Source organism: Capricornis sumatraensis, chromosome 6 (genome assembly GCF_032405125.1).
Source record: "Capricornis sumatraensis isolate serow.1 chromosome 6, serow.2, whole genome shotgun sequence".
NCBI lineage: Eukaryota > Metazoa > Chordata > Mammalia > Artiodactyla > Bovidae > Capricornis > Capricornis sumatraensis.
Window position 1 is genome coordinate 73,494,791 of NC_091074.1, and position 72,089 is coordinate 73,566,879.

At 38.9% G+C, this 72,089-nt stretch overlaps 1 protein-coding gene and 1 pseudogene across 2 annotated transcripts; both read right to left on the reverse strand.

Annotated features, from left to right (window-relative positions):
- Positions 1–17,674: 17,674 nt before the first annotated feature.
- LOC138080952 (testis-expressed protein 10-like) lies at positions 17,675–47,293 on the reverse strand. Of its 2 annotated transcripts, none has more exons than XM_068973864.1 (9): positions 47,173–47,293; positions 43,402–43,590; positions 41,065–41,777; positions 40,443–40,686; positions 36,164–36,276; positions 27,392–27,630; positions 26,547–26,682; positions 24,992–25,167; positions 17,675–19,574 (listed from the first exon to the last, which is right to left on the reverse strand). In XM_068973864.1, exons 2-9 carry the CDS (start codon positions 43,579–43,581, stop codon positions 19,555–19,557), a joined length of 1,821 nt encoding a protein of 606 aa, XP_068829965.1. In that variant the 5' UTR covers positions 43,582–43,590; positions 47,173–47,293; the 3' UTR covers positions 17,675–19,554. The 2 variants fall into 2 exon arrangements, with proteins under 2 accessions (XP_068829965.1, XP_068829964.1); XM_068973863.1 differs by lacking the exon at positions 17,675–19,574 and adding an exon at positions 19,815–21,768.
- On the reverse strand, positions 19,819–21,225 carry LOC138081210 (nicotinamide/nicotinic acid mononucleotide adenylyltransferase 1 pseudogene; annotated as a pseudogene).
- Positions 47,294–72,089: the final 24,796 nt, after the last annotated feature.

Below are 72,089 nucleotides of genomic sequence, written 5' to 3' on the forward strand. Positions count from 1 at the left end.
AAAAGCCACCCTTGTCAGGGAACCTCCTCAGAAGTCTGCAGAAGACATGAAGAACAAGCTGTAGCCAGGAGCCCCGGGGACAGGCAGGCTGGGCAGGCCAGGCAGTGGTTGGCACCTGCAGCCCATGGCCCTGCACGGTCCCCCTACTGACTTCACAATGCTCCTGCTGTCCCTCCCTCCAAGGCTTTAGCCATACTCTGCCCCAGTGCTCCCCTCTCCTAGCTCAGCCCCAAGGTGCTTGCAGTCCCGTGGTCATACTATAGGCTCTAGGAGGAAGAACCACCTAGGAGAGAAGGGGAAGATTCTTTACCTTTGCAGAAGTGAAGTCAGGTCCCAGACCTTTTCCAGTGCTTCCAGGCAATCTCTGCAAGCTGGAAGTCAGCAGACTACATCATGAGGATGAAGGCAGGAGCCTAGGGGACTTATGGGAGGTTGAGTGTAGGTCCCTTGAAGGGGTTGCAACTGGGAGATTGGAGCCCATGTACCAGCATCCAAGGCCACATGATCCCTGAAAGTGATGTTGAAGTGAAGTTCATGAAAGGGTTTATCTTTTACAAAGTGTTTCCATATTCTTTGCTCCCTGCTACTCTCATAATCCCCTGTTGGGGAGAATGGGCATGGGTCACCTTGCAGTGACATCTGAGCAAAGTTAAACAAGGTGTCCATAGTCGGACCCAGAGGTCCTACCTCCCAATCCAGGCACCATTGGTCCAGTGAAGCCCACACATGTCTGCTGGGCAACACCCATTTCCAGACCCCTTATGGCTTCATTCTACACACAGAATCTAGGAAATATCTGCGTTCTGCTCTCCTTCCCAGAGCTTCCCTGGGTGTTCTGTTTACTGTGGGATGGCCCCGCCACTGGTCTCCTTGAAATTTGTGGAACTGGGCCATCATGGCTGAAGAAGTGAGGGCTAACACCTGGGGCACACAGGACTGAATGTCAGAGCTTACCTTTCAAAGCTCCATTTCTATACTGCTCCTGCTTCTTCCCCTTCACTCCACTTGATGCTGAGAGATAGAAAAAACAAGGACCCAGGAACCAGGACCCAAGACCCAATTCTCTCTCCTCTCTAGACAAGCATCAAACAGTGTCCATATATAATATGACGTTCTATGCGTCACTAACAGAGCTCTGTGATCTTTCATTCTTTAAATTCATATTTAAAGTGTATAAAAATATTTTCTATTTCCCTTTTTTGAAGACTATAAGGATTTTCATGGATTCCCTGATAGCTCACTTGGTAAAGAATCTGCCTGCAATGTGGGAGACCCCTTTTTGATTCCTGGATTGGGAAGATCTGCTGGAGAAGGGATAGGCTACCCCCTCCAGTATTCTTGGGCTTCCCTTGTGGCTCAGCTGGTAAAAAATCTGCCTGCAGTGTGGGAGATCTGGGTTTGATTTCTGGGTTGGGAAGATGCCCTAGAGAAGGGAAAGGCTACCCAATCCAGTATTTTGGCCTGGAGAATTCCATGGACTGTATAGTCCATGGGATCTCGAAGAGTCAGACACGACTGAGCTACTTTGACTCACTCACTCACAAGGCTTTTCAAGTGAGATTCACCCTGGATCTTTCATCACTGTTGCTCTGCTCAAAAAACACATGCACTCACAGACCTATGGGTGAATCTGAGGTCCATCAGGTAACTCTCTGCTTCTTCAAGCCAGAACTCCACTCCAGCCCCTGCTCTGAGGCTCTTAGGATTTGACATTTGTTCATGACTGGTTTGCTAAACAATTGTTAAACAATTGTTTAACAATTGTCTGGTGAACTGGTGCTCAGCCTCGAGTGCCCTAGAGCCTGTGGTTTTGGCTAACATAAGTATCCAATCCTCAGCCCCTGGTCACTTTGTTTGGGGCATGCTATGGAGTCCCTATCACACCAGGACAATTGGTCTGAGATCTTTGGGTAGAAATCCTAGTGTTCACTCTCTCCCCTGCCCAGCCTGGTTTGTCCCTAGAGGCATGATGTTCTACTCTTCCTTGAGAATAGATGCCCTGTTCTTTCTCATTTCAAAAGCCTCTAGTTGATTTAGAAAAGTGGAAATAATAATAGAAAAGAAGAAAGAATCATGTGCTTGTGGGTCTGGGCCAAGTTTCCTTACTTTTCTGATGTTTCCATGTTTCCTAGGGGGAGCAAAGGATGGGTTACTCTCAAGATAGGGAAGGATCAGGAAAAAGAGCCCCAGTCCACACAGAAAGGCGAGGATGGTATCGATCACCCAGGAAGTGGAACTGGAGTTCAGCCAAATATCAGAAGTGTTTTTCAGAAAAAAGAGAGGATTCTCCTTCATCTGAATCACACAACTACCCTCAGGAAACTGAGCCAGGGTGTGCACCTGGGGACTAAAGTACTAGGCTCACATCATAGAGCTGTGGTCTGGTCACAAAGGGCCCTTGGGAGTAAGAGGGAGTAGCAGAGGAGGAGGCTGGACTATAGCCCGTCCCTAACCGTCCAGCCCCGCAGCCTCATGCATCTCCCTTCTCTGAGCCTTCCCATCCTACCTTCTCATCCTGTTAGACAGAAATATTAGTTAAGTTTCAATGCATTGCATCTGGAACTCAGAAAATACTGGATTTCCCCCCACCCCCATCAAATCTCTACTTGAGCCACATAAATGGCTTTTAAAAATCTGGAGTTGTCCCTATAGTTTTGGTTGATTCCAGGAATTCTCACTCTCTGGATTCCCTTACATAGTATATTTTTGCCTTGCACCAACGTGGGCACTGAACTAAAATTTCTTTCATATTTCTTTAGCCATGTGAAATTTGAAAATATTAAGAAAATTGTAAAATTTCATTTAATTTTCGCTAGATACAGATACAAGGTCTTGGAATTAAATCAATAACCATATGAAATTTACAAAGTTATGAAGTATAAAACAAATTCTAATAGTTAAAGCTTCAAAGTAGATTTTTCATAAGTTTCTAGCATCTTTGTTTCTGAAATCAATAAACTCAACAAAAACTTTTGGAACATTTTGTACAGATACATACTCATCTTTAATGAATCAGTCCAGTATTTTCAAATCTAAGAGAATCAAGCTTTTTTATTTTTCCTATGCAAATGTCTTCCATCAGTAATTATTATAAGTTGGAATGTTAGCAGAAAATTCTCCTGGCCTTTGTTTATCTGAGAATATTTTTATTTTGCTGCCTTTTAATGTTTTCCATTAGACTTGATGTTTCCAGCCATTATGTCTACAAGTATTTTTTTCTTCCTCCCCTTTCTCTTCCTGCTTTCTGATACTCTCTCCACATATGCCAGTGTGCTTAATGGGTCCCCTTGCTCATTTTTTCTCAAAATCTTTTCATTTTTTACATTGATTTCTATTAATCCATCTTCAAGTTTACAGTCTTTCATCTACCATCTTACACATGCTGTCGAACTTCTCTAATCATTTTTTCATTTAAATTATCATAGTTTTCAATTCCAGAATTTATATTTGCTTCATTTTTAATTAATTTGTAGCTGTTTGAGTTTCTCTATTTGTTGCCTTATTATCATATTTTCATCTAATTCTTTAAATATGGTTCCTTTAGTTTTTTATAGTTATACTTATTTTTAATACTTTAATCTTTTTCTTCATATTGGAATTATAACTAGTATACTTACATGACTTATAATGATATGTTATATAAATGCTTTACTCACCACCCTTACAATGTTGGACTTTTCTGAATCTAACTGTTTACTTATCTGTTCCAGGGAGTTTTACACTTTGTTATATTTTTCTTTTACTAATTAACATCTTTTTATTTCAGCTTGTAGAACTTCCTTTAACATTTCTTGTAAGATTGATCCATTGGTGATGAAGTCCTTCACTTTTCGTTTATCTGGAAAGTTCTGTCTCTCCTTCATTTCTGAAAGACAATGTAGTTGTGTCATCTGGGAATTTTTAGTTGTGACATGTGAGATCTTGTTCCCTGACCAGGGATTGAACCCAGGCACCTTGCATTGGGAGCACAAAGTCTTAGTCGTTGGACCACCAGGGAAGTCCCCCATAGTTTTTTATTTGTTAAGGAAAAAGAATTCTCTTTGAAAGCTCATGTATCTAGTCCACACAGAAGTGGCCAGCAGTTAGTCTTGTCATGAAGATTTAGACATGAATCTGGCTATCAGAAGCCAGCCCAGGACAAGGACAATAAGCTATAAAGAGATAGAAAGCCAAGGATTATGGGATTTTCCTCTTTCAGGATGTAGGTTCCTGTAGTGTTTTATTTTTAATGGGAGTAAACATAGTAAGTTTTTTTTACAGATTCACCCTGGTTGAGAAAAGGGATTTTGTACTTGTTATACAGAACTAATTAGAATGTGACAAAAGGCTGAAAAGGTTGGATGATATTCAAATACCACTTTGAGTTTGGACTAAATGTTAACTACTTACTCCCTTTAACTTAAATATTGGCATAAAAACTTAAATTCACATATGCTTGAAGATCCTTCCCCAAGTCATTAACCAGAAACGTATGCTGGTTTCACTTTAAAATCCTGTAATCCATCGCTCTCATGCCAGTGATTTCAGTTAACACTTATGGGCTGAGCAATCATACAGCCTCAGCCTCAACTTGAAAGTATTGATCACTTGTCAGCCATGTTAGGGATCATCAAATACACATCCACTCTGCCATATTTGAAATTGAATGCATGATCGCACAACTGGCAATATTATCTAATAGGTTAGGCTAAATAAAACCCCAGCAGTCATGTCTGACATCTTTGTCTCTTAATATGCAGTAATCCTGGTCTTTTCGTAATTATATTTCAAATTTGGCTACATAAATTCTTCTTCCTTCAGTTCAGTCAGTTCAGTCGCTCAGTCGTGTCCTACTCTTTGTGACCCCATGAATCGCAGCACGCCAGGCATCCCTGTCCATCACCAACTCCCGGAGTTCACTCAAACTCACGTCCATCAAGTCGGTGATGCCATCCAGCCATCTCATCCTCTGTCGTCCCCTTCTCTCCCAGCATCAGAGTCTTTTCCAATGAGTCAACTCTTCGCATGAGGTGGCCAAAGTACTGAAGTTTCAGCTTTAGCATCATTCCTTCCAAAGAAATCCCAGGGCTGATCTCCTTCAGAATGGACTGGTTGGATCTTCTTCCTTAATGTCAATCAAATCCAAGTTACCTCTTTTCTTTGACTTCTGCAGGAGACTCATAACTGTTACACCTGCAACCACATTTGACTCCTGTCATCTCTTTTCCAATCACAGCTGGAGTAGTCTTTTCAAAATGTTTATCAAATTGGTCAACCCCCTTCATAATACATTTAATGGCTTTCCATTGTTTATGGGCTAAAAAGAAGAAAGACCCTTAACAAAACCTGCACGAGTCTTCAGGATAAGGTGTCAAACTCCACTTCCAATGTCACACTCCCCCACTGTATAGAAGTGTGGCTATATATACATACACATATCATAAAGTACTAGAGTAGGAAATAGCAACCCACTCCTGTATTCTTGCCTGGAAAATCCCTTGGACAGAGGAGCTTAGGTGGGCTGCTGAGATATCCAAGGGTCAATTGTATAGGTATAGTGTTCATTATAATGATAAAATTGTATTTAATGTGTGTAATAATTATATAATTCATAAACATACTTATATATTATGGATAATAGGGTTTCCCAGGTGGCAATAGTGGTAAAGAACCCACCTGCCAATGCAGGAGACATAAGAGATGCAGGTTTGATTCTTGGGTTGTGACGATCCCCTGGAGGGAGGCACAGTAACCCACTCCAGTATTTTCACCTGGAGAATCCCATGAACAAAGGAGCCTGGAAGGCTACAGTCCATAGTGTCCCAAAGAGTTGGACAGGACTGAAGCAACCTTGGATGCACATTATGGATAATATCCACATATATATACAACCACTGAAAGAACTAGTTGGTGTTGTTATTCAGTCACTAAGTGGTGTCTGACTCTTTGCAACCCCATGAACTTCAGCACACCAGGCTCCCCTATCCTTCACTGTCTCCCAGAGTTTCCTCAAACTCATGTCCATTGAGTCAGTGATGCCATCCAACCATTTCATCCTCTGTTGCCCCCTTCTCCTCCTGTCTTTAACCTTTCCCAGCATTGGAGTCGTTTCCAGTGAGCCAGCTCTTTGTATCAGGGGGCCAAAGCATCAATTCTTTGGTGCTCAGCCTTCCTTATGGTCCAACTCTCACATCAATACATGACTACTGGAAAAACCATAGCTTTGACTATGCAAACCTTTGTTGGTAAAGTGAGATAAATATCATTAATGAAAACATAATAAAACAGTCAAAACATTATTGAAATTGATTATATGCATCCTGGTCCAAAAACACATTACGGAGACATGAAATGTATTCTGCTTCTCCTTTAAATGATCCAGTCTGGGTGATGGGCTTCCTCCTGTTTTGAAGACTGAGACTAATTTAGTTTATAATAGGCTACATTTCTTCAGAGAGAAGTTATCTACCCTTTTCCCTGATATCTGTGAAGATTATGTTTTTTTATTGAGGTAAAGTTCACATGACATGTAGTTTACCATTTTAAAGTACACAATTCATTGGAATTTAGTTCATTCATGATTTTTTGCAACCATTACCCCTATGTGCTTAGTCATTCAGTCATGTCGGACTCTTTGCAACCCCATGGACTGTAGCCCACCAGGCTTCTCTGTCCATGGGGATTCTCCAGCCTAGAATACTGGAGTGGGTTGACATGCCCTTCTCCAGGGGAACTTCCTGACCTAAGAATTGAACCAGGCCTGCATTGCAGGCAGATTTATTGCCCCCAAAGGAGATCCCATACCTTTAAACAGTCACTTCCTATCCCCTCTCTCTCAGCCACTAATCTGCTTTCTGTATCTATCAGTTTAGTTCAGTTCAGTTGCTCAGTCGTGTCCGACTCTTTGCGACCCCATGAACTGCAGCATGCCAGGCCTCCCCATCCATCACCATCTCCCGGAGTTCATTCAAACTCACATCCATCGAGTCGGTGAGGCCATCCAGCCATCTCATCCTCTGTCATCCCCTTCTCCTCCTTCCCCCAATCCCTCCCAACATCAGAGTCTTTTCCAATGAGTCAACTCTTCACATGAGGTGGCCAAAGTACTGGAGTTTCAGCTTTAGCATCATTCCTTCCAAAGAACACCCAGGAATGATCTCCTTTAGAATGGACTGGTTGGATCTCCTTGAGTCCATGGTACTCTCAAGAGTCTTCTCCAACACCACAGTTGAAAAGCATCAATTCTTCAGTGCTCAGCTTTCTTGACAGTAGAGCTTTCACACCCATACATGACCACTGGAAAAACCATAATCTTGACTAGATGGACCCTTGTTGGCAAAGTAATGTCTCTGCTTTTTAATATGCTATCTAGGTTGGTCATAACTTTCCTTCCAAGGAGTAAGTGTCTTTTAATTTCATGGCTGCAATCACCATCTGCAGTGATTTTGGAGCCCAGAAAAATAAAGTCTGCCACTGTTTCCACTGTTTCCCCATCTATTTCCCATGAAGTGATGGGACCAGATGCTATGATCTTCGTTTTCTGAATGTTAAGCTTTAAGCCAACTTTTTCACTCTTCTCTTTTACTTTCATCAAGAGGCTTTTTAGTTCCTCTTCACTTTCAGCCCTAAGGGTGGTATAACCTGCATATCTGAGGTTATTGATATTTCTCCCGGCAATCTTGGTTCCAGCTTGTGCTTCTTCCAGCCCAGCATTTCTCATGATATACTCTTAGATGTGCCTATTTTTGACATTTCATGTAAATGGAATTTTAAATATGTGATCTTTAGCATCAGCCTTCTTTTACTTACCTTTTCTTTTTTTTGAGGTCATCCATGTTGCAACTTGCTGGAGCTTGTCTCAGAATTTTATTACATATTGTAATTGAATAATATTTCATTATATGGCTAGACCACATTTTATTTATCTATATCGTGAATATACTCTCTGTGGGATTTTCCGTCTTCACCCAGTTCTCCTTAGGTACTGGTTTCTCCTGTGCCCTAAGGCATTTGTATAATAAAGCTTCCTAATTAAAGAAAATTTCATTCAGTTACTTAAAATCAAGCTAATCAAATTCTTTAGTACAGAGTAAACAGTGGAAACAGTGTCAAACTTTACTTTTTTGGGCTCCAAAGTCACTGCAGATGGTGACTGCAGCCATGAAATTAAAAGACGCTTACTCCTTGGAAGAAAAGTTATGACCAACCTAGATAGCATATTCAAAAGCAGAGACATTACTTTGCCGACTAAGGTCCATCTAGTCCAGGCTATGGTTTTTCCAGTGGTCATGTATGGATGTGAGAGTTGGACTGTGAAGAAGGCTGAGTGCCGAAGAATTGATGCTTTTGAACTGTGGTGTTGGAGAAGACTCTTGAGAGTCCCTTGGACTGCAAGGAGATCCAACCAGTCCATTCTGAAGGAGATCAGCCCTGGGATTTCTTTGGAAGGAATGATGCTAAAGCTGAAACTCCAGTACTTTGGCCACCTCATGTGAAGAGTTGACTCATTGGAAAAGACTCTGATGCTGGGCGGGATTGGGGGCAGGAGGAAAAGGGGACGACAGAGGATGAGATGGCTGGATGGCATCACTGACTTGATGGACGTGAATCTGAGTGAACTCTGGGAGTTGGTGATGGACAGGGAGGCCTGGTGTGCTGCTGTTCATGGGGTCGCAAAGAGTCGGACACGACTGAGTGACTGAACTGAACTGAATATAATCTTGTGTATGCAAAAGACCAGTGGTTTCTTATGTTACTTTTCTATCTTCATCCTCATACTATTTCTATTCCTTTCTCCACAAAAACTCTCATTTTAATGTTTGGTATGTGGTGGCAGCATTGTGAAATATGTGATTGTTTTGAGCATGTGGTTTTAATCTATGTTAATAATTTTCCATTAGTATAACCCTTAGTATTGGACATGGAACAATGGGCTGGTTCAAAATTAGGTAAAGAGTACCTCAAGGCTGTATATTGTCAGCCTGTTCATTTAATTTATATGCAGCATACATCATGTGAAATGCCAGACTGAATGAAACACAAGCTGGAATCCTGATTGCTGGGAGAAATATCAATGACCTCAGATATAAGACAATACCTTTACGGCAGAAAGCAAAGAGGAACTAAAGAGCCTCTTGATGAAGGTGAAAGACAACAGTGAAAAACTTGGCTTAAAATTCAGCATTCAAAACTAAGGTCATGGTATCCAGTCTCATCACTTCATGGCAAATAGATGAGGAAAAAATGGAAACAGTGACAAACTTTATTTTCTTGGACTCTAAAATCACTGCAGATCGTGACTGCAGCCATGAAATTAAGAGACCTGCTCCTTGGAAGAAGTGCTGTGACAAACCTAGACAGCATATTAAAAGCAGACACATTACTTTGTCAACAAAGGTTCATATAGTCAAAGCTATGTTTTTTTTGGTAGTCATGTATGGATGTGAGAGTTGGACCATAACAATTGATGCTTTTGAACTGTGATGTTGAAGAAGACTCTTGAGAGTCCCTTGGGCTGCAAGGAGATTAAATCAGTCAATCCTAAAGGAAATCAACCCTGAACCGATGTTGAAGCTGAAGCTCCAGTATTTTGGCCACATGACGTGGAGAGGTGACTCATTAGAAAAGACCATGATGCTGGGAAAGACTGAGGGCAGGAGGTGAAGGGGCTGACAGAGGATGAGATGGTTGGTTGGCATCACCAACTCAATGCAAGTGAGTTTGAGCAAGCTCTGGGACATGGTGATAGACAGGGAAGCCTAGTATGCTGCAGTCCATGGGGTCTCAAAGAGTTGGATGTGACTGAGTGACTGAACAACAATAGCAACAACAACCCTTTTTCTGTATCTTACCCTTTCCCTTCAGCATTATAGATCTGCCTATGTTGCCATATGTACTTCTACTTTAGTGCTCTTTGCTCCAGAGTATTCAATAGCTTGCACCACTCACAGATTTCCCCCATCCATTCACCTAATATTAAAGATCACATTATTTCAAATTCTCTGTCACAACAAACCAAGCCCTTGTGTATGTTTCCTTACGGACCTGTATAAAAATATCTCTGGCATACATACCGAGAAGTGGGATCACTGGTCATAGGATACATACTTTATTTCATTGAATATTTCCCAGATTCCTTTCCAGAAGGCTCTGTAATTTACACTCACATAGAAGGGCTTGAAAAATTCTGCTTCTTCACATTTTGGGCCAACACATATTATCATTATCCATCTTCTTTGTCATTTTTTAAATGTCATTAATTTTATTTTATTTTTATTTTTTAATCAAAGGATAATTGCTTTACAGAATTTTGTGGTTTTCTGTCAAACCTCAACATGAATCAGCCATAAGTATACATATATCCCCTCCCTTTTAAACTTCCCTCCAATCCCTCTTCATCCCACCCCTCTAGATTGATACAGAGCCCCTGTTTGAGTTTCCTGAGCCATACAGCAAATTCCTGTTGGCTATCTATTTTACATATCGTAATGTAAGTTTCCATGCTACTCTTTCCATACATCTCACCCTCTCCTCTCCTCTCTGCATATCCATAAGTCTATTCTCTATGTCTATTTCTTCATTGCTTCCCTGTAAATAAATTCTTCAGTACCATTTTTCTAGATTCCATATGTATGTGTTAGACACGATATTTATCTTTCTGTTTCTGACTTACTTCTGTATAATAGGCTCTGTATAAAGGCTCTAGGTTCATCCACTTCATTAGAACTGACTCAAATGTGTTCCTTTTTATGGTTGAGTAATATTCCATGTGTATATATAACACAACTTCTTTATCCATTCATCTGTCAATGGACATCTAGGTTGCTTCCATGTTCTAGATATTGTAAATAGTGTTGCAGTGAACAATGGGATACATGTGTCTTTTTCAATTTTGATTTCCTTAGGGTATATGCCTAGTAGTGGGATTGCTGGGTCATATGGTGATTTTATTCCTAATTTTTTAAGGAATCCCCATACCATCTTCCATAGTGGCTGTATCAATTTACATTACCACCGTCAGTGCAAGAGCATTCCCTTTTCTCCACACCCTCTCCAGCATTTATTGTTTGTAGACTTTTTGTTGATGGCCATTTTGAAGGGTGTTATGTGATATCTCATGGTAGTTTTGATTTGCATTTCTCTAATAATGAATGATGTTGAGCATCTTTTCATGTGTTTTTTTTAGCTATCTGTATGACTTCTTTGAAGAAATGTCTGTTTAGATCTTTTTCCCATTTTTTGATTGGGTTGTTTGTTTTTCTAGTATTGAGTTGTATGAGCTGCTTGTATATTTTGGAAATTAATCTTTTGTCAGTTGTTTCATTTGCTATTATTTTCTCCCATTCTGAGGGTTGTCTTTTCACCTTGCTTATAATTTCCTTTGCTGTGAAAAAACTTTTAGATTTAATCAGGTCTCACTTGTTTACTTTTGTTTTTATTTCCGTTACTCTAGGAGGTGGGCCATAGAGGATCTTGCTTTGATTTATGTCATTGAGTGTTCTGCCTATGTTTTCCTCTAAGAGTTTTATAGTTTCTGGCCTTTCATTCAGCCCTTTAATCCATTTTGAGTTTATCTTTGTGTATGGTGTTAGGAAGTGTTCTAATTTCATTCTTTCACATGTAGCTGTCCAGTTTCCCCAGCACCATGAATTGAAGAGGCTGTCTTTGCCCCATTATATATTCTTGACTCCTCTGTCAAAAATATGGTACCCTTAGGCACATTTTTTTTTTCTGGGCTTTCTATCTTGTTCTATATTTCTGTTTTTGTGCCAGTACCATACCGTCTTGATGACTGTAGCTTTGTACTATAATCTGAAGTCAGGAAGGTTGATTCTTCAGCTCTGTTCTTCTTTCTCAAGACTGCTTTGGCTATTTGTGGTCTTTTGTGTTTCCATACGAATTGCAAAATTTTTTGTTCTAGTTCTGTGAAAAATGCCATTGGTAATTTGATAGGTATCTCATTAAATCTGTAGATTGCATTTGGTAGTATAGTCATTTTCACAATATTGATTCTTCCTACCCAGGAAAAAGGAATATCTCACCATCTGTTTATGCTGTCTTTGATTCCTTCCATCAGTGTCTTATAATTTTCTGTGTATATTTATAATTTTCTGTATAGTTCATCTCCTTAGGTAAGTTTATTCCTAGATATTTTATTCTTTTTTTTTGCAATGGTGAATGGGATTGATTCCTTTATTTCTCTTTCTGATTCATCATTATTATTATATAGAAATGCAAGTGATTTCTGTGTATGGATTTTGTATCCTGTAACTTTGCTAAATTCATTGATTAGCTCTAGTAATTTTCTGATACTATCTTTAGGGTTTTCTATGTACAGTATCATGTCATCTGCAGACAGTGAGAGCTTTACTTCTTCTTTTTGTATCTGGATTCCTTTTATTTCTTTTTCTTCTCTGACTGCTGTAGCTAAGACTTCCAGAACTGTGTTGAATAATAGTGGGGAAAGTGGGCACCCTTGTCTAGTTTCTGATCTTAGGGGGAATGTTTTCAGTTTTTCACCATTGAGAATAATGTTTGCTGTAGGCTTATCATTTATGGACTTTGCTATGTTGAGGTAGGTTTCTTCTATGCCCATTTTTTGAAAAGTTTTAATCATAAATGGGTACTGAATTTTGTCAAAGGTTTTTTTTTCTGCATCTATTGAGATGATCATATGGTTTTTATCTTTCAGTTTGTTAATATGGTGTATCACATTGATTGATTTGCCTATGTTAAAAGAATCCTTCCATCCCTGGAATAAACCCAACTTGATCATGGTGTATGAGCCTTTTGATGTGTTGCTGAATTCTGTTTGCTAAAATTTTGTTGAGGACTTTTGCATCTATGTTCATCAGTGATATTGGCCTGTAGTTTTCTTTTTTGTGTGTTGTTTTTGTCTGATTTTGGTATTAGGGTGATGGTGGCCTCATAGAATGGGTTTGAAAGTGTTCCTTCCTCTGCAATTTTTTGAAAGTGTTTTAGAAGGATAGGCATTAGCTCTTCTCCAAATGTTTGATAGAATTCTCCTGTGAAGCCATCTGGTCCTGGGCTTTAGTTTTTGGGGAGATTTTTGATCACAACTTCTGTTTCAGTGCTTGTAATTGGATTGTTCATAATTTTTGTTCAGTCTTGGAAGACTGAACTTTTCTAAGCATCTGTCCATTTCTTCCAGGTTATCCATTTTATTGCCATATATTGTTCATAATAGCCTCTTCTAGTCCTCTGTATTTCTGCATTATCTGTTGTAACTGCTCTTTTTTCATTTCTAATTTTGTTGATTTGATTCTTCTCTCTTTTTTTCTTGATGAGTCTGGCCAAAGTTTTTTCAGTTTTGTTTATCTTCTCAAAGAACCAGCTTTTAGTTTTATTAATCTTTACTAATGTTTCTTCTATTTCTTTTTTTTAATTTTTGCTCAGATCTTTATGATTTATTTCCTTCTACTAATTTTTTTTTGTTCATCTTTTCCCAGCTGTTTTAGCTGTAAAGGTAGGTTGTCTATTCAATGGTTTTCTTGTTTCTTGAGGTACAATTGTATTGCTAAAAACTTCCCTCTTAGAACTGCTTTTGCTGCATCCCATAGGTTTTGAGTTGTCATGTTTTCATCATAATTTGTTTGTAGACTCTTTTTTTAATTTCCATTTTGATTTCTTCAGTAACCTGTTGATTATTTGGAAATGTATTGTTTAATCTCCATGTGCTTGTGTTTTTTTTTTTTTACAGTTCTTTTTCTTGTACTTGAGATCTAGTCTCATAGTGTTGTGGTCAGGAAAGATGCTTAATAGGATTTCAATTTTATTAAATTTACTGGGGTTTGATTTGTGACCCAAGATGTGGTCTATCCTGGAGAATGTTCCATGTGCATTTGAAAAGGTGCATTCTTCTGCATTTGGATGGAATGTCCTGAAGATATCAATGAGATCCATCTCATCTAACGTATCATTTAAGACTTGTGTTTCCTTAGTAATATTCTGTTTTGATGATCTGTCCATTGGTGTGACTGGGTGTTAAAGTCTCCTGATATTATTGTGTTACTGTTAGTTTCTCCTTTTATGTCCGTTATTTTTTGTCTTATGTATTGAGGTGCTTCTATGTGGGTGCACAGATATTTACAATTGTTATGTTTTCCTCTTGGACAGATCCCTTGATCATTATGTACTGTCCTTCTTTATCTCTTATAATCTTCTTTATTTTAAGCTCTATTTTGTTTGATATGAAGATTGCTACTCCAGCTTTCTTTTGCTTCCCATTTGAATGAAATATATTTTTCCATCCTCTCACTTTCAATCTATATGTGTCTTGAGGTCTGAAGTGGGTCTCTTGTAGATAGCATATATATGGGTCTTGTTTTTGTATTTATTCAGCCAGTCTGTGTCTTTTGGTCAGAGCATTTAATTCATTTACATTTAAAGTAATTATTGATATATATGTTCCTATTGCCATTTTCTTAATTGTTTGGGGTTGATTTTGTAGAGTTTTTTCTTCTCTTGTATTTCTTTACTCTGTGAGTCCCTTTAAAATTTGTTGTAAAGCTGGTTTGGTGGTACTGAATTCTCTTACCTTTTGCTTGTCTGAAAAGCTTTTTATTTCTCCATCAATTTTGAGTGAGATCCTTGCTGGGTACAGAAATCTCGGTTGTAGATTTTTCCCTTTCAGACTCTAAATATATCCTGCCATTCTCTTCTGGTCTGCAGTTTCTGCTGAAAGATCAACTGTTAAACGTATGGGGTTTCCCTTGAATGTTACTTGTTGCTTTTCTCTTGCTGCTTTTAATATTTTTTCTATGTGTTTAGTCTTTGTTAGTATGTGTCTTGGTGTGTTTCTCCTTGGGCTTATCCTGTATGGGACTCTGCACCTCTTGGACTTGATTGACTATTTACTTCTTCATGTTGGGGAAATTTTCACCTATAATCACTTCAAAATTTTTCTCATACCTTTTTTTCTCTTCTTCTTGTACTCCTGTAATTCAAATGTTGCTGTGTTTGATATTTTCCCAGAGGTCTCTGGGACTATCCTCAGTTCTTTTCATTTTTTTTGCTTTATCTGCTCTTCAGAAGTTATTTCCACCATTTTATCTTTTAGTTCACTGATTTGTTCTTCTGTTTCAGATATTCTTCTGAATACTCCCTCTAGAGTATTTTTAATTTCAGTAATTGTGTTGTTTGTCTCTGTATGTTTATTCTTTAATTCTTCTAGGTCTTTGTTAATTGATTCTTGCATTTTCTCCATTCTGTTTTCAAGGTTTTTCTTTTTTAAATCATCTTTACGTCATTATTCTGAAAATTTTTTCAGGTAATTTGCCTATTTCCTCTTCATTTATTTGGACTTCTGTGTTTCTAGTTTGTTCCTTCATTTGTGTAGTATTTCTCTGCGTTTTCATTATTTTTTTAAAACTTACTTTGTCTGAGATCTCCTTTTCCCAGACTTCAAGGTTGAATTCTTTCTTCCCTTTGATTTCTGCCCTCCTAAGATTGGTCCAATGGTTTGTGTAAGCTTCGTATAGGGTGAGATTTGTGCTGAGTTGTTGTTGTTTTCCTTTTTTCCCCGCTGATCAGCAAGGCTGAGTGAGGTGGTAATCCTGTCTTCTGATGACTTTTTTATATTTTTGTTTTGTTTGTTGTTTAGATGAGGTGCCCTGCACAGGGTGCTACTGGTGGTTGCGTGATGCTGGGTCTTGTATTCGAGTGGCTTTTTTGTGTGTGAGTTCTCACTATTTGATACTCTCTAGGTTTGTGAGAGTTGGACTGTGAAGAAGGCTGAGTGCCAAAGAATTGATGCTTTTGAACTGTGGTGTTGGAAAAGACTCTTGAGAGTCCCTTGGACTGCAAGGAGATCCAACCAGTCCATTCTGAAGGAGATCAGCCCTGGGATTTCTTTGGAAGGAATGATGCTGAGGCTGAAACTCCAGTACTTTGGCCACCTCATGCGCAGAGTTGACTCATTGGAAAGGACTTTGATGCTGGGAGGGGTTGGGGGCAGGAGGAGAAGGGGACGACAGAGGATGAGATGGCTGGATGGCATCACTGACTCGATGGACGTGAATATGAGTGAACTCCAGGAGTTGGTGATGGATAGGGAGGACTGGCATGCTGCGATTCATGGGGTCTCAAAGAGTCAGACACAACTGAGCGACTGAACTGAACTGAACTGAACTGAGGGTTAGTTCTCTGGTAGTCTAAGGTCTTGGAGTATGTTCCCAATCCAAAAGCTTATGGCTTGACCTCTTCATCTAGGACTGATGAGATAAAAACAATCTGTTTTTCAGACCTCCTGTTGTAGTTATTTCCAAAATCTGGTCAACTACATCTTCAGTTTCTCTGCATCCAGCGTCCCTCAGGAACCACAGTTCCTCTTTATTGGCCTTATTTGTCATTTTGATGGATGTGAAGTGTAGCTCATTGTTGTTGCTAGTTTTGCATTTGCTTTATTTAACATTTTCTCTTTTTAAACTATAGATTCAGATCTGACTATATGATTGCCCAATTTTAAGTATTTTTTTCTCTGCAGAATTATAAACCCTTCATCAGGTGTAGGTATGAAATATAAATTGCAAAAAAGTAAATTATTCCATTTTCATTGCAAATTTAACTTTAGTCCTGTTTCTATCACAGAATGACTTTCATGAACATAAACTAGTATATAAAAAGCTAACTTGGTCCTCTTGCTTTATAAGTTGGTGAACACTCCACAAAATTTTAGTCAATAGAAAATTATATAACAAGCTTATGTTTTTAGTATAAAGCTAAACTGGGGCTTCCCTGATGACTCGGTGGTGAAGAATCTGCCTGCCAATGTAGGAGACCAGATTTGATCCCTGAGTTGGGAAGATCCCCTGGAGAAGGGAATGGCTACCTATTTCAGTATTCTTGCCTGGAGAATTGCATGGAGAGAGGAGCCTGGAGTGCCACAGTCCATGGGGTCATGAGTCGGACATGACCTAGCAACTAAACAACAACAATGACTTTAATCATTATTTGGGAATTCTACTTTGATTAGAGTCTATATAAAAGGACAAGAAGTAAAAAAGCATAAGAAAAGAGACCCTTTTTCTGTGTAAATTAACAAATGGCAGATTCAGAGTGAGCTGGAATAGAAATAGTAGTGCTCTTCAGAAACTCCAGAGTTTTGGATTGAGATCACTGGTTGTTCTTCTACAAGTCATTCATCAGTGCCCCAAATCCTGAGCTGAAGAATCTTCCAGGGTGAGCCAGTGTGGCATTTCTCACATCCATTCATCTTTTTGATGATTAAGCTCTCAGTAAAGGCAAGGAGATCCAACCAGTCCATTCCAAAGGAGATCAGTCCTGGGTATTCTTTGGAAGGAATGATGCTAAAGCTGAAACTCCAGTACTTTGGCCACCTCATGCGAAGAGTTGACACATTGGAAAAGACTCTCGTGCTGGGAGGGATTGGGGGCAGGAGGAAAAGGGGACGACAGAGGATGAGATGGCTGGATGGCATCACCGACTCGATGGACCTGAGTTTGAGTGAACTCCGGGAGTTGGTGATGGACAGGGAGGCCTGGAGTGCTGCGATTCATGGGGTCGCAAAGAGTCGGGCACGACTGGGCGACTGAATTGAACTGAACTGAAAGGCTAAAAGCATTCATATTTCATAAAATCCTTGAGTGAGATCTGTCATTCTCTGTGGTTCCTTCTGTTCTAGGAAGGATGATGTCATCCTAAAGACCAATGGTGGATGACCAGTACTAGAACATGAGCCACAACAGATTAGTGTGAAGAGAATGTACATAAGACATGTAAGGGAGAGGCTTTCTACCTCTGGGGTGGTGCAGGCAGAGGGGGACAAAAACCCCTGTGCAGCTTTCTAAAGGACTTAGACCCCTCTCCCTTCCTCCAAAGGTGGTGCTGCTGGCAAGTGTGTCTTGGCAAAGTTTCACTGGATTTCAGACGTGTGCTGGAGAACAAATTATAGGTATAAAGTTTTTGCCAGAAGCACTTACAGCCTGTATTTTGCAGAGCTGGAGATGACTGATCAGTGGTGCATTTTACAAGATTGCTCTTTTAAGAATTACTTCTTTGGTCATCCTGGGGGAAGACTGCATAGAAAAATGTATGCATAAAATGTTAGTTCTCTTCATCACTGAAGTAAGGATCTTAAATGTACCCGTGCTTGTCACTCTGCTTCTCTTATGTGGTAAAGCCAGGATGTTCATTTTGAATTCTTTTTGTAGTTTGATTAAATGTTCTTCTGGTTGTAGTGCTGCTGATCCCTTGTTTTAAAGCTAAAGCAATGGTAATCACTTTGTAATGTATAAAAGGACTGAATCACTGTATTGCGTACAGTGTTGTGGGTCAATTACACTTCAAAAACCAGACAGAAAAACTCCTAAAAAAAGAGATCAGATTTGAGGTTACCAGAGATGGGGGAACTGGATGAAGAGAATCAAAGGGTAAAAACTTCCAGGTATAAGATAAAAAGTACAAGGGTTGTAATGTACAACAGGATCAATATAATTAACACTGCTATGTATTATATATGACAATTATTAAGAGAGTAATTCCTAGAGTTCACATCACAAGGAAACTTATTTTTTTTCTTTTTACTTTGTATCTATATGAGAAAATGATGCTTACTAAACTTACTGCAGTTATCATTTCATGATATATTTAAATTAAATAATTATACTGTAGGCTTCAGTCAGTCAGTCAGTTCAGTTGCTCAGTCATGTCTGACTCTTTGCGACCCCATGAATTGCAGCATGCCAGGCCTCCCTGTCCATCACCAACTCCTGGAGTTTACCCAAACTCATGTCCATCGAGTTGGTGATGCCATCCAGCCATCTCATTCTCTGTCGTCCCCTTCTCCTCCTGCCCCCAATCCCTCCCAGCATCAGTCTTTTCCAATGAGTCAACTCTTCACATGAGGTGGCCAAAGTATCGGAGTTTCAGCTTTAGCATCAGTCCTTACAAAGAACAACCAGGACTGATATCCTTTAGGATGGACTGGTTGGATTTCCTTGCAGTCCAAGGGACTCGCAAGAGTCTTCTCCAACACCAGAGTTCAAAAGCATCAATTCTTTGGTGCTCAGCTTTCTTGACAGTACAGCTTTCACACCCATACATGACCACTGGAAAAAACATAGCCTTTAAACAGACCTTTGTTGACAAAGTAATGTCTCTGCTTTTGAATATGCTATCTAGGTTGGTCATAACTTTCCTTCCAAGGAGTAAGCTCTTTTAATTTCATGGCTGCAGTCACCATCTGCAGTGATTTTGGAGCCCCCCAAAATAAAGTCTGACACTGTTTTGACTGTTTCCCCATCTATTTCCCACGAAGTGATGGGACCAGATGCCATGATCTTCGTTTTCTGAATGTTGAGCTTTAAGCCAACTTTTTTCACTCTCCTGTTTCACTTTCCTCAAGAGGCTTTTTAGTTCCTCTTCACTTTCTGCCATAAGGGTGGTGTCATCTGCATATCTGAGGTTATTGATATTTCTCCCGGCAATCTTGATTCCAGCCTGTGCTTCTTCCAGTCCAGTGTTTCTCATGATGTACTCTGCATATAAGTTAAGTAAGCAGGGTGACAATATACAGAGCTTAGGCAGTGCTGTATGTCAATTATACCCCAACACAGCTGGAAAGACAAAAATAGAGATAAAAGGATTTGTACATCCTGAAAAAGAGAGACCATATTGAAAACATTCACCTTAGCAACTTCTGATAGACAGACAAAACTGATTTTGACTTACTACTGATTTTTATCAAACTTTTAATATTTAGTTTAAGTGACAGGATCACAATTCTTTCCCCCAGTTACTAACACTTTGATTGTCTCAAATTCCCCAAAGGAAATCCAAAATATCATGCTGTAGAATTTTTTATGACTTAGAATCTGCACTATTTTTCTGTGAAGGAGCCAGTATCATCCCAAAATGCCTCTCTTCACTCTTGGAGTCATAAAAATTATGCTTTTCAGTATACTCTTGGACAAGATCTAGTACCAAACAGTGAATGCTCTAACTCCTTCTGAGGGCTTGCTGGGTCTTTGTGAATAAGATGTCATTGGTGATCCATTCATTCACCAGAAGAATGTTGTTCTGATGTTTTCACAGAACATCTGGTTCACAGATGAATTTCTGAACAACAGTTCCAGCCTGAGTAATACCTATGAGCTCATACTTTCTTACAATTTGAGTGAAATCCTCATTCTTCCACAGGTTGGGATCACCAAAGGACCCCAATAAATCTGCCCCACACAGCAAGATTACCTTTGGCACACCTTTTGCTTCTGACCCGACGGATTTCTTTTGACTAAAATTTTGACTTTGTTCAGCCAACTTCCTCCTACATTCCGATCTTTCTGGCATAGGTGAGTCCTTCTGGTGATCACAGCTCCTAGCCTCCAATTTCTCTCGATGGTGTCTGAGCACCTTAGCAGTCTCTAGCCACTCCTTCTGAAGGTTTTCCCATGCACCCACTTCCACCTACTTTGAATTCTTGGTGGCAAGATATGCAATGATAACTCGGCAATGGGCAAAGAAGAGTTTGATGCTTCTTATATACCTTGCTGACAGGATAAATTGTGCCTTGTCTAACTGTATATTTTCCTATTGTGTTCATGTAGTTCTTGACCAGTTCAAACAACCTGAGGTGCATGTTGATGACTGAAATTAAAAAACCGCAAGCAAGAACCATAGTTGTCTTCTCAGAATTTTCTAGGCTAACAATCTTAAGTTGTTGGTCTAAGTGCAAAACCCTGATACGTCCTTTGTCATTCCTACAAAGGAAATTCTGTCATTCTGAAGCGTTTTTCAAGGCTGGGTGTCAGAGTCATTCCAACTTGTGTGTCAACAGTCTTCTTCAAGCTGAGCTAGAACAGAGGATCCGCATGCATATTGTGACTCACGTCCTCAAGGTTGACTGACAAGAATCCTTGTATCTCATTGCTTTAATTTACATATCTTAGTTTATCAAGTGGAATTTTAAAGTAGTTTTCTTGTTATTGCCCATTCATATCCTTTGTTGCTTTTTTAAAATAGGAACTCCTTAACTTTGTTGCTTTTGTGTTGTTATTTGTTGTCATCTTGTTGTTGTCATCATCTTGGTAGTTCATTTGTAAGAATTTTTGGGTATTTTCAGTTCAGTTCAGTTCAGCTGCTCAGTCGTGTCCGACTCTTTGTGACCTCATGAATCGCAGCACGCCAGGCCTCCCTGTCCATCACCATCTCCCAGAGTTCACTCAGACTTACATCCATCGAGTCAGTGATGACATCCAGCCATCTCATCCTCGGTTGTCCCCTTCTTCTCCTGCCTATTTTAGACTTTGATTTATTGTCTTTTACATATGTCTCAAAAACTTACAGTATGCTTCATATATGTTGTTCCCTGTCTGTTAAAGTGTTTTAAAACACTCTATGGGTATCAACTGTTGATTGAAAATGTTGATTGTCTTTAATGTTTTTGGTGTATTTATATGGTTTTCCCTATCCTTAGGTTAGCTTTTTTTTTTTCTTCTTACTTTTGCTCTTTAATCTATTTAGAGTTCAATTATGTCTCCAATAACTAGGTAAATAAAGAGAGGGAAAGGGAAAAAGCTTCCTTACAGAAGAATTCCAATTAATAAATGTGGGCAGAATGAGGAAAACCGGAAATTACCACTAGAACATCACAGTTACATTGTTGGAGGCAATATCCATGGATGAATGCCAAATATTTATTAATTACTATGGTGATTGTGACATATGTCTGCAAGTTCTTTGTTATTTCTCTCTCCAGGAGGTGAAGGTAAATTCCCCTCTGTTAAGTGTGGGCTGGACCGTGTCTGTCTTCTAATAAATAGAGAACAGAAAGGAAAAAATAATAACTTCAGAGCAGAAAATATGGGCAGACACCAATTAACCTAGTGACCAAATTAAGGTTGCCAGTAACAAATCATTTTGACATCATACATCTTCTGATAAAATGTGATGAGACAGGCAAATCACCCTAACTGTATTTTTATAAAAATAAGTTCTCCCTCCAATTTTTCCAAACTCCATCTAATCAAGGGACAACAATAGACAAACCCAAACTGAAGGACATTTTACCAGATACTTGACCAGTATTCTTCAAAAGCATCAAGAGAAATAAGACAGATTGATAAACTGTCTGATTAAAAAATATTTAGAAATGTGATGACTAAATGCAGTATGTGGTTTTGAGAAATCAGTGGAAAAATGGGTTACATTGAAATAAAATTTAGTTGATAGTAATGTATCAATGTTAATTTCTTAGTATTGATAAATGTGCAATGGTTATGTAAGGTAACACTGGGGGAATCTGAATGAAGGATAGATATAAGGAAACTCTTTGTACTCCTGGAAACTCTTCTGCAAATCTAAGTGAAATTTGTCTAAATAGAAATGTATTTCCAGACGAATGGATAAGAAAGCTGTGGTACTTATACACAATGGAGTATTACTCAGCCATTAAAAAGAATACATTTGAATCAGTTCTAATGAGGTGGATGAAACTGGAGCCAATTATACAGAGTGAAGTAAGCCAGAAAGAAAAACACCAATACAGTATATTAACACATATATGTAGAATTTAGAAAGATGATAATGATAACCCTGTATGCGAGACAGCAAAAGAGACACAGATGTATAGAACAGACTTTTGGACTCTGTGGGAGAGGGAGAGGGTGGGATGATTTGGGAGAATGGCATTGAAACATGTATACTATCATGTAAGAAACGAATCGCCAGTCTAGGTTTGATACAGGATACAGGATGCTTGGGGCTGGTGCACTGGGATGACCCAGAGTGATGATATGGGGAAGGAGGTGGGAAGGGGGTTCAGGATTGGGAACTCATGTACACTCATGGCAGATTCATGTCAATGTATGGCAAAACCAATACAGTATTGTAAAGTAAAATTTAAAAAATGTATTTCCAATTAAAAAAATTTTTTTGTGAAGCTTAACACCTTGCAAGTAGTATAAACAATCTCAGGGAATTTTTCATAGCAATATGATGTGCGTTTTGGAGACTGACAAACTTGACTTAAAAATTGCCTTTCAGTAAAAACAATAGGGCAAAAAGACATACTTTACTTAAAACCAATAGTTTAAAAAAAGCAAACAGGAGATTGTATAATACCATGCATAGGAAAGGATCTTGGGTTCATAGTATCCTGGACACTTGGGATCCTGGGCACTCCCACAGGTAGAAAGGTTCTTTCAATGAACTTGAAACAACTTCATTTCAAAGTTGTTGTGAACATATCTCACAGCTTTGTGCTGTCCCTGAGTGCTGGGGGTGCGAGTCAGAGTGACTCTAGTCATTGTCCACATCTTGTCTTGAATCCTTGATTCTAAGACAATGGTCATAAAGACTGGATAGACAGCAAAGTGACACATTAGCTTTCAGAATTTTGAGTGTTACTGATTCCTGCATCTGTGGTGTTGCCTGTTTCCCTTTCTGGCAGCTGGGGTACTCAGCAGAGAAAACCACTTGAGGAAAAAGTGTTGCAGCTCACCTGGTTCTAAAGACCTTGTAATTCTCTGAGAGGGGTGGGAAGACTAGGCAGGTGCTGCTCTGATGAAGTCAGAGGAGTAAGCAGGGAGGAAGACCTGCTCTCCGCCACTGTGTCCAGGTCTTACCCATCCCTCCCAATCTTGTCACAAACGTTTTTGTGACTTTCCAGAGGGAAAGACCAGATGAACCTTATCCCTCAGAGAAAGAGGAGGAAAATGGAACGTGTGCCACCTCCACCACACCAAAGATTGTGTGCCCCAGGTATGCACTTTCTGTCTAGCTCCTATTGGGTTCTCTCTTTCTGTTGGCAGTAAACACTGCAAATGTTTTTGGAGTAAAAATCATTGTCATTTCTGAAAGTAACTGACTCTGAAGGCTTCTTTTTCCTCTTTTCTCAGTCTCTAAAATATAGGATCATTCTTCAGATGCCTTTCAGTTATTGCAGACTTTGAGTACTCCCATGTTAATCTATTTCCTTATAAATCCTACTTATAAAAATCAATTTCTTCTTTTGCCCTCCTACTGTCTGCTCATATTCTTTAATTCAAACACTTATAATAATTTATTAATTCATCATACTACTTTTAGCTTCTTTAGTTTATCCTAGGAATAGCTGAAAAATTTTTTTGTATAAGCTATGGCTTGACAGGCACATTTTTCTGGTCAAATCGTGCAACACTGTCTATTACCTACAAGCACCCTTCTAAAAGTCTTGGTCTAGACGTCCAGCCTTGCTGTCCATTGTCTATAGTATTTTTCAACATTATGTCCATTGTTTCTCAGCCTGGTTTGCTAAGTGAAAGAAGCCAGACTGAAAAGACCCACATTATACAATTTCATCTAAGAAATGACCAAAATAGGCAAATACAAAGAGACAGAAATGGTGAGCAGCGGTTGCCAGGAGCTGAGGAAGGAAGAAATGAGGATACAGGGACGGACTACTAATGGTAGAGTTTCTTTCTGAGGTGATAAAAATATTCTGGAATAAGAGAATAGTGACTATTGCACAATCTTGGGAATATGCTAAAAATTAATGAATTGCACAGTGTGAAATGGCCAATTTTATGGTATATGAATTGTGTCCCAATAATAAATACTAATTATACATATGTATATATGTCAGTATGTTTTTATTGATATTTTTGCTTAAAGAATGAAAAGGTTTTAGGGGTGAATAAAAAATTAATATATGAAAGCCACACAAGATATTGATAATGATTAAATAAGTAAAATGTGCCAAAGTTTTAAAAGAATTTTGTAAGAATACCAGATCAGTTTTGAATTTGTGAGTTTCATGGCTTAAAAGACAATTTAAGATTTGAAGAAACATCTACAACCTTTAATTTTCTAAAACTATTGTATTAAGTAATACTACTGAAAATGAATTTACTGGTTGATATTTTGTTCATTTTACCATGGTATAATTAATGCCTAATTTGAAGCAAAAGTAAAACCTAAAGATCTCCCCTTTGCAACATCGTTCCTAAGTTGGGGCAGACAGATTACTACTTACACAGGTACACAAAACTCTTACCATAGATTCGGAGAGCAGTAACTTGTAAACTTTTGAGCAGCTCTTTATTTGCTCGGGCTGCAGCAGTATGGATAATGTCAATAAGCTGTGTTGAAAGTTCAGGGTTTCGGGAGCCGAGATGAGCAAGCTGCAGTGGTAAACCAGCCAACCAACGTGATAACACTTTACTACGGTATCTAAGGCCATCAAAGAGAAGAGAAATACACCACATTTATTTAAACATTTGAGAGCCTATAAGATGGCTGGCATCATTTATTCAGCTATAGCATTCTCTAAGGTTTATCCCACTGTATTTGAAAAGTTTATGTAATTTGGGGCACTATGTAAATTGTAGTTTTATCTTAAAGGACACAAACTCTACTTCACTTCTTGTGAACTATTTACACTAATTTGTAATAATTATTTTATTATTGATGCACTCAGTATAGGGTGCCCCACATTAAGTGGCTTCAAACTTGTGTTATTTCAGTTCTTTCCTATACTTGCTAACTCTCTAATGCCTCATCTCGGACACAGCAATCACTTTTGCTGTCCCCCAAGAGCTTAGTGATTTACACATGACCTTTGGAGTCTAACAGACCTGAACTTAAGTCTCAGTCTGGCTGCCCTTTAGCAGCATGACACTCACCAACTTATTTAACCTAAGCTTCCTTCTATAACCAACAGTACCTACATCGAAGTATGAGAATTACTGAAAAATTAAGAAAAGCCCTGACTCACAGTAAAGACTCGAATATGTTCTAATAACTACCTATGTATGCTGAGGTATCCCAAATCTCTTATCTTAACCCAAACATCTCTTCCAGACTATCCCAAATAAACCTCAAACTCACCATATCTAAAAACGGATTCCTTAGTTCTACTCTTTGTGTTGTCTATGTCACCAGACAGCACCAAACTAAGCCAGGAACTTTCTCACTTTAAAATACTCCCATTTTTAAAAATTTATTGAAACATTTTTGACACACAGTATTATCTTAGTTTCAGGAATATATCACATAATAATCTGACAACTGTACACACTGCAAGTGGTCACCACAAGTCTAGTAACCACCTGTCCTAATAAAAGTTACTGTAGTATTACTGGTCATATTCTTTATGCTGTATATTACACCCCCATGGCTTATTTACTTTATAAGTAAGTTTGTACCTTTTAATCTCCTTCACCTATTGTACACTTCTCCTCTTCCACTGCCCTCATTCTTATACCATATGTCCCAATATGTCACTAAGGGCCAGAGGTTAAACCTCCATAAAATTTACGGGAAGCAAAAGAAAAAGCTGAGGCTGCTACAGGTGGTTCCAATTGTCCTTTAGCTGTTAAGCAGACAAGTGGAAATATATGCTCAAAGAGACGTTTACCTTCTCAGTTATGTGTATAAAGGTTACTGGAACTATTATGTACACCTCTTTATAAAAAAAATTTTTTTAATGAAACCAAAAAGGATAAAAGACAGAATTTCTCCAAAGATTTAATCACTCTATCATCTTATTATACAGATTACAAAGTAACCTGGTAAGAAAAAGAAAAGCAAAATAACATAGGGAACTGTACCGGATTCTGTAAGATCTCAGTTCTTCTTTTTGATAGATTTTACTGAAAAACTTCAGTAACAAAGTCCGAACTGGAATGAGCAGGCCTCTTTGCTGATACAATGTATAAACTGCCTTTATGAGAGACTCTGTCGCCTCTAAAAACAAGAGAAAACAACTGCATGTGAGTCAAAATGTTTCTTTACCAGCACCATAATTCTTCTAAAAAGCACAGAAGCACCTTGTTCCTATGACAAAGCAGATTTTAGCCACAAACTGATGACTACCATCAAAATCCTACATCAATGGCCTAATACAAAAGTCAAACCAACCAGAGATTACAGTACAAATATTCCTAAGAGACAACAAACCTAGGAAAGGACAGCGAAAAACAGAATACTAGAAAGGTGGATAAGCCAGGAACCAACCAGGAAAGCTGTTTTGAATGAAAAGAATTATTAAGTCACAGTAAAAATTGACAATGCAACATAATTTCAAGTAGCAAGAAAGGTAAAGAGAGAAGGATCAATTTCTAGTCAAATTAGATCAGAAAAGAGTACTTCTTCATCCTTAGGCTCAATGTCACTTCCTCTTAATAAAACATACCTCCTTTCACTCCAACTATATAATCTACTAGAAAACCTTCCCATCAGCTTCAGAGTGGACCTACTCACTGAAAAAGGGGTGTTCTCAGCAATCAGGGTTCAAGGAGATATTCCTTCATGATTATGCTAGCTACCTTTTATGGCTTGAACGTAAATGACTATGTGAAATGTTTGACAGTTATGAACTCAAAGTTAGACTCTAAATGTTAATAGCATGCATAAGAGCTCCTCTCTTAAATAAGGACAGAGCATTAACACCTACCTCTGTTTGGCTGTATCTGCATTAACCTCCAGGAGACTCCAAGCAATCTGTTCAGCTGCTTACTATTTAGCCTAGAGCCATCTTCAAGGGTTTCTGTTACAAATTTCCTTATCCTTTCTATCCAACTGGAATCCTTCTGCAAAGTTGAGGCATTTGCCAGGGAGACCATGATATCAGACAGTGTTAAATTCAGTAAAAGATGATCTACATTATTCGAGAGAATCGTGCAATGCTTGATGCTAAAAACAAAGACATACGTAACTGTTACGTGTTGTATCTACCATGCCTGCTTCACTAAAATACTTAACTATTCTTCCCAGATTCCCTGGTAGCTCAAAGGGTAAAGAGTCTGCCTGCAATGCGGGAGACCCAGGTTTGATCCCTGGGTTAGGAAGATCCCCTGGAGAAGGAAATGGCAACCCACTCCAGTATTCTTATCTGGAAAATTCCATGGATGGAGGAGCCTGGCAGGTTACGTACAGTCCATGGGGTCACAAAGAGTCGGACACCACTAAGTGACTTCACTTTCACTTCATTCCTCCCAGAATGAATTGCCAAGAAGGTAGGTATATAAAAGCGACTGTAAGTAAACTATTCATTACAGAATCAGGGTTGTTAAGGGATAAATTAAGAATGCATACTGCTCAGTTCATTACCCAAGTTGCTATTCACACAAAAAATACAGGCCCTTGAAACACTGCTTGGTAATCCTATATGTAATGTGGGGATAAGAACACTTGAAAACTTCAACACACTTGAAGATTTTAAGCAGATATTTATATTAGGATGAAACTCACAATAGACCTTGATTCTGCTTCTAACTAATTTTGACTTAACAGAATCACTGATTTCTCCTGACCACAATTTCCTTATGTGTGAAGACTGGTCTAAATAAGCCCGATTCTGAAACAACTTAATTTTATCACTCACATATTGAAATCACTTTTTCCTAGCCATATAAAACACATTGCTTTCAAAGCTTGAAAGAAATTTCAAAAAAAGGTTCTAACAGATTATCTTAACAAAAACAAAGTTTGCAACGAAGGATATAAACCACTAGATACATAAACACTATATAAACACTGTAGATTTCAGGCTACACTGCATTCAACAGCAGGGCAGAGCCTATTTATTTTCATGTCCAGAAACACGGAAGTTGATTAAACTAAAAAAATACCTGAAACTAACTTATTTTAAAAGAAAAAGTTAACCCTGGATTAAGCATGAGAAAGGACACAGTAGTAACAAACCACAAATACAAGGGAAGGGAAATTTTTAACATTTGGTGTTATTAGGGTATCAAATGTAGAGTTAAGAATGACAAATGGGACCAGATCACAAAGAGTTGAAAGCTAAGGACACTGAAATCAATTCTGCAAGCACAGGAGTAACATAGTTGAAAAGTTCTTTCTTTTCTGCTGATGAAAAAGAAAAAATCAGTTACAAGACTCTAAACAAAGTAGTTGTATGTCTATTTGAGCAATACAGGCAAGACGTGACGAGCTCAAGAAACAATGCTGGTACAGACTAGGAGAAAGGGGGATGTATGGAAGAATAAAAGTTAGCTGGATCTGAAGTCTGCTTAAATGCATACATGCATGTGAGCTTTTAGCTCAGCTGGTAAAGAATCCGCCTGCAATGCAGGAGATCCCAGTTCGATTCCTGGGTTGGGAAGATCCCCTGGAGACGGGATAGGCCACCCAGTCCAGTATTCTTGGGTTTCCCTGGTACCTCAGCTGGTAAAGAATACGCCTGCAATGTGGGATACCCAGGTTCCATCCCGGGTTGGGAAGATCCCCTGGAGAAGGGCATGGCAACTCACTCCAGTATTCTTGCCTGGAGAATCCTCACGGACAGAGGAGCCTGGCAAACTACAGTCCATGGGGTCGCAAAGAGTCAGGACATGACTGAGAGTAAGCATAGCACAGCACAGCACAGCAAATGCCCAGCAAAAAACTGGGAATTCTATAACAAAGAGGAAGAATGAATGAAAACTGGGACAGATGACTAGCAATATATATACTACAAACCCAAAACTACTGGTAGGTTCTTTGCCCAACTGTTCAGTGTCCAAAACCAAGGCACATTGTTTACTAACCAGACCACACAAAAGCTCGACTGCAACATTTCTTCACCACAGGTAAAGCTTTTGAAGATCTACTTTAGTTTATCTTAAGCAGTATAACCTATTACTGTCTGGAAGGTGTCAACAGACATAGAAAAGTTGGGAGAATTCATCCTGCTCCTCCAAGAATTTACACAAAATTTTAGTCTAAATACACTGACCACCAATTCTATGAGGGAGGCAGGAAACTGGGGAAACTCATTTTCAGCAATGATAGAGGAGGAAATTAGAACTGAGTCCCTTCCTGAAAATAACTTTAAAAGCTGGATGAAATAGTTTTTAACAACTCAAAAGCATTCAAGAAGGAACAAGATGATGATCAATTGCTGGGTCCCCCAAATAAAGCAAGGCCACAGCACTCAACTTCCAAGGGCTGCTGCCAATTCCAACGAAAAGGCTAAAAAACTGAAGTAACCTTTCAGAGGCCTCACAGGGAAAAGTCAAACCCCAGAGCCAGACAAACACAGGGACTCTGGTATATTATTCCTACTTCAAGCTGGACCCTTAAGGGCTTTCCCTTTCAGAGTACAGGTGAACTGGAAGTAAAGAGAGCTCTTACATAAAACAGACCCAGTTATGCATCACCTCAGTAGTTAACAATTTTTCCCAACTAGATCTATAGATTCAACACAGTTCCAATCAAAACCCCAGCCAGTTACTTTATAGTTATCAACAAAATGATTTCTGAAGTTTATACACAAAAGCAAACACTAGACTACCCCATATAAGACTGAAGCGGAACAATGTTGGAGGACTCACAACCACTCAATTTCAAGACATACTGTACTACAGTAATCAAGACAGTATGGTACTGGTGAACGAACAGACAAACATAGGTTAATCCAAGAACCCCAAGAGAGGTCTGCAAGTACAGTCAACTGATGATTTTAGACAAAGGAGCAGAAGCAATCCAAAATAGAAACAATAGTCTTTTCCACAAACGGTGCTAGAATAACTGGACAGAAACTCTAGAACTGAAAAATAAAAACAAAACAAATTCAACAAATATATGTTTGAATGATAAAGAGAAACAGAAAAATCAGTAAGTGGGTCTTATACACATTCAATTAATCTTTAAAGGGAAGGAGAAAAATGGCACAAATATTTTTTTGAAGATGAGATCTTTTTCAGATGTGTTTACACACTTCATTCAAGATCTCAGATTTAAGAAGCTCACTGAATTCCAAGGAAAATCAATAAAAAAGAAAACCACACCTGGATACATCATTATCAAACTGCAGAAAATAAAAGACAAGGAGAAAAGTCTTATGGGAGGGGAGGGGGGAGTAACTTTTATAAAGTAGCAATAGTTCAGACTCATAGCTGACTTCCTAACAGCAGTGGAAACCAAGAGAGAGCCAAGTGTTGCTGTCAGTATGCTCAAACAAGAAAACTGCCAAACCCAAGTACTGTGCTCTGTTAAAATAGTCCTTGGAAATAAAGGAGAATACATATATTCTCCTTCATTATACATATATGTATTTGTGTGTGTGTATAAACCATCTAGCAGCTTCTAAATAAGCCTAATGAAGAGAGATGAAAAAAATGAAGAGCAAAAAAGTAGGATATACAGATGGTGGATACAAGTTCTCCCAAAATATTCATTTTTGCTTAAAGATTCAAATTTTATCTCTAGCTCAGACACTATTTTCCTGGAACTGATAGGCTTACTTTATTCATTTCTGAGAAAAACATCTGCAAATACCCAAGTCTGAATAACCACAGTTAGTCATTCAAATTAAAATCATGTCCATCACAGAAAATACAAACAGAATGACAAGTGCATTTCCTTGAGACAACCATCATTCTTTGGTATGCAGCCAAAATACTTTAGGCATACTTCCCATTTCACCACACAGAATATTAAAAATATGTGTTTTCAAGGACTGTGACTTCACAAGATTAGTAATTTTTACCACTTAAGAACAATTTTAAGTGAAACTGGCATGTTCTTTTAAACTGTGAATGCATGGTGGTGAAGAATACTGTTAGCCCTCCAGACCGTTCTGCATCCACGTATTCAACTGACCGCAGATGGGGTATCATGTTTATGAATTGTGGTTTTCTGAATCCACAGATGCAGAACTTGCATATTTGGAGGGCAACTTGCTTCTGCTGCTAAGTCGCTTCAGTCATGTCTGACTGTGAGACCCCACAGACGGCAGCCCACCAGGCTCCCCCATCCCTGGGATTCTCCAGGCAAGAACACTGGAGTGGGTTGCCATTTCCTTCTCCAATGCGTGAAAGTGAAGTCGCTCAGTTGTGTCCGACTCTTGGCGACCCCATGGACTGCAGCCTACCAGGCTCCTCTGTCCGTGGGATTTTCCAGGCAAGAGTACTGGAGTGGGTTGCCGTTGCCTTCTCCCAACTTGCTTCTAGGACAGTGAAAATACCATGTATGACACCGTGTCTTACACAAAACTCAGACTGTACAACACCAAGAGTGAACCCTAACATAAACCAAAGACTCTGAGTATAAATGATGTGTCAAGTTCGTATTTTACAACAGATATACAGCTCTGGTGTGGGATGCTGACAGTGAGGGAGGCCATGCATCCACAGAGGCAGGAGTACAGTATACGAGGACTCCATCTCTCTGTTCAATTTTACTATGAATCTAAAATTGCTCTAAAAACTAAACTCCATTTTTTAAAAAAAAGGAATGAAATGCTAGTAGCGCTACAACATGAATAAACGTTAAAGATATCATGCTAAGTGAAGTTAAACCAGACACAAAACAATATTTTAAGTTTCTACTGGTATGTGGTACCCAGAACACTCAAATTAATAAAGGAAGAAAAGTGCAATAGCAGTTCCCAGTACCTGCGGGAAGAAGAGGATAGGAAGTTATTATTTAATGTGTAGTGAGTTTCAGTTTGGTAACATGAAAACCGTGAATGTACTTAATGCCACCAATCAGTACACTTTAAAAATGGTCAAAATGTTAAATTTTATGCTATCGACATTCTACCACAATGAAAATAGTATCTTTTGTAACTCCACAGTTCCACCCAAGATTAAAAAAATCTAGACATCAGGTCAAAATTGAAAACCACTGGCCTAGGCCACATTGGCTCCTCCAACTTTAACTTGTGAATTTAGTAGATAGCCTCCAAAGGCTACATGCGAAATAGTCAATGCACTTCCTTATGGAAGTGTAAGAGCAGCCTGCAGACCCTCAAAACAAATCACTAGGGAAATTTATGATAGTCAATCCACTGTCAATCCACTTTTGTTAAGAATTCCACAATTTCACCACCTCAGTCTCTTCATAGTTCTTTTCACCTTTTATATCTTGGCACAAATTACTCCCTAGGCAGGCAGCCCTCTCTAGGACCTATGCCCCCCATGAAAGAGCAAGACCAGCTCCTTACTACATTGATATACTCTTGTTACCCTATTCTTTTTCCTAAGTGCCTTCAACATATTAAGTGTCCAATAAAGTGAATAATGACAGTACACCCATATGCTCGAGTAGTTTCAGTTCAGTTGTTCAGTCGTGTCTGACTCTTTGCGACCCCATGAATCGCAGCACGCCAGGCCTCCCTGTCCATCACCAACTCCAGGATTTTACCCAAACTCACGTCCACCAAGTCGGCGATGCCACCCAGCCATCTCATCCTCTGTCATCCCCTTCTCCTCCTGCGCCCAATCCCTCCCAGCATCAAGGTCTTTTCCAATGAGTCAACTCTTTGCATGAGGTGGCCAAAGTATTAGAGTTTCAGCTTCGGCATCAGTCCTTCCAATGAACACCCAGGACTGATTCCTTTAGGATGGACTGGTTGGATCTCCTTGCAGTCCAAGGGACTCTCAACAGTCTTCTCCAACACCACAGTTCAAAAGCATCAATTCTTCGGCACTCAGCTTTCTTCACAGTCCAACTCTCACATCCATACATGACCACTGGAAAAACCATAGCCTTGACTAGACGGACCTTTGTTGGCAAAATAATGTCTCTGCTTTTTAATACTCTATCTAGGTTGGTCATAACTTTCCTTCCAAAGAGTAAGCATCTTTTAATTTCATGGCTGCAATCACCATCTGCCGTGATTTTGGAGCCCCCCAAAATAAAGTCTGACACTGTTTCCACTGTTTCCTCATCTATTTCCCATGAAGTGATGGGACCAGATGCCATGATCTTAGTTTACTTACATTTAATGGTCTACCAAATTCCAAACATCCTTTTATTCTATCTCATTTTGATAAAAATTATATCTGAAACCTCTTACTTGACAACATAAAAAACACATATAATTATATTCACACGTTGAAGGATATTCTAAAGCTTATCCCACGCATCTGATTAAAAACTTCTGTGTCAATAAGAAAACTGTATCTGGAGGAAACAAACCCTAACAACTTACTTGCTCAAGAAAGTATCTCCCTATTTGGTTCTGTCACCTCCAATTCCAGAAACTCTAAATTAATGGTCCTAAAACGTGGTTTTGATCCAACCAATAGTCTTCAATGCCAAAAGGACCAAGGATGAAAGAGAAATGAGGGTCAGAGACAAAAAAATGACTTTCAACATTAAGGGTATTCATCAATAGAAACTGATGTGATGCAGGTCTGTCCCATGTTCTCCATTACACCATTCTATGGCTTTCTCATGCCCTGTAATATCTCCTTCCATTACTACAATCATCCTCCACTTCACTTCTGCCTGCTAAAGTCACATTCATGTTAAAACACTATTCTCCAACACTGCTTTGTCTGTTTATCCTAACAAGGATCTGTCTCCTCCTATGAATTCCTATAGCATTTCTTAATCATAAAGTTCTAATGACATTTAAATATGCCTTGTGTTAAGTATGTAGATTCATTTTTCTTCCTGCAAGTTACTGAGCTTTTGTTTCTCAGCCTTAAAACCACCCTTCCACACTCTTACTTTGTGATTCTGGGAGTGAGTCACATTTTCTCCTTTACAGTTTGCTTCTTGTTAGGCTCTGCCAATAAAGTACTTGTTATTGTTTAGTCACTAAGCTGTGTCAGACTCTTTTGCAACCCCGTGGACTGCAGCCCGCCAGGCTACTGTCCATGGGGTTTCCCAGGCAAGAATACTGGAGCGGGTAGCCATTTCCTTCTCCAGCCGATCTTACCAACCGAGGGATTGAAATCTGTCCCCTGCATTGGCAGGATTCTCTACCACTGAGCCAGCTGGGAAGCAAAGAGGTACTTGAGACTGGAAAGCTGTAAGAGGAAAATGCGGCACTTTCTGTTTGCTTCCTACTTCTAGTTTTTGCTCCCTTTTGCCACCAGTGCAACCCAACCACTCTTCAGGCCAGCAGCAGTTCATTCTAGCAGCCAGAGTCTGCTCCAGTCTGTATTTCCCTGACACAGAACCAGCATCATTGTGCCCCTGGAACACCAGTGCCAGCCAGCCAGAACCCCCTTTGCTGAATCCTGTACCCCTATCCCACTAGGCCCCTCTCCTGATCTCAGACATCAGTCCCAGCTGAGTGCAAACCCCGTCCTAGAGGGCTGAGTTTGGGCTCCAGACAGCGACTCAAGATACCTGCCCTCTTCTCTCTGTTCTCCCAGTCGAGAGGCAGTGGCCGCTTCCTGCAGGCCTACCTCTGCAGTACCGTACTGCTCCCATTCGCCTTTCCACTATGAAGTGGAAATACCTAGTTTCCATTTTCCATCAAACTAGGAAATACCTAGTGTAATACCTAGTTAAAACCCGTTTGTATTAAATTCTCTGTGAAAATCACTGGTATGATTTCCATCTCATGACTAGAGTCTGACACACATTTTTATCAATTTTAAGATTTTGTATTGATTTTTGCAATTTATGAAATCACTTAAGAGATCAAAGAGTATACGTTAGGACATCTAATTATCTGTCATAATACTTTACTTACAGTGAGAGACCAAAAAACTTTGGTGAATGAATGAAATTTATCTGCCTACAACATACTTTTCACTTCTGAGCATATCCTCTGAACTCTGCCCAAAGAGCCTCACTGATTCTCCTCACTGTTCTTCCTTTTGATAAATTTAAGAACCTTCTGACAAACTTTAACATCTGTTCAAGTGTTTGCTCATTTGGGGAATTACACCTTGAGTTTTCTAACTTGTATCTGCTTGTCAAATTTTATTGGGTAATTTGTTTTTACGTTTATCTGCTCTTACTTCAGGTAATCATTTGAAATAACTTCCAGGCTTACACTTTTCCAGTGAAACTTCATCCATAATTCATTCTTTCCACTTATTTTAAAAAAGAGAGCTACTTTTCTCCAATTATCTCTCTTCCATCAGGATACTGATAATAGTTATATTACGCTTCCCTGTGTATATAAATGAGAGCAGAAACTAGTGATGTTATGCTCTCAAAGATTCAGTAATTACACAGCGCCTCTCACAAATAAACTATCCACTCTTAGCAAATTTTTATTAAATTCTTATCTATACAATTTGATAGCTGACACTCATTTAGCACAAAACATTCACTTTACAGATTAAAAATAAAAATAAAAGTTAAGTAAAATTGCAAGTCCAGGGCTTAAAGTGACTTAACATCAGATACTATAGCTTTTATCTTTACTTCACAAAGTCTATATAAAAACACCTCACAGTGTACAAAGTTCAGTTTAAGACTGTTTTCTGAAAATGTCAGATTAAACAGTGGAAGAGAATGGCAATACCTTTTATTTGTCTCTTTCCTTTTTTGCTTGGTTATTTCTTTTAAGGCATATGGAAAATTATTCATAAAATGGTGTTTGAAATCAATAAGGTAATTCTTTCGAAGCCATGACTCCTAGTAAAATAAGCACAGATTAGAAAATCTATAAGAAACAATAACTTAAAATAGCAAATAAGACTTTAAGCAGAAACAACAACTTGTCAATATTCACTTACAAATTTACCCTTATAATACATCTTCTGCTAATGATATAATATGTAAATATCTTAAAATCTGAATAAACTGTTAGGCCATCCAATTTTCACCCACAGTTCTTTTTGCTGGTTTTATTTTTACATGCATTTATCTACTTAGAAGGAGAAAAAAGGGAGAAAGTTAAGATTTACTAAAATTCTACATTCAAACTACTAATATTTATAAAATATACAAGAAAATCTTCTCCCTAGTATTCCATCTAAGAGTAACTATTCTCTAGAAATGCTACTGCTTGTTAAAGGCATTTCACACCTTCACAAGTCACTGTACTTGTCTAAAATTCTTCAGCAGTATTCTTCAATGTATCATGTTCTCCTACCTGAAACACTGATTTCCTGCTATCCAGAGGACCAATCATTGCAGTCTGCCAGTAACTGAGGGGTTGCTTGGGATATGGGACATGAGATGCTACAATAGCTAGCTCCAGCTCCAGCAAAACTGGAGGCCAAACTCAGACCATAAATCAATAGCTAGCTATTGCAGTACATCTCCTTAGTTACCTTCACTAGGTTCTTCTCTTTTTCTTGACCTAAAAACATGTACTTGACAACTCCTGGACTTCTAACAGGCATCTTAAATTTAACATGAATAAACTGAACTCTCCTATGTGTGGTCACACCATCATTTAGACCATTAATACAGGCATCACTCCTGCTCCTCTTTTCTTTACTATATACACCAGCATTCAAGCTGCTTTCACCAGAATCCAGCTGCCTCTCATCACTTCAACCACTAGCTACCGTAGGACTCCAAGCCACCATCACCTCTCACTTAAGATTACTGTTTCAGTCTCCCAATGGTCCTCATGTTTTTCCTCTTGCCCCCCTAAACTTAATTCTCTACACAGCAGCCAGGGTGATCGTTTAAATCATAAATCACACTTCAAAATATTACAGGAAAGGATAAACGAGATAATGTATATAAAGGAAGGACAGGTCATCCATGGGATCAATGATCTCAGTTGGGCCCCAGTTTTGCTAGAGCTGGAGAATGAGGACATGGGAGTTTATTACTGTTTTATTTGTAAATGTGACATATTAAAGTTAAATAAACATAATTTAGATCATACCACTCCTCTGCTCAAAACCCTCCAATGTGGTTAAAATTGTAACTCTTTACCACAGACCACAAGGAACCACACGATGTGGCTACTGTCACTTCCCCCCTCATCATCCACCACTGTCCCAGGACCGCACTTGCATAGGCCTTGCTGCCATTTCTCAAATATGTCAAATTTGTTCTCACTTCAGGGTTTTGCACTTGCTGTTCCCTGTGCCTAGAAGGTTCTTCCCACAGGTCTTCACAAGACTTGCTCCTTCTCTTCATTCAGTGACATGTAGATGTTAAGAAGGCATTCCCGACCACCTATTTAACAGTCCCCTCCCTGCAGTTTCATTACATGTTCTCTCTTATCCCACTTTCATCTTTCTTCCTAATGATGACATGATGGACATCATCTATTTGTTGGACATCATCTCTCAACCCCACCAGGAGCTAAGTATTTGCCTTGTCAGTCATGTTTATCTCTGTATTCCCACAGTCTAGCACAGAACCTAACTTACTGCAAAGCAGTGCTATTCAAAAGACCTTTCTGCAGTGACAGAGCTATTTTATATCTGTGCTGTCCAACACACCTGCCACCTGAGGCTACTGAGCACTTGAAATGTGACCACTGTTTACTGAGGAACTGAATTTTAATTAAACAGCCAAATTTACAGATGCTCAATTCACCTTTGCATCCAATTCTTTCTCACAAATTCTGATCTTCATGGTAAAAATGAAACAATAAAGAAACATTTAGACTGAAAGTAGCAAGCATTAAAATACAAAGCTAAGATACAACAAAATCTCCGTAGTGTATAAAATTATAATACTGACCTAAAGTTATTAATAGAGGCCTCCAAAAACTGAAGTTAACTAAAAAGTTAATGTTACATTATATTTTAAAACAACTGTGTGTCTTAAAAATATTAAACACAGTATACTTTAAATTAAGGATACTAAGGATACAAAGAGTGTATTAGAAATAAACCACCTCAGTCAGGATCTGAGTACTCAACCACTGCAAATAAGATTTAGTGTTAACTTGAAATTTCTTTCCAAAAATGAAAGATTTCAAATTCCTAAAAAGGTTTTTTAAAAAAAAATACCTGGACAAAAATGAAACCTCTCAATTATGCAGCAAAATACAAACACACTATATGCATTTAGCAAAACTTAAAAAGTAAGCAGTCAGTTACCCTTAGGTTGCACCCAAATACAGATGCCAATTTATCAACAGAAAACCTACACATTTTCTGAATTTTCTGAAAAAAATTCAGCCTGTGGTGCATAATTAGAAGACCAAGGAATGCCATTTCATTCCTCCTAAAGTTTGAACTTTGACTGCTCAACATCTTAAGTACGAAGCTATAACTAAGGTGAATGAGAAAGAGGAACAGCAGGAATGGTAATGAAAAATTAAATAACAGGCATTTTAATGCCATCTGGTGTAACATACATATTTATACTCTGTCTGCAAAGTAATAGATTTACCTTATTCAGTTATTACAGTTCAAATCTGCCATGGTAAATTAGAGAATTCTACCAATGGATGCTTTTAAATACTATTTCTATTTGAATTAACCACCCTCGGTTTACTTCAATTTTATACACTATCCCACTTTACTATTCTACATAACCTTCAACAGTCTGTGCAAAACAGTCGTCTGAATTTAGTATCCTATGTTAATGAACTAATAAATAATTTTAGTTGTAATAGCACAGAATATTTCTAAAACATACTATTTTAAATATTCATAAAACTAAGGCAGTGTTTAGATTCTGTGTTATCTCAGTGTTCTTGCCTGGAGAGTCCCAGGACGGCAGAGCCTGGTGGGCTGCTGTCTATGGGGTCGCACAGTCGACACAACTGAAGTGACTTAGCAGCAGCAGTAGCAGTGTTATCTGAATGACAGTAGATGATCCCAAACTACACAATTAATGAATCTGCGTTTAGTCCTACCATTCTATCTAATTACAAATATTACTAAAGCAATAATAAGCATTAAGGTGCCCATGAATAATTAAACACCCAAATGCCTGAAATAAAAAGAACTGAACAAAACTAAAAAACTGCCTTGTCCATTCTGTACATATGTAGGCAACTTCAAAGAGTCACAACTTCCTAGTCAAGTCATTGCAGAAATTCTCCTATAAAACGATGCTCCAAGCTTTAAAGTATTGTTCGAGCAGCTGCCTTTTTTAAGATTAACCACATTAATCCAGCATCACTCAAGCATGTTCTTCCTTACTTGTGCCATGGACTATGTATTATATTCCCCACAACAAAACACCTTTAAAAAGCCCACCAATATTCAAAATCTCCCCAAACAGGAGGTAAATTCACTCATCTAGAAACATGTTTGCTAGCTGGAAACTGTTCTATGACTTGGAATTACTTAGGTTAACGTCACTTGCACCATACCAGCAATTGCAGCTTACCTACAGTAAAAGTAACTTTAAGAAATGCTTTCCAATTTACATTCTTTATCAAGAAGAAAACAAAAAAGCATACACCAAGCAAATTTACATATAGCTTCTTCCCTGAAATGTAATAGTTTAAAAACAACTCAGGGTTAGATATGAGATCTTCGGTTTCATCCATTTCTTGGCATAAACTCTGTAACGTGGCCCAAACTGGAAGACACTGCTTAATAACCAACTTTTTAAATCAAGTAAGAGGTCTCCAGACACTAGAATGTTCCTATGTAATCAATCTGCCATAAATAATACAATGTAACATTATTATAGTTAATAAAAAAAGAAATCAAGCACCTTGCTGTACATTTCACTTAAAAATTAAAACAGATAACAAACTCAAAGAATTATTTTAATTTGCAGTTTTGAGCAAATGTTACAAGTTTATAGTTAAATCTTGGGAATTTTTTGGAAAATGCATAACCAGTTAGTAGTAATACACTGATTTTTAATCTGTCCAGTTATGATAAAAGGCATTACTCAGAAAATAACCCAATAGTTCTCACCAATTTATGAGTTTCATCATGTTGCTTAGAGAGTTTCCACAAAAGGGAAATAATATTAAGAACTTGCTGCATAACCTGCAGAGGTTCTCGTTCTATACCATTTCCAACAGAAGCCATTAGTTGTGGAGGCACAGCTTCAATCCAGCACTCAATTAGCAATGGAATTATTATCTCAATAAATCCTTTCAAGTTTTCAGTACACGACAGGCCTTCATCCACAGTGCCTAGTCCTCCAACCAGATACCTAGCAAGGAAAGGTAAGAATGAAAAATTTTTAATTAAAAAATATTACTCCTTGCTTAATTTAAATCTTAAATATATTAAGTACCAGTAAAATGAAGCACCATGAATTGATAATTACATTGATCAACACTAGCAAGAAAAACAGAACTCTAAGACAAAGCCAAAAGATGATCAATTTTTACTTTCCATTAGGCTTTGCTAGAAATGAGTAAATTAGTATACTTTGAAATGACTCCTCCCATCAGTAAATAAAATTAAATTATGAGTAACTATTGAAACTTTGGAAGACACCTGCGTGTCTCCCGCCATTAGCCATCAATGGTCAGCAGTTATAATTCAATACAGGAAAACTGAGTGTGGACGTAACTGAAATCCTTACCGTAGCCTGAACTGTGAACTGACATTTGGCTGTGAACCCCCATTTTCATAAACCTGGATGTGTTGCTGGTCGTTGGCATGTTCCTTCCAGTTGATAAAAATGGAGTTGCTAGTGGCATGGGGATTTTCTTTTTGTTCCTGAAGTCCTTCACTTTCTCTCAACCTACTGGATCCATCTGTCAAGGCCTGAAGGAATTTACTGAGTCTCACTAAGACTTTCAGCCTCCACTGCTGAGAAGTGAGTCTCCGATTAGGATTTACAGAAAGTATCCAGGACTGGGATCTGTCTCTATTTACCAGTCCTTTGGACGGCTGCTGATGAGAAATAAGTTCTACAAAATTCTTAAGCAATATACTGCTACGGTCAGTAATCAGAGCTGGGTACTGTTCCAGCAGAATGTCCAAAACTTTTAAAGAGTCCTCCTGAATTCCTTCAGTAATGTGAGTCATGGCACTAGAGAGATGGGCACTTACCAAAGGAAAAAATGGAGAAATTTGTTCAGCTCGTATTTTGGGGGCCAGGAATTGAAGAAGTTGAACTGCTGCTAATCGTACATTAGCATCTTTATCTGTAAACACAGCAGTCACTTCACTTAATATGTTTGAAAGGTGTGCATCAATTATATATGGGTATTGAGACAAAAGGTCTTTAAGTCCAAGAAGAGCACTTTGTTTAACCCCAGCATTGTAGTGATGCATCTGTGACAGCAAATCCTATAAATAAAAATACAGGTTTTAGGTATATACATATACATACACATCATTTTCAAATAAACAATGCTAACTGAAACTATGCTAATAAAGTGACACTTCGGTGGGTGTCAAGGGCTGCTTCAGTAGGTATTTTTCAAGTGTTACTTTGAGAAAAATGTACCTTTTGTTAAGATCAGGAACAGTTTTAGCTTTAACGTAGCTTTGGCTTCATAAAAGAATTGTTTTAACTTTCAGTCAGTATTTTCTCGTTTTGAAATTACACAGGATTAGGCACACTGTCGTTTAAACTGACAGCAATCATCATTATCACTTAAAGACCTACTATGTACCATATACATATTTACACTATTTTCTGCCTATTTTAAGTGGTCTTTCAGGGTGTCTGTGTATTTTATTCAGAGTGTAACATACGGCTATTCTATTTAGAATAATTTATATAATCTGTAAAGAAACCACAACTTCAAATATCTTTTTGATATTATTTAACCTGCAGACATTAGAAAGCAAAACTAGAACACGTGTATCTTCACAAAGATTTGTTCACAAATGTCTCTAACAGCATTATTCATAAGAGTCAAAAAGTGGGAGTAAGCAAATGCCCATCAACTGCTGAGTGAAAAAATATAACATAGCTCTGCACTGCAATACTATCTGACACATCAAAGGTGTTTTGATATGTGCTGTAACGTGGATGAACATCAAAAACATGCTAAATGAAAGACCAGTAACAACAGACCACATTTCATGATTCCATTATATGAAGAGTCCAGAATAAGCAAATCTTTACTGATAGCTTAGTGGCTGTCTGGTGTGGGGAAGAAATGGGGAGCAACTTCTAATAGGTATAAGGTTTCTTTCTAAAGTGACAAAAATGTTTTAAAACTAGATTACTGTGACAGCAGCCTAACAATGTAAATATGTTAAAAACCACTGAACTGTCCTCTTTAAATAATAAATATTATGTGCAAATTACATTTCAATAAAGCTGCTACATTTTTAAGCAAAAATACTGCTTAAATTTCAATTAATTTCACACATTTACTATGAATCTGGAATAGCGATGCATTGTAAAGGTTCAAAAATGGGTAAGACAGGGTCCTATCCTAATGAGCTATAAAAACAGCTGAAGACCTGTCACATCAAAAACTTGACACATCAAAAAGATATAAAAATTACTTCCAGATGACGTATTAAATTATCACATGAATACCCAAGGGAGAAATCACTTTGACTTTAGCTGAGCAAGTGTTTCTGGAGGAAGTGGGCAAGTTGTAGTGGCAGCATGACCTCTGAAAAACAGATAAACTCCAATCTTCAGCCACTTCCCTGGTGGCTCAGACGGTAAAGCGTCTGCCTGCAATGCAGGAGACCTGGGTTTGATCCCTGGGTAAGGAAGATCCCCTGGAGAAGGAAATGGCAACCCACTCCAGTACTCTTGCCTTGAAAATCCCATGGACGGAGGAGCTTGGTGCTGGCTACTGTCCATGAGGTCCCAAAGAGTCGGGCACGACTGAGCGACTTCACTTTCACTTTCAAAAGTTAAAACAACTTTCCATAAAAGTACACCATTCTAGATGACTTTAAGGAAAATCCTATCTTATCAAAAAAAATGTTTATGATTTACCTTTATGTTAAGTTTTCTATTGTTTGTTGGAAGTGTTACATCCTCTTTGAGCTGCTCAGGCAGATGTATAGTCTTCGTTTTAAAGTTTGTAAGAGTAGAATTTTCTGACCTGGGCTTCTTCTTACCAACTTTTAGTTTTACTTTCTGAAAATCATCTTGGCGTTTTCTTTTTTTGGTCATTCTTGAGTACTATGATGAAAGAATTAATTTAAAAACAATGAATACAGACCAGAGATAAATTATAGAAGAATAGAGAAGGTATTTTCTAACCTTTACATTACTCTAACATTATCAAGATCAACAATAACCATGCCAATGCATCAAAACATTAAATGGAAAATACCTTTATAAAGAAACAACAAAGTCAGTTTACTTAAGATATTTTTCACTATGCAACCTTTTGTCAAGCAATGTTCTAAATAGGAATCTTGGGTCGAGCAATGTGCTAAGTAGAAAACTTGTGTATATTTCAATTAATATATTTATACTTCAATAAAAAAGGAAAAAAAAACTTCTGAAAATTTTTTGTTTTCATAGGACAAGAGGGAGATAGCAGAGTTGCTACAGGTATACCTTGCATCTACTGGGAAGCTCCTGGCCCCCAGAAACCCCCAAGAAACTCTAGCAAAACAAAGTCTAAACCAATTTTATTACTGAATGCAGCCTGTAATAGCTAGGAAAAGTTTCATGAACCTAAGCTGAGTGCCTGAAAATGGGGACGATTCAGATATGCAGCAAGGACAGGCACTGGGCATTTCATGAGCAAGGAAAACAGTAGAGATGAAGAAAAGGGGATAAGCTTGGTATAGGCAAAAATGAAAGTACTAGCATTCTGAACACCAGGAAAAGTTCAGACTAGATACAAACCGGAAACAAAAAGAGGAGGGAAAAAAGCAATATAAAAGGAAATACAGTGTAACAGAGAGCTAAGGAACAAAGACCAGCTAGGCCGCTATTATAACCACTCAGGTATAACCCTGTTGAACTGCACTTCTCTTTCTCCATCATATTCTTTCAATTTACCCACAGATTATCCCACTTACACACAAAATCTTTGATCTGTGCCTTCTCCCCATTCCCACTCCCTGCTTAAATCCTTTATTTCAACCCAAGAGTGTTCAAGTTTCCCCACCAGCATTCCTGCCTTGTCACTAGTGTCCACTTCATGGTCCATTTGATAATCGCCAGAGGGCTCTTTCTAAACACAGATCTGATCAAGGCTCACAAGCTTTCAGCTGCTCCTTTTACTTGCTTACAGTAAAAACACCTGGGTTTGACGGTCAGCGATCCTTCCTAACTTCCTCTACAGCTTTATCTTTCCATCAACTAACCTCTATCTAAAAAAATAGCCTTCTATACCTGGAACTGGCTCAGCCCTTCTTGCAGCCTTTTCCACACAAAAATAATAAACCCTACCTTGCACTGTATACCCACCAGAGTAGGTGTCTCTGGAATAAATAAAACTTCCCCTGACCTATCATAATTATCCTATGCCTAGCTACTTTTTTTAAGTCACAACGCTACACGCGGGAGTTCAAGAAATTTGAACAAAATGAAGGTTTGAATTATTTTAAGATTAATAAAATGGCTGGTGCAAGACCAGAAACTTGAAGTTTCAGGAATCTAGAAGCTAATCACCTATGACATTACATTCAAATTCACATGGTTACAAGGTTTTAACACATTAGAGCCCTATCACCTAGGGTTTGGCTACATAGGTTAAGAGCAGATACAAGAGAGCAACTAGCTCTTATCCAGACTCTTGCACTTTATAGCCATAGTTAAACCATCTGTCTCAGTTTTTATCTACAAAACCGGGCTAATAATAATGCTTACCTCATAGAGTTGTTACTAGGTAAGATGAATGAGGAGCAAATGAGCTCATGTGTAAAATACTTAGAACTGTGCCTGGCACGGTCAACAGATATGCTACAAGCACAAAGGTGTATTTTCTTAGTCTCATGACCAGTACATATCAAGCATAATAGCAGATATACAAAAGCATTCAGTTCTCACAAGACCATGCAAGGAGGGTGATGCTAAAACCATTTGAAAGATGTGTCAGTCCTTTACTAAGGACTTGAAAGAGGGTTTTGTAAATAAGACTGAATTCATCAAAACCAACTTTATGCTATATATACTGCAATCCTGGTGAGAATTGGGGGAAAGGTGGCAAAATGGCTTGCCTTATTTCATTTACTCCAATATCAAATTTTCAGCCCACCCACACCTCTAGTTATTCTGGTCTAAAATACGAGTAGGTAAAAACTACAAAGAGGGCCGTAATACTCACTTGGCCTCTCTGAAATAAGCAAGCACAGTTTGTGAGCTTTCACTACAATTACTATCTAGTACCAGAGATGAAAACAAGTCGAACAAGATATTCAGAAAAATCGAATCAATTAACCCTCCACCCCCTTATTCTCTGTGCTATCTTTAGCCACTAACTAGCTGATCAGGGTCCAACACACAGTCAAGCTTGTACAAGCATTACCCACCACTCAGTATTAATTACTCTGTTCTCCCTCTGTTAGGAAAGCTAACAAGACTGACCGCCTCTCCTTGACTTTTCAAGCTAATAAGATTATTATTATGGTACACAGGGAACATTATTATACTAGGAACTCAGAGTTCTACAGCAACTGTTATTTTCGCTTAAAAGCAAGATTTTCATAATACAGCAAACCAAACGGCCTCCCTGGTGGCTCAGAGAGTAAATCTGCCTGCAACACAGGAGACCCGGTTCGATCCCTGGGTCAGCAAGATTCCTGGAGAAGGAAATGGCAACCCACTCCAGTATTCTTGCCTGGAAAATCCCTTGGAGAGCGTACGCTAGAGTCCATGGGTTCACAAAGAGTCGGATACAACTGAGAAGCTAACACAAGCCACTTTTACAGAAGCTGGTATCGAATAGATGGTAGGAACACCAACCTCAGGGACCGAGCTCTCACATCACTTGAAGCAGGTGAGCCTCAAAAGTTTTCAAGATGAATTTCATATGCTCCAACTACAGGCTTTCTAATTTCAATAAAAAGGAGAGTCTAGTCTACCAGGATTTCAACCGAACCGAATTTCAGCTAGTTTGTCTGCCACCTCACTACCCTCTCCTAATTTCCAACTTCTTTCCACCCGCCAAAAAAAAAACCCTCAGTAAGTCACATTGTACTCGGCCTTTGGTAATTTCCTCTCTAACCCTTTACGCTCACGAGTTCCTCCAAACTCTACCTAGGGGCCAATCGGAGACACCTGACTTTCCAAAGAACAAATATCCCAGACCAGGACCACTCGAGACGTCCGATGGTCTGAACTTGCTCGGCTGGTTACTCCACACCTGGACTGCGAGGGCCGAATTGAGTACGAGACGACTGCGCATCCTCAACCCCAGACTTTGGTCCCGTATCCCATAAGCGAAGACCCCGTGGTTTTCAAGAAACTATCTTTCCTTCTCCCACAGGGGAAGGCGGTCCGAACCACAGTCCAGGAAGCGGGGCCCAATTAACGCACACCGGCCTAAAAGTCTCCTAGACCCGAAACCGCGCGAACCCGCCCAGTCACTTGAAACGCTTCAAATGCCCGCGGGGCGCCCCGCCCCCGCGCTGCCCCTCTCCGCACCCAGGCCCTGCTCTGTCGGAGCGCCACGACCCGGCCCCCGGGGGACGCAGACTGACCCCAGCCCGCCCTACCCGCCTGGGCCGCGGACCGAGGGGCAACGGCCCCGCGCGCCGTCCCGCGCCCCGGGAGGGCCCGGCCCGACCGGGGGCGACCGCTCACCTGCGGACCCGGCCGGGACCCGGGCGCGGAGGCAGAGGGGAAGAACGTGCGAGGAAGAGCCCAGTGGGCAACGGCGGGCGCCACCGGCCTCAGCCTCTCGCTCCCGAAGCGTGTTTTCAGATCGCCTCGTCCTCACGCGGCCGCGTCTCCTTCCGCCGCCCGGAAATCAGGACCCCTCCTCCGCCGCGCCGCGCTCACGTGATCACGGCCCGCAGCCGCGCGCAGCCGGGGAGGCGGGAGCGGGAGCGGCAGGCTCCGCCCCCAGGAGGAGGGGGCGGGCCCGCGCCGGAAGCTCCCCGCGCTCCGGGAATCCGAGATCGTAGAGCGCAGGATCCAAGGACAAAGCTTGGCCCTCCCTGAATTTCCCTGGCGTGCATTTACTGATGGGTGTCGCCCTGGTCACAGGTAGTTGAGGGCTGGCGTCTTCTCTCCCTGCTAGAACACTGTTCTTCAGACCTGGAGCCACATTCAAATAAGAGTATAAGTTGAACTGAATTGAGAAAGAGGAAAAGTTTGGGACTGCAAGAACCCTAGAATTCCTGGGAACTTTAACCTGGATGGAGCAATTAAGAATTAGTTGACAAGAGGGAAAAATACGCCTAGCATCTGGAGTCTGAAAGTGTTAGTTGAGGATTTTATCTAATATTTAGTTTCTCTGCACTAGGTAGGGTTCCTGCTGCTGAAATCAAGTGGGCCCAGAGAATTTAAGAGAGAAAGTTGAATGCCTAGAAAGGAAGTGGGAAAGCAAAGACAATGCGTCTTTGAAAGATACCCTTGCCAAAGATTTGCAGGAGGCGTGGAGCCCCAGATATGGATTTTAGAACTTGATTTAAATTTGTTTTTACAGTTTACCAGGTTATAAGACTTAGTAAAGCGAATAAGGAGTGAGCCTCAGTTTGCTGGATAGGGATTAACAGCAGTGATGTCTGGGAGCTCAGTGGAAGAATCTGGTCCAGGCCTCTCTCCAAGCTTAAGCTTTACATGTTTCTTCGCTTATAGATGGCGTTCTCTCTGTCTTCACAATGTCCTCCTTTCCTGTGTGTCTGTGTCCAAATTTCCTATTTATAAGGACACATGTCATTTAGGGCGTACCCTAATGACCTCATTTTAACTTGATTACCTCTGTGAAGACTCTTATTTCCAAATAAAGTCACCTGAGGTAGCAGGGGTTAGGACTTCAACATGTCTTTTCAGAGGGACACAATTCAACCTTTAACAGTCAGTAAAATCTGTGTCCAGGAATGGCTTATATTTCTGAACATCTTTGCTTTCTTTGTCTATGCTCAGAAGCATCACAAAATTCTAACCTATTACCACAACATCTACGGAAACTTTGCATCTTCTTTGTTCTGTATACTAGGCTCTGCTTAAAAAAAAAAAGTTGAAGCTCTATTAATCTAATAAATTTGACTTTATAATGTGTTAATTGTTCAGTTGTGTCCAACTAATTGTGATCACATGGACCGTAGCCTGGCAGGCTCCTCTGTCCACAGAATTGTCCAGGCAAGAATACTGGAATGGGTAAGCGGTTCCCTTCTCCAGGAAACCAATCCAGGGATTGTACCTGGGTCTCTTGCATTGCAGGCAGATTCTTTAAGATCTGAGCCACCAGGGAAGCTTTTATAATGTCAAGACAGATAATAAAAGCGTAAACATGTTAACCTGGCTCTTACATTTCAGGTCTACTACTAACACAAAACCAGAGACTCTCTGAAGAAACGTGAAAAGGAAGAGTTCAAATTTGCTACAATGATCAGGGACTGGAAAAGTGCATTCTCTAGGAATTAATCGATACATTATATGCAAATGAGTTGATACACTGCCTGGCACACAGCAAGCCTTCAATAAATGGCAACAGATTTTCCTGTTTATTGGACAGGGTTTGTGCAAAATGAAAACTTGTAGTCAAGTTTCTTGGATAAAGGAACCAGTTCTGACTTTAAATTAAAAGGAATTTATTCAGAGAATGTTGACTAACACAGAAAGGTGAGAAAGGCTGCCGATCCAGGCTTGGATAAGAGAAAGGAGGGAAAATTCTCAGGAGCCAGGAGTACCACCACTGTTACACTACAAAATCTGTCCAAGACACAAGAACTGAAAATGATGTAAAATTATCTACATTTCTAGAAATAATTGTATGCCTAAAAAATATCAACTGAAAGGCTACTAAAAACAATAAGAGAATTTTTAAAGGGTGCTGCTGCTGCTGCTGCTAAGTCGCTTCAGTCGTGTCCGACTCTGTGCGACCCCATAGACAGCAGCCCACCAGGCTCCCCGTCCCTGGGATTCTCCAGGCAAGAACACTGGAATGGGTTGCCATTTCCTTCTCTGTGAGGCAGTATAAAACTAACACTTGGAAATCTATAGACTTCACATACACTAACAATAACCAGTTAGATAACAGGATAGAAAAGGAGGCACCTTTTGCAATAGCAATAACTTATAAAATTCCTAGAACTGAATAAAAAATTTGATTAGAATATTTAACTTCCTAAATATACCTGTTGTTGGAGAAGGCAATGGCACCCCACTCCAGTACTCTTGCCTGGAAAATCCCATGGACAGAGGAGCCTGGAAGGCTGAAGTCCATGGGGTCGCTAGAAGTTGGACACGACTGAGCGACTTCACTTTCACTTTTCACTTTCACGCATTGGAGAAGGAAATGGCAACCCACTCCAGTGTTCTTGCCTGGAGAATCACAGGGACGGGGGAGCCTGGTGGGCTGCCATCTCTGGGGTCGCACAGAGTCGGACATGACTAAAGCGACTTAGCAGCAAATATACCTGTTGTCCCTAAATTAATTGGTAAATTGAATGAGATCCCAATAAATATGTCACCAGGGTTTTTTTATAGACCTACACAAACTGATTAAAATTTTTATATGAAAAATTAAACAAGTAAGGATAGCCAACAAATTTTTTTAAAAGGAAAGCAATGAGGAGGACCAACCTTATTGGATATGGAAATATAAAACCTCAGTGATTCAAACATAGTTTTGGCATACGAATAGACAAACCAGTGGGCCAAAATACAAAATCTAGAAATAGAACCAAATAAACTTGAGAATTTATAAATTAAAAAAATTTTATATGTACATTATAAAGATAACACCTCATATAAATGGTATAAACATAATCAGTTTGCATATAGGGAGCCAACCACTTAATGAAACATAAAGTTGGGCTCATATTTCATGTATTACATTCAAAGATGTAAATTTAAAAAACAAATCCATAAAAGTACCAGCAAACAAAATGAGTGTATCATTTTACAACTTTGGATTTCTTCTAGAACTTAAAACTTAAATACCAGGGGAAAACTTTTAAAATTTGATTACAGGCTTTTCCCAAAACCTTTAGAAATCTTCTTTATGACCATAAAAAAAAGAGAGAGAGAAAGAAATCAAAAGATAAGACAAATACTGAAAAAAAAATTGCAACTCATATCATAGGTAAATGATTAATTTTCTTAATATACAAAGAATTCCTAGAAACGAAGGGGGAAAAATCAAGTACTCGTTAGAAAACTATTTATTTTCAGCCAGTTTATAGGAAAAGAAATAAATATCATTGTTACATAAAAGATATTCAGCCTAATTCACAAAAGAGAAATATAAATTAAAATAAGATTTTTTCCCCTCACTTTTACGCTTATCAACGTCCAAACTTCTTTTAACATTTCTTTTTTACCTTCTGGCAGTGCTGGGTCTTTGTTGCTGTGCGGGCTTTGCTTTAGCTGTGGGAAGCAGAGGTCACTCTCTAGTTGCAGTGTGTGGGCTTCTCGTTGCAGTGGCTTCTCTTGCTGGTTTTAAACTCAACATGCAGAAAACTAAGATCATGGTATACAGTCCCATCACTTCATGTCAAATAGATGGAAAACAGTGGAAACAGTGGCAGACTTTATTTGAGGGGGCTTCAAAATCACTGCAGATGGTGACTGCAGCCATGAAATTAAAAGATTCTTACTCCTTGGAAGAAAAGCTATGACCAACCTAGACAGCGTATTAAAAAGCAGAAGCATTACTTTGCCAACAAAGATCTGTCTAGTCAAAGCTATGCTTTTTCCAGTAGTCATGTGTGAATGTGTGAGTTCGACTATAAAGAAAGCTGAGCACCGAAGAACTGATGCTCTTGAACTGTGGTGTTGGAAAAGACTCTTGAGAGTCCCTTGGACTGCAAGGAGATCAAACCAGTCAATCTTAAAGGAAATCAGTCCTGAATATTCATTGGAAGGACTGATGCTAAAGCTGAAGCTGCTCCACCTGATTCGAAGAACTGATTCATTTGAAAAGACCCTGATGCTGGGAAAGATTGAAGGCAGGAGGAGAAGGGGATGACAGAGGATGAGATGGTTGGATGGCATCACCGACTCGATAGACATGAGTTGAGCAAGCTCTGGGAGTTGGTGATGGAGAAGGAAGCCTGGCGTGCTGCCGTCCATGGGGTCACAGAGTCGGGACATGACTGAGCAACTGAGCTTACTTAGAACTTAGTCTCTTGTTGCAGAACACAGGCTCTACGGCACATGGGCTCAGTAGTCGCTGTTCCCAGGCTCTGAGCACAGGCTCAATAGTTGTGGTGCACAGAATTTGTTACTCCACGGCATGTGGGATCTTCCCAGATCTAGGATTGCACTAGGATTCTTTACCATTGAGCCCCCAGGGAAGCCCCAAAATCCAAATTTTGACACCACATCTATTCTCTACAGTTGACACTGTAGAGAAGCAGCACTCTCATACATTGTTGGTGGAAACATAAATTGGCATAAACTCTACAGAAGATGTATTTGTGAGAATTAAGTTTGATGGAAGTAACAGTAAAACACAAGATCACTATTTACTTTTTCACATTAAAGTATAATTGCTAATTCCTGGCATTAAAGTCAAGATGTAGGCAGTCCAGTCTTCAGGTGGCTCTGTACCAGCAATCCCTCAAACACAGGCCACTTGTCTATTGTTTCATCAGACTCAAGGTCACCTCATGATTCAAGATGGCTGTTTTAGCTCCAGCCATCACACTCATATTTCAGCAAGTTAAGGTAAAGGAACAAGAAGGATATGGTCTCTCCATTTAAGGACACTTCTTGGAAGTTGCATATAGTATTTCTGATTACGTGCCTTTGGCTAGAATTCAGACTGCTACTAACTGTATAGGAGCTGAGAAATGTGAAAGATATTCTGTAAGTAGTAAAATCCTCCACCTCAAACATGGTTTTGTGATATAATTTTTGTTTCAGTTTTATATAAACCTGTATATGTATATTCATTGACAAAGCAAAATACATTCTTATAGTGGTTCTCAACTTTTTAAAAGCTCAAAAACTGAGGCAACAATAGTGCAGAAAGAAAAACCACATGGTATTTTTTTGGATCTCTAGGTGGAAAGGACTTCTCAAAGCATAAAAGCAAAGGAAAAAAGTGACCAAAAAAAAAAATTGTTGAGTTGGACATAAAAGCTGTTAAGGTCTATATATCAAAAATATTTTAAACAAAAACAGTAGAAAAAGATGGGTTACATAATGATCACTGTTAGGACAACTGATGAGCTCTTTAAGGGGTGGAGGGAAGTGGGATTAGCCTCTGGAAAATTCCTAACAACAAAAGCATGCCATAACATACAAAAAATCCAAAGGAAAAGATTTAAAAATTCAACAGCATCATTCAGGGTCAAATCAGGAAACAAAAATCAAGTTAGTTATTTTAAGAGAGAATTTAATATAAAGAACTGTTAACCAAGTACTAAAGAAATTAAAAGGCAGAAAGAGAATCTGAGATATCCTAGGAGAATAACTGCAGGAAACAGATACCACACCAAGGGATGGGGAAAAGAGGGAGAGAGTGGAGATTATTGAAATTTACAAGGATGGATATGGAGCCCAGTGAGCTGGAGGTCAGACCCACAGAGAGGGTCAGGACACCTAACTGGTATCTCTGTGGTGCCACCTAACTGGTATCTCTGTGGTGGTGTGATATGGATGTTTTCCAAGTATTGGGAAAACTGCAAATTGGGATGCTATTCTGAAGCTAGTTGCCACTGGATGAAGACCAAATACTGCAGTGATGTTGACAGCAATGCAGGACAAATAGGAGTAAGCAAGTCTTTTCCTTTTGTATCTTTCCAGTCTCACTCTTCACTTGTCACTGAGAGCCCAGCAGGGAGCTACTTGACAAAGCGGAAATGGGGTTTGCAGAGTCCTATATCTAGAGGTCATCAAAAAAGCAAGAGAGTTCCAAGAAAACATCTATTTCTGCTTTACTGACTGTGTCAAAGCCTTTGACTGTGTGGATCAAAATAAACTATGGAAAATTCTGAAAGAGACGGGAATACCAGATCACCTGACCTGCCTCTTGAGAAACCAGTATGCAGGTCAGGAAGCAACAGTTCGAACTGGACGTGGAACAACAGACTGGTTACAAATAGGAAAAGGAGTACGTCAAGGCTATATATTGTCACCCTGCTTACTTAACTTATATGCAGAGTACATCATGAGAAATGCTGGTCTGGATGAAGCACAAGCTGGAATCAAGATTGCTGGGAGAAATATCAATAACCTCAGATATGCAGATGAAACCACCCTTATGGCAGGAAGTGAAGAGGAACTAAAAAGCTTCTTGATGAAAGGAGGCTTTCATCAAGAGGAGAGTGAAAATGTTGGCGTAAAGCTCAACATTCAGAAAACAAAGATCATGGCATCTGGTCCCATCACCTCATGGCAAATAGATGGGAAACAGTGGAAACAGTGGCAGACTTTATTTTGGGGGGCTTCAAAACCACTGCAGATGGTGATGGCAGCCATGAAATTAAAAGACACTTACTCCTTGGAAGGAAAGTTATGACCAACCTAGACAGCATATTAAAAAGCAGAGACATTACTTTGCCAGCAAAGGTCCGTCTAGTCAAGGCTATCGTTTTTATAGTAGTCATGTATGCATGTGAGAGTTGGACTATAAAGAAAGCTGAGCACAGAAGAATTGATGCTTTTGAACTGTGGTGTTGGAGAAGACTCTTGACAGTCTCTTAGATGGTAAGGAGATCCAACCAGTCCATCCTAAAGGAAATCAGTCCTGAATATTTATTGGAAGGACTGATGTTGAAGCTGAAACTTCAACACTTTGGCCACCTGATGCAAGGAACTGACTCATTTGAAAAGACCCTGATGCTGGGAAAGATTGAAGGCAGGCAGAGAAGGGGACGATAGAGGATAAGATGGTTGGATGGCATCACCGACTCAATGGATATGAGTTTGAGTAAACTCCGGGAGTTGATGGTGGACAGGGAGGCCTGGAATGCTGCTGTCCATGGGGTCACAAAGAGTCGGACACGACTGAGCAACTGAACTAAACTGAACTGAGTATCTAGAGGTACAAAGCAGAGTAGAGAGGGATAGGTTTGAAGCCAAGGGAAGGTAGCTTAGTAATCAAGCACTTCAACCCCATGAAAACTGTAAATCATTAAACAAAATAACAAAAGTATAAGAAAAAAATTTATACAGTACAAGTATAATTAAGGGATTGGGGACGTTTTCATTAAGAAGATAGGAGACAGAAGTCACTGAAGAAAAATATAGATCTATTTCACAACGTTAGAAAATATATTTCCCTGGTGGCTTAGACGGTAAAGTGTCTGTCTACAATGCGGGAGACCTGGGTTCGATCCCTGGGTCGGGAAGATCCCCTGGAGAAGGAAATGGCAATCCACTCCAGTACTGTTGCTTGGAAAATCCCATGGACAGAGGAGACTGGTAGGCTACAGTCCATGGGGTCGCAAAGAGTCGGACACGACTGAGCAACTTCACACACACAGTATGGCAAATGATGCCATAAATACAAACCAAAGGCAAAAAGTAGCTTAGGAGAAAGATTCTATACATATACGAAAGGTAAATTATTAATGTCTGCAATATACAAGGAGCTCTGACAACTTATCAAGAAAATGACAAAAAGAATTCAATTGAAAACAAGGTGAAAACTATTAATGATTCACTCACCAAAAATCCAAATGATCAATAAACTTTGCAAGACTGTTCAATCTTGTTGTCAAGGAAAGGTAAAATTAATATAACAGTGGATTATAACACCTCATTTATCAAATTTGCAAAATTATAAGATAAAATAATGCCAACTGCTGGTAGGAATGAAGAGAGAAGTGTATTCTCATGCCCTGCTTTGTTTTTCATACTTTGTTGGAAATATATAATACTGCAACCATTTTGGAAAGGAGTCTGGAAATATCTTTTTAAAAGGTTTTAAATTCATACTCTTTCAACCTAGTAATTATATCCCCTGAGAATTTATCCCATAGATACAAAAGCACCAGTCTGAAGTATATACTTATGAGATATTTATTACAACAAAAATTGAGTAACAAAGCACTAGGAAAAAAATGAACGTGTAATCAAAAGGGAATAATTGAATGAACGGTGATAACTGATATTTTTGGCACCATTGAAAAGGTTCAGTTCCATCAAGGGATTTCTCTGGTAGTCCAGTGGCTAAGACTCTGAGCTCCCAATGCAGGGGGCCTGGGTTCCATGCCTGGTCAGGAACTAGATCCCATATGCCTCAACTGAAGATCCCTTGTATGGCAACTAAGACCAGCACAGACAAATAAGTAAATAAATATTTTTTTTAAAGATTCAGTTCCATCTATACCAGTTAATTTGGAGACTTTTTTTTAATGTATTTTCAAGTAAGAAAATGTATATAATCTAATCACATTGTTATGAAATAAACCAAAAATATAAACATCAATATATGTCTATATTTGTGTATGACCACATAAACATGGAGAAAAATATGAAAAAAAGTCAGAATGTTATTAATTACTTGGGAGAACCAGAGGGAAAGAGTGATATGGAAATAGCATAAAGAGATGATTGAAAGGATCAAAAAGGTTATCAAAAAGTTAAATAAAGTAATATTTAACACCATAAGGTTAAGCACTGTTCTGTTTTTTATTTTAACATAGTATATTGTTGAAACCAGGAAATTGGTATAATACTATCAACTCAGGTACAGCTTTTTTTTGGACCTCAGCAGTTTTTACTACAAGAAGTGATACATTTTTTTTTTTTTTTTTTTTTTTAGTTTTGTTAAGGTATTGGGCTTCCCTGATAGCTCAGCTGGTAAAGAATCTGCCTGCAATGCAGGAGACCCTGCTTCAATTCCTGGGTTGGGAAGATCCACAGGAGAAAGGATAGGCTACCTACTCCAGAATTCCGCCTGGAGAATTTCATGGACTGTATAGTCCATGGGGTTGCAAAGAGTCGGACATGACTGAGTAACTTTTACTTTCACTTTCTCTTAAGGTATAATTTACATACAAAAACCTACAGATATTTAATGTATGCAATACAATGTGTTGGGATATATGCATGTATCCAGGGTACAAACATAACAAACAAGGTGATAAACATATTCATCACTTTCAAAAGTTTCCCTGTTTCCCTTTACATTTTTTTCAAGTTACAAAAATATTATGATGAGGACATTTAACATGAGATCTACCCTCTCAGCAACTTTTTAAATGCACAACAGCAAATTGCTAACTATAGGCATTATGTTGTACAGCAGATCTGTTTGCATAACTGTAACTTTATACTCATTGATATCACTGCCCATTTCCTATTCTCCCCACCCCCTGACAACCACCATTCAGTTTTCTGCTTTTCGAAGTTTGACTGTTTTAGAGACCTCATGTATGTGGAATCGTGCATTATTTGTCCAAGCATTGATTTTTAAATGCTTACTTAACCATATCCCCAAACTTGAGACATTAGCATGCCCTCTAACAACACATCTGTAAGTCCCATTACAAAGTTCTGGAGAAGATTCATCTTAATCAAAATTTTGTCTCTTAAAATGCCTGAAGAAGGAAATGTCAACCCACTCCAGTATTCTTGCTGGGAAAATCCCATGGACAGAGAGGAAACTGGTGGACTGCAGTCCATGGGGTTACAAAGAGTTGGACACAATTTAGTGACTAAACCACCACAACTAAGACTTGATGCAGCCAAATGAGTAAATTTATAGTAAAGCTAGAAAGCAAACAGACCACTTAAGTAAGAAAGTACATTCTTTAACAAAACTTTTTGAAAAAGTCATGGAATCATCATAGAGGTTAAAGTGTTACCTTACAGATCCTATACATCTTCATAGTCTCGGTAAATATTTTTCCACATCTGGATGTCACTTTTGACCCTCTCACTACTTCTGCTAAACTGGAAAAGTTTGCAGTTTCCACAGCTAGAGAGTGAATAAAGAGCTCTGTGGGATATTCTTACCGGGAGAATCCCATGGACTGAGGAACCTGGCGGGCTATGGTCCATGAGCTTGCACAGAGTTAGACACAACTGAGCAACTAACACACACATACACAGCTGCTGCTGCTGCTAAGTCGCTTCAGTCGTGTCCGACTCTGTGTGACCCCATAAACGGCAGCCCACTAGGCTCCTCCGTCCCTGGGATTCTCCAGGCAAGAACACGAGTGGGTAGCCATTTCCTTCTCCAATGTATGAAAGTGAAAAGTGAAAGTGAAGTCGCTCAGTCGTGCCCAACTCTTAGCGACCCCATGGACTGCAGCCTACCAGGCTCCTCCGTCCATGGGATTTTCCAGGCAAGAGAACTGGAGTGGGTTGCCATTGCCTTCTCCTCATACACAGCTAGAGAGTAAATAAAGGGCTCTGCAGGTATCCTTGATTCTGTGTTGAAAGTCAGAAGGCACAAGCACCAGGTTAACGTTCTTATTTCCAAGGATGATAGGATGGCAGTTCAAAAGTTTTAACAAATGACACAGCTCAACACCAGACAATCCACACAGAGGCCCAGCTTCAAAATACCAAGACAGCCAGCCTAGTGCCTCCCAAGTGAACATCAACCCTGAGGAAACTAAGATACAAGGATGTGTATGTAACTATGCTACTGCTAAGTCGCCTCAGTCATGTCCAACTCTGTGCGACCCCGACTCCCACCAGGCTCCTCTATACCTGAGATTCTCCAGGCAAGAACACTGGAGTGGGTTGCCATTTCCTTCTCCAATGCATGAAAGTGAAAAGTGAAAATGAAGTCTAGGTAACTATAAACTCTGAATCCGGATATCAAAACCCCTAAATTTACAGGGAAAGAAATGAGACAGTCTTCCGTATTATACTCAACTAAAGAAAATGTTAAAATTAACAAATGGCTGTTACAGAGCCTGGGGCATTATTTCCAAAGTATTATCCCGTAAAACAGCATTTTGCAGTTAACATACTATAGTCAGAAATTTACATTTTTAAAACTTTATTTCCATAACTTTACAATGATTGCACACACACATGCACAGCTATTCTATATTTGCCATTAGTTTCTGAAAACAATAGGTGAGTAAGCATGAGTGTCACCAGCAATATTTCAACATTTCTCCATGGTTTTGAAACTGTACGGGTTAATTTTTTATTTTTTCTAATGTGAGCAATGGCTTTTTTCTTACTTCTCTGCATTCTATAAAATAAAATAGCAAGCCTTGATTGTTCCTGCTGTGCTTATAGTAAATGTGTGTGAGAATGGTTAGGACAGAGAGGAAAACCAGCCCTCTCATCTGTGGAGACAATAGCTGGTGCTTTTCACTATGCAGTAAGAAACTACAACACTTTAGCTCTGAGACTTCCACTGCTAAGACTCCATTCTAAAAGAAAAACCAGACACATAAATAGAGGCTTATGTATAAGCTATGTACAAGATTGTTGGTCCCACCAATATTTACAGAGTGGAAAATCAGAAACAGTCTAAACGTGCAGCAGTTAGGGAACGGTTATAGAAAGCATGGTAAATCCTTAGGAAGGAATACACTGAAGCCTTTCTTTGAAGTATTTTTGGGACTTCCCAGGTGTTCCAGTGGCTAAATCTCCACTATCCGAATGCAGGAGAGCACTTTCAACCCCATGTGCTACAATTAAGATCTGGCACAGCCAAATAAATAAGTAAATAAAAATTAAAAATACTTTTAAGAATATTTAGGGATGTGGGGAAATCTTCAGTGGAAGGATCAGACCAAAAAGTTGATCAGAGAACTTTTTTTTGGTAGAAATATTCCAGCTAATAAATGAAGAAGGAATGAAGGGATTAAAACATCACCATTTTCAAAAGCCCTTAGTAAACAAATGGTAATGATCATAAACAGCTTTTAAATTATGGAGGGTGAAACAAACTTTACATACCTTATTAAAGAACGCAATACTATCTTTATAAAAGACTTACCAAAAAATTCAAAGTTGAATATGATCAAGCCTAGATCTATGGAATGTATGTAAATTAAGGGCAGAAACGACACCCTGGCAATGTAATCAGCACCTTCTGGATGCAGGAAACAAGACAAACCACCTGGTTTCTTCTGGGGAGAAGCTGATTTGAAGGAATAAAAAGAGACTGAGTAACTCTCTTGGTAATTGTCACATTGCACTCGAAATGATGGGGGTTATTTCCAAGTATCTTTTCTTATTGGTTTCTAACAGAATTCCACAGTGATAAGAGAACAGACCCTGTGTGATTCCAATGCCTTTAAGACCATGAAATTTTTACACCTTGTTTTATGTCCGTGGATAAGTTCCAGGGTCTCCTAGTTTACAGTCTATGGGAACTTGAATAGAATTTGTGTTTTACTTTTCTGTAAAAATTGTATAAGTCTTAATTATATTGAATTGGTTCATAGTGTTTTTCAGGTCTAGTATATCGATTTCTCTATATATTCATTCTCTTAATTTTTGAGGGTTTGATACTAAAACTCCAACTAAAAATCTTAATTTATCTTCTTAAAAAATAATTGTAACATACAGTATAGCTATATGTAATCTTGTTCTGTATTTTCCCAGTCTCCTGTAAACGTGTTATTGTACTTTCATAATTTAAAAAATTAAAATAAAAAACTACCGTGTATAAAATAAATAAGCCCCAAGGATATATTCTTCAGCACGGAGAATATAGTCATTATTTCATAATAACTTTAAATAGAGTATAATCTATAAAAACACTGATTCACTATATTGTAATACTGAAACAAATCAACTACGTGCTCATGCGTACTCTGTCTCTTCAGTGGTGTCTGACTCTTTGCTACCCTGTGGACTATAGAACACCAGGCTCTTCTGTCCATGGGATTCTCCAGGCAAGAATCCTGAAGTAGGTTGCCCTGCCCTCCTCCGGGGGATCTTCCCCACCCAGGGATTGAACCCAAGTCCCCTGTGTCTCCCGCATTGCAGGCGGATTCTTTACCGCTGAGCCACCAGGGAAGTAAATCAACTATGCTTCAATATAAATACCCTCCTCAAAAAAGAGATTGAGTAGGAAGCTAACAGAGAAGGCGATGGCAACTCACTCCAGTACTCTTGCCTGGAAAATCCCATGGACGGAGGAGCCTGGTAGGGTGCAGTCCATGGGGTCGCACAGAGTCAGACACGACTGAGCGACTTCACTTTCACTTTCCACTTTCATGCATTGGAGAAGGAAACGGCAACCCACTCCAGTGTTCTTGCCTGGAGAATCCCAGGGACGGGGGAGCGTGGTGGGCTGCCGTCTGTGGGGTCGCACAGAGTCGGACACGACTGAAGCGACTTGGCAGCAGCCGCAGCAGCAGGAAGCTAAAGATCAGAGAATCTTAAGTGATACATCAACCAAGAACCCTGATTTAAACAAAGAAACTAAATTATATATTATGGCAATCAAGGAAATATGAACACTAGATCTTTGATAATATTAAGGAATCATGGATAATGATAAAGGAATTTTAATTATTTTTTAAAAGACTTACTGCCTTTTAAGAAAACATGCTGAAACATTTATGGATGAAATGATGATATAAGATTATTTGCTTTGCTTTGGCTTAGGATTTGCTTCAATCATCTCTATGAGGGGTTGGGGGGTGAGGTGGATCAAGCAGAAATAGAAAAAGTTTGTCCATGAGCTGAAAGCTGTTGAAGCTGGAGGATCAGAGAATATAGAGATTTGTGTTCTATTTTTTGTGTGTGAAATTTTCTATATTATAATCTTAAAAAGAAAAAGAAAAAAACTAGTAGACCCATTGGTTTTTTTTAAAAAAGCAAGTAGGTCATAAGAGTGTAAGAAGATTTCCAATAATGGATAAACAACCTACAAATAGCTATATATAATGGTTATCCTACTGGAAATTTTAATATAAGTAAATTCAGTTATTTGGGAAAGTTTCTTTCAGGTTTATATGTTGTATTTGGAAAATATAACAGTCATACCCAGGGGCAAGTGACAAGACTCATCTGTGCACCTGGGTCTTCGCTGCCAATGCCTGTGACACTTAACTATTTTACCATTACCACGCTACCATTCTCAGAATATAAGGCAAATCTTGCCTAAAACACTGTCACCGACCCCAGAGGGTCCTAGTCCAGAGCCTTCAAGAAGGTCTTCCTCCAGAAATTAGACATGGTCCTTGTGTAGTTCTGTCCTCTAGAATCTTTCTCCCAAGTAACAAAAGAACAAGAGGAGAAAGGCAAAGATGTTCTGGATTTTTTGAAGAATCATCTGGGTGGATCAAGCTGTTTCTTTCTTCCTTCAGTGCACATTTACCAAGTCCCTCACCTGCGACAAGCTTCAGTGTCAGGTCTTGGTGACACATTCCCACTCAGAGACTGTCTCCTGGGGGAGATGGAGAAGTAAGCAGACAGGTAGTAGGAAATAGCTTCTTAATCTGAATTAGATCAATTTAATTTGAAAGAGGAAGTAGGTTTACAGCAATCCTTTTTCTCTTCATTGCCAGATTACCTCATTGCTTTAAAAGAAAATGAGCTCTTCCTCCTCAAGTGTTTGGCAAACAATAGTCAGCAGATTTGTGTGAAAAAAAAAAGTATACATAGTCAATTAGGGATGGGTTACAAATTCCTATTCGGGGAGTGTAGAAATTGGGAACCTGGGAGTAGGGTGGAAAGGAGATTTTCCCCTTTGAATACTTTATGCCTTAAAAATTTTGAGCCACGTGAATGTATTGCTTTATGTAATTAATTAGTTAATTGTTAAAAATAAAGATTAAATAAATAAAAATAAAGATTAGAATGGAGATCATAATGCCTAAAAAAGCATAAAGAGATTAACATCACAGGGCCATTTGCTCCTAACGTAAAAACCAATACAAATCACTCTATTAAGAATCAAAATTAAATGACACATAATATCAGATTTTCTTTTGCAAAATAGGCCCTTGTGGGCAAAGTTGGTGAATTCTGAATAAAATCTCTAAGTTAGATAACACTATTGTATCAATATTAACTTCCTGACTTTAGTAATAGTACTGTGGTTATATAAGTCTTTTTTAAGAAACACACATCAAAACATTAGGGGTAAAGAGCTGTCGTATCTGCAACTGTCTCTGAAAGAGTGGGGATGAGGTGTATAGAGAAAGACAGAAAATAATAATAATAAAGTAGAGTCGATAAAATGTTAATATTTACTGGCAAAGAGGAGGAGCGCCTGGAGCTGTCACGCACTAATGGTAGAAGTAAAAAAATTATGACTATTTTTTAAACCAGGCAATGCTTTAATAATGTTAAACATAGACTTATCATATGACCTAGCAATTGCACTACTAGGTATTTACCCAAGAGAAATTAAAACATAGAGAGCCAAAACGTGTGTATAAGAATGTTCATATCAACTTTATTCATAATGGCCCAAAGTGTAAACAATCTCCACGTTCATTAATAGGAGAGTGAATTACGTTCATCAATAGGAGATGAATAAACAGATGTTTATCAATAGGAGAGTGAATAAACAAATGTATTCCCACACAAATGTTTCACAAACATTACTTTCACAAACAGATGTATCCACCTGCAAAGCGGGAGACCTGGGTTCCATCTGATCCCTGGGTTGGGAAGATCCCCTGGAGAAGGGAAAGGCTACCCACTCCAGTATTCTGGCCTGGAGAATTCCATGGACTGTATAGACCATGAGGTGACAAAGGGTCAGACACTGAGTCACTTTTACTCCACTTCATTCACACAGTAGACATGGGAGATGATTCTCCATGGGTCCCTTGTGTTTCCACACGTCTTATGAACAGAGGCACTGACGGTTTTGCTCCAGACAATCTTCTCAAAAAAGCACCTGCATAGCAGATACCCTTGGAAAATACAGTTTCTCCATCTGGAGCAGAGGGCAAGTTTTTTGGAGTCCAGTACAGTGAAGATAATGTCTCCTTCTGGGAACAAAGGTTGGGCAGATTTTCTTGCAGCCTCTTATTAAAGACTGAGATTTTCTAAGCTTAGGGTTCCTCAGCTATGACTCAAGATTTACTATGTGTGGACATTTGGGTTGTTTTTACCTGTATAAGTTTATTGAGGCATAATTTACATGCAACAAAATCATATTTGATCTGGTACAAGCATGAATCCGAGGCAGCCTAACTTGTTTGCTTGCAAATAGGATAAAATCTCAGATTCTTCACAGTCCTTGACAGTGGAATGCTGCTCAGCAATGAAAAGGAATGAATCACTGAGACACACAGCAGTGCAAAAGAATCTTGAAAACGTTATGCTGAGTGGAAAAGCCGAGCCCAAATCAAATATAATACTGTCTGACTTTATTGAAAATTCTCCATCAAGCAAAATAAATCTGTATTAATAGAAGTCACATCAGCAGTTGCCTGAGACAGGGGATTTGAGGCATGTTGACTACAGAGGTAAAGGATGAAGGATTTTCCTAACAGTCCAGTGGTTAAGAATTCTCCTTGCAATGCATGGGACACAGGTTCAGGGAACTAAGATTCTACGTGCTGTGGAACAACTAAGCCCATGCACTGCAAATACTAGGTGAGGAAGAGCCCGCCCAATGCAACTAAGACCCGAGGCAGGCAAATAACTAAGTATTAGAAAAAGAGGTGAGGGAGGAAACTTTCTAGCATGGTGGGGGTGGCGGAACTATTTTGTATCTTTGTTGTGTTTGCATGGATGTATACATTTTTCAAAGTGTATCAAACAGTATGCCCTAAAATGTATAATTTTGTTACATGTGAAATATGCCTCAGTAAAGTTGCATAGATAGAACAGTCTAAACATCTATCAACATATGAACAGATAGGCAAAATATGGTATATACATAAAATGGAATATTATTCAGCCTTGAAAAGGAATTAAATTCTGAAACATGCTACAACATGAGTGATCCTTGAAATCATTACACTAAGTGAGAGAAGTCAGACATGAGAAGACAATTACTGCATGCCACTTCTCTGAGGTACCTGGAATAGACAAATTCATAGAAAGTAGAACAGTGGTTATCCAGGGCTGGGGAGTTGTGATTTAGTTGGTACAAGGTTTCAGTTTGGAAGGATGAAATAATTCTGGAGATGGAGGTGATGGTGTTGTACAACAGTGTGAACATACTTAGGGCCACTTAACTGTACATTTAAAATGCTTAAAATGATAAATGTTATATCTAATATATTTATATGTATTACAGTAATGGTGTGAAAAAAATAATCTCTCTCTCCAGCGGTGTGCTGCAAAATGTATAACAACCAGTTATGCAAGGGAGGCATATTGGTAGTACTCACTTTGATAGAAACACTCCCACAATGATCCAGTTCAAGCAACAGTGTGATATCACTGAATGTAGAGTTTGGAAAAGATGCTAACAATTGATTTTACAAAGTCAGTAAGACCTGGCTCAAGGACATTACTGTCTCTATCCAACCGACCAATTGTTAGTATACAGCAAGTCCAATAAAGAAAACACAACATGAAAGTTATAAAGAAAAAGGGAAAAAAATCACCCTGCCACTATTTATATGCAGTTATCTGTATGCCAGCCAGGGAGGTTGATTGTTATTTGTGGGCTAATAATGTACAGGAACAAGAAGTTGCCAGTCATTGATCCTGCAAGCTGGAAGGCATCAGTTCTGGTTGGTTGGTGCCCATTGCCGTGTGTGTGTGTGTGTGTGTGTGTGTGTGTGTGTGTGTGTGTGCGTGTGCGTGTGTGTGTGAAGTTGCTCAGTCGTGTCCGACTCTTTGTGACCCTGTGGACTGTAGCCCACCAGGCTCCTCGGTCCATGGGATTCTCCAGGCAAGAATACTGGAGTGGGTTGCCATTTCCTTCTCCAGGGGATCTTCCCGACCCAGGGATCGAACCCGGGTCTCCTGCTTTGCAGGCAAATGATTTATCCTCTGAGCCACCAGGGAAGCTTCCCATTGCCATATCAGTTATTAAATCTCGTGGCTCTTATTCCTGGTGGCAACATACAGAAAAGGAAAACTGTGGGACCTTCTTGAATTATGTAAGTTTGTCTACCAGTAGGTAACCCTTTAACATTTTTATAGATCTTCACTGTTGTCATATTCCCTTTGTTTCGGCACAAAATGGCTCCAAAAGTAGAGGAGATACAAAAATTTGAAGCCATTTCCAGAAGATTTAGGCTGATTCTCAGTGCCAGTGACTCTCAGATAGGGTGTACATGTAATTACTTGGAGTAATCTTCATTTCAAAAGAGAACTACTGGTGATTCTAATGCAGTTGTTTCATAGACCACATTTGGCAACATTGTTGATGATGTAGCTATTTCCCTTCTCCCCTTACATAATTTCACACCACAGCCACATTGCTCTAAGATGCAAATTAGGGTAACTGATGTCATACGGCATGTCCCAATGTGTGTGTAACAATGTCTGAAATGATTTTAAGATAATTCACTATAGACAAGGTGACATAAAAGTATGCTAATTGATTTTACTGTCATTGGTGAAACAAGTGTTGTTCAAGCCTTTTGATGTGGCAGATATATTTTAAGACAATCCCTTCTGTTCTTTGAACAGGAAATAAAATCTAGCAAACTGTGTAGCCAGTAACCTTAGGGATTGTACTTGAGGCTTGATCTGTAAAAGATCTTGAGTCCAAAAGTTGAACTTAACTCTGCCTGTATTGTTCTGCCTTGAGTGAGCCTTTCATGCATGCTGTGATCAGTGCATTTAAAAGAGCAGAGATCTGAACTTTATTGAGATTTACCTTATGCTTTATTATTGTGGGCTTCCCAGGTGGCCCTACTGGTAAAGAACCCACCTGCCAATGCAGGAGACATAAGAAATACTGATTGGATTCCTGGGTCAGGAAGATCGAGGAGGGCATAGCAACCCACTGCAGTATTCTTGCCTGGAGAATCCTATAAACAGAGGAACCTGGTGGGCTACAGTTCATAGAGTCACAAAGAGTCAGACACAACTGAAGCAACTTAGCACACATGCATGTTTTATTAATAATGAATTTCTGTTTAGTAAATGTTTCATAATTATGTGCCAGACTTGCTTTTCTTATAATCTGGTGGCAAGTTTCAGTTCAGTTCAGTTCATTTCAGTAGCTCAGTCGTGTCCAGCTCTTTGTGACCCCATGAATTGCAGCATGCCAGGCCTCCCTGTCCATCACCATCTCCCGGAGTTCACTCAGAGTCGTGTCCATTGAGTCGGTGATGCCATCCAGCCATCTCATCTTCTGTCGTCCCCTTTTCCTCCCGCCCCCAATCCCTCCCAACATCAGAGTCTTTTCCAATGAGTCAGCTCTTCGCATGAGGTGGCCAAAGTACTGGAGTTTCAGCTTCAGCATCACTGCTTCCAAAGAACACCCAGGGCTGATCTTTAGAATGGACTGGTTGGATCTCCTTGCAGGCCAAGGGACTCTCAAGAGTCTTCTCCAACACCACAGTTCCAAAGCATCAATTCTTCAGTGCTCAGCTTTCTTCACAGTCCAACTCTCACATCCATATATGACATAGCCTTGATTAGACGGACCTTTGTTGGCAAAGTAATGTCTCTGCTTTTCAATATGCTATCTAGGTTAAGGAGGCATAGTTAGTCTTCATCCACTCTAACTAATAAATGCTACATGAATCTACCAAAAAGAACCTTATAACTGTGCTTTAAAAATTGGCTTAGGGCAGCTCTTAATAAGGTGTTTGGGGGAACACTAAACCCCAAGATGCTCATTTGAAGAAAGGCTTGCATGATTAAATAAACATAGGAAATGCTGCATAGTTCAATATTTTATTTTTTCATTTAGTCCACCATTTACCAAAATTATTGATTAAGCATTTTAAAATTTCATGAGAATAATGTTTTGTGGAATACATATTTAGAAAAGAATTCTCCAGTGCTCTGGTGAAAATCTTAGCTGTGAAAGGGAGCACAGGGATAGAGAAGGAAATTAATATGGCATTCCTGACTTCAAACTTACTTTAACCACATATATTTGTACTATTAAATATAAAGCATTTGAATGGATTTACCAACAGTCATCAAGGATAGTCAGAAGGTAACTTTCCTGGTGGTCTGGCGCAGCCAAAAATTTTTACAAAAGGATAGTCAGAAAGTATTCAAGTTCCTTCTTGAAACTGTATCTGCACTTGACAGCTCAGTGAACAATTCTTTACCTAGACTTCTCTTACATAACGCAAACAAAACCTACATTCAAAAGGCTGCATTTTCAAGTAAGCATCAGTTCTCTGGGACATACTGTACTAATGGTGAGACGAAGCTCTGGAGCTAAGCTCTGTAGGTGAGAATCCTGGTCCACCACTTTTTAGCATTATGGGCAGCTTAACCTTTCCAGGTCCTTGGTGTCTCACATGTCAGTAAGGACTGTTGGAAAGACCAAATTTTTGAGACAAATAAAGACAGGGAGCATTATTTTTTTTTTAACTCTTTAAACTTTTTATTTTGTATTGAGATATAGCCGATGAAAAAGCAATGCTGTGACAATTCCAGGTGAACAGTGAAGGTACTCAGCCATACATATCCATTCTCCCAAACTCCTCTCCCATCCAGGCTGCCACATAATATTGAGCAGAGTTCCCTGTACTATACAGTAGGTTCTTATTGGCTATCCAGGTGTGCATGTCCATTGAAAGGGTGTATTAATTTTAAATGTTAATTCATATTATTGCTACTTCTTTCATTTTACCATTTATGGTAAAATAGTAATATTACCATTGCACTTCCACATAACTTCTGACAAATTTACTTTTTATCCAATGAACAGACCTATTGTTTTCACACAGAGTACAATTTATTATAAAAGATTCACATTTTAATATTAGCCATTGGGATACATATAGAATATATTTAAAATAATCTTAAATTTTCTATACAGCAATTGCAAAATAATTTGATTTTGCTATTGCTCATCTGTTTGTTTCAAAACACTTAAATGCTTTTCAAAACCTTACCTCCCAAATAATTGATTTCTCTGTGGAGTTTCCATAGTTCTCACGAGTTTGAATATTTCATCAATTTTATCTTCATCTAATTTTTAAAACCATTTTAGAGATACAGTTTCTTTTTCCATCTTAGAGGTCACTTCATCTGCAGGACAGAAAGATATTTTAAAAGAGCAGAAGAAAATTATTTGAGTTCCTATTATTTTGATTCTGTGAAGTAATAAATGGGAACCTTAAGAGAAAAAGCTTTCCATAAATATCATTGTACTATATTTCAGTGGATTCATGAGATGAGCAACAACTGTGCTGATGTTTTGAAAGGAAACTATGATGCAGAGTTCTTTGGAGGGAAAAATGCAGGTAATTTGTGCCATTACCTTGATAACTTTACTAAGGTGCCTGCAGGGTCTGATTCATCCCCCCTGAATGCTTAAAGGTTAGCTTAGGCAGGCTTAGAGTAAGCTTTCACTAACCACGCTCAAAGGAGCTAATGCCCAAAGACTGAGTGTCAATGTTTGGATTTCTAAAAAAGAAAAACAAAAAAATAGACCTGCTGCAGAGCCCAGAACACTCAAGGCAATAAACCCAGCACAGTCTTATCCAGTTATGGATAAGACTTATCCTGTTATGCCTTATCTTATAGGCATTTTTCCATGGGAAGAAAGAAAAACTATGACCACAAGGCTGAATAGGGGACATGGAGATAAAATAAAAGGAATACATTAACTTGAGCGATTACTGGTAAGTCACTTTCAAAATTAAGTCAGATTTTCTCTAGGAAAGTGATTTCCAAAATTTTCCAAGTAAGTTTCTTCCCCTGAGCAGTGTTAAATGAGCAGACCAAATTTTTCTTTAGGAAGTTTCCTTTTCTTTTGTTTAAAAGGCCCATCAATTCCTCTTCTGATTGACACATTCTTTAGCTATAAAATAAATTCAGTTTAGCTTCAGTCTTCCAATCCAGAAGCCTGTCTTTCTTTATAAGTGACACATCCCTAACTCAAAACTCATAGATATTGTGATTGTACTTTAAGTCTAAAAAATGAAACTTTATTTCCTTTATTGATAATTTCTATTTGGGCCTCTTCATCACCACCACCTCCCCCACACATATAAATCTACCCTTTTGATATGATCATCATCATTAATTATACAATTGTACAAAACCAGAATTAGGAATTTAAAAGTCTCCTTTTGAATACTCAAGAAAAAGAAATTAATTTTATTGTGAGACACACGATATGCTTAGAAATGTTGAGACCTTGTAAAAATATCATCTTTTAATTTTGCTATCATTAAATCTAAATTCTAATTTTGATCCTGTTTTCAGTGTGGAACTCAGATAATAGAAAACACAAAGGCTGTTACTTGTCTTTACAGAGTACAGGAAAGGAAAAAGAAAATCTTCAAATAAAATATAAATTTTTAGGTTAAAAAATAGATAAATATATTCATATACTCACAAATTATGCATATTTCAATTTAGAATCAGAAAAATATTTCAAATAAAAAATTTTCCTTTTCTGTACCACTTAGTCTTTTTTTATGAAATATGGTTATAGGGACTAATAATCACAAAATAAGAAAGCTAGCTTGTCTTTAATATCAACCAAAACAAAACAAAATGCAGAAGCCTACAAATAAGAAAAGTTTTTGGCTCAATAGGGAAGGGATATAAATACACAGTTATGCCTGATTCCAGTTGTTGTAAAGCAGAAACCAACACAACATTGTAAAGCAATTATCCTCCAATTAAAAAAAAAAAGGAGAGAGTTTACTTGGGGTCTTAAGAAATGCAGTTTGGAAGACAAAGATTCAGGTAAAATCAAGAATGTTTTAGGGCAGAGAAAGAGTCAGAGGCTTATGTAAGCAAAAGGCATGAGGCTGGACTCTGACACAAGAAAGGATATATTTGTCCTTAGGAGGTGGCTGTCACTAGTCACCAGTCTTCCCACCAGTCATTTTAGGGTAAAGGTCCAGTAAGTAGATAGGCTGTCACAAGTTATTCTAGGGTGAAGTCACCATAAGTGTGCTGAGATTCTGACAGATGTTCTGGATGCCTTTGTTAGGACAGTAAGTAGTCAAAAGGTCATATTCCATCCAGGTTGAAACTTGCATAAGTTACATTATCTCAATGGCTTCCTGATTCCATTTTAGCAAGGTCTCTTAGCAATACCAACTTCATTTAAATTTTTCTCCCACATTAGCAAATGGTTTTATGATCTTTCCTATTTGTACAGCAGTCAGTTTCTTCATAAAGCAGTAAATCAGATGTTTGGAGTTAGAAAAGATCTGGGAGTGTTGTTACTTTACCCTAACACAGCAGCTCTTCTTCAGTTCTTCCTTAATTCACCTGTGCTGTACTTAGTCACTCAGTTGTGTCTGACTGTGTGATCCCATCGACTGTAGCCCACCAGGTTCCTCTGTCCATGGGGATTCTCCAGGCAAGAATACTGGAGTGTGTTGCCATGCCCTCCTCCAAGGGATCTTCCCAACCCAGGGATTGAACCCAGGTCTCCCGCATTGCAGGTGGGTTCTTTACTGTCTGAGCCACCAGGGAAGCCCTTATAAAGCACCTAAGCATCTAAAACTTTGAAAAATTATCAGGAAGTTTAGGAACAGCAAAGGGAACACGTGCCACAGTCACAAGATCATCTCTTGAGGCTTATTCTTTCCATTTGTACATAAGAGTGAAGTACTAGATTCTAAAACTATACATGTGTACACTATGATATAATGTATGGTAAGGACATTAACTATACTTCTCTATATAAGCTATACCTGGAGAAGGCAGTATGTAGTGAGTGAGCCCAGTGCTGCTGGCAGGCTACCAGATAAAATTCGCTGCACCATCATTTGAAAGTTGTACAACTTTGAGCAAGCTGTTTTACGTTTAAGTCCTTTAGTTTCCTCATCCATAAAATGTGGATTATATTAGTACCTATTTTATTACACCATTGTGAGGACAAAATGGGTATATATAGACAGAAAGAGAAAGAAGGAGAATTGGACATAGTCCCTATTGTAAAAGAGGCAGAACCTGACACATCTTAGTTTTCACCTGGGACTCTTAACAAAAAGACAGATTAACAAGATAAAACCAGTTTACTAACACCTACAAGCAGACATCACACATCATGTGTTAGAAATCTAAACAAAAAATAACTCAAAATGACAGCTTACAATTCCTGCTTACAGAGCATCATCAGCAAGGAACAATAAATTTGTGGAGAGATGACAGGATAAAGGAGAGCAGCATAGGCTCCCAAGGTCAGCCAACTGTGGGGAAATATTGTGTACACAGGAGGAAACTAATGGAGCAAGATCTGAGGCTTCCTCTGGGCTGATAGAATGGCTTCTTTCCTCCTGGTACAGGGAGGGACCCTTTCACGCGGGAGTTTGTCTCCTACTTGCACAAAGTAAAAGGAGGGTCAGAGCATCCTACTTGCATCTGCCGTTTCTTCAGTGCCTTTAGTCAACATGACAAAGGAGTGTATTTTGGGGTGACGTATTCCAGTTTCCTTCACTGTTATGTAACATGACAATGCCAAATGGTAGCAGGAAGTAGAGTAACAGAAATTCTCATATTTTGCTGGGAGCTCTATAAAATGGTATACTCACTTTTGAAAACCATTCTTCGTTTTTTAAAAATTGAGCTTAATGTATACTTACTGTGTGATGAAGTAATTTCACTTCTAGGTATTTCCAATTCTAGGTATTTAT

Coding starts and splice junctions, on each gene's coding strand:
- LOC138080952 (XM_068973863.1), bottom strand. CDS start 43,581: ATGACCAAAAAAAGAAAACGCCAAGATGATTTTCAGAAAGTAAAACTA. Junction 40,687..41,064: donor AGTTCACAGTTCAGGCTACG/GTAAGGATTTCA, acceptor TTTCCTTGCTAG/GTATCTGGTTGGAGGACTAG. Junction 25,168..26,546: donor CTGAGATCTTACAGAATCCG/GTACAGTTCCCT, acceptor TGATGGCCTTAG/ATACCGTAGTAAAGTGTTAT.